At 46.4% G+C, this 72089-nt stretch overlaps 1 protein-coding gene across 4 annotated transcripts; it reads left to right on the forward strand.

The window, feature by feature from the left end:
• Window positions 1-4587: 4587 nt before the first annotated feature.
• Window positions 4588-36056, forward strand: LOC126520936 (solute carrier family 25 member 35-like). 4 transcript variants are annotated; one of them, XM_072287066.1, is made up of 4 exons: window positions 4588-5800; window positions 9678-9896; window positions 22442-22626; window positions 28983-29150. In XM_072287066.1, exons 1-4 carry the CDS (start codon window positions 5426-5428, stop codon window positions 29056-29058), a joined length of 855 nt encoding a protein of 284 aa, XP_072143167.1. In that variant the 5' UTR covers window positions 4588-5425; the 3' UTR covers window positions 29059-29150. The 4 variants fall into 4 exon arrangements, with proteins under 4 accessions (XP_072143167.1, XP_072143168.1, XP_072143169.1 ...); XM_072287067.1 differs by having other exon boundaries at window positions 22445-22626; XM_072287068.1 differs by having other exon boundaries at window positions 4589-5800; window positions 22442-22599.
• The last annotated feature ends 36033 nt before the right edge of the window (window positions 36057-72089 follow it).

The raw sequence follows: 72089 nt of genomic DNA on the forward strand, positions 1-72089 counted from the left end.
TTTTCAGCATTAAAACTAAAGACGATGCTAATATTCACAAGATTTGCAAGTTCCTGTCATATGCCGCACGTTATTATGCACATATTAGGAACAAATAAGCATGCAACTTTTTCGCATACTGACCCTTAGCCTATGTGTTAGCCTATGTGCTCATACATTGTTGTAATGAAATTTAGAAAGGCAGCCTTGTGGGCCAGCTAAAATATGTGTTTGCACTCGGAAAGAGAGTCGCCTAAGGCAACGGCAAGGTGACAAAAGCAGACTCTTTAGTTAAAATGGTAGCGGGTGATGGTACCTGGCGTAGCCAGAAATGGTCCCATTTGATCGGGAACGGGGATGAAGAGGGGAAAAGCTCTGGGCAGGCCCCCTGTAAACACAGTAAATTCGAGGGGGGGGTTACACGTGCCCGGTGTGCCACCCCTTGGGTGGGGCCACTATTCTATCAAGTGTTGCAACCAAGCGTATTGAGATTTAGTCACAAGAGGTGCAGCGTGCACCGTCCATAAATTACGCACTGCCGAATATCTCGTCACGGTCTATCCGGAAGTGCCTGGCTCCCTATAAGCGACGTCGCGCGCTCCGATAAGTAATTTCTTGTTGTTTAAGTTTGCTATTTGCTGGCATGAAATGTATCGCATTTTATTGCGATAAGTTAAGCTGAGCTGCGGCGGAGGCTAAGGGCGAGCAGAGATGACTGGTGGCTTCCCGCGCGTCTGGTGTTAAAATTTCCGAGACGCGGAGAAACGAAAGGCAGTACGAAGAGTTCGCTCCCCGCTGCTGCCGTTCTTCATCACGCCAGCCTTGTGACAACGAGTGTTCGCGGTCATCTAGTCACATCTGGGGTGCTATTGTGGACATTTCGCCGTATTTTCGACTTCGCCGTCTTCTCAGCGCTGATTGGTTTAGAACTGACCAGGAGGCTACTGGCGCTCCTATGATTGGCTCAATATGCCACCATTACCGAATTTGACAATATGGTGGAATTTGACAGTGTCCTGAGAAACGCCCCTGTTCATATTTGCCTGTGTGAGCGTGACACCATGCTTGTTAATTTATTTAGTAAGCGAATGTGTACTGCAATTTATACAGCCAGTCAAAATCCCTAACCATACTTTGCCATCACTATCAATGCTTCGTCTTGCGGGCGAAACTGAGACTTTCTTGCATCAGTTTTATGTTTAATATACAGATCTGACCATGTGAATTATTCGAAAACTATTCAAAAAAATATTTGCACTTGCGACTAGTGACTATTAGATTCGAAAACCAAATCAAATAGGCGAATATTCGACTCGTTATTCGAGAGTTTAGAAACATTCAGACACCCATAAAATGAGGTGAGGCACGTATAGTATACATGCAAATGCAGCAATACACGGATGAAAAGTGGCCTACCTAAATCGAAAGCCGTTATATTAAGGGGAAAGCTTTAAGTGCCTCATGGGTCGAAAGATCCATTGCCCGCTATTATAGAAAAATTGACCGTCCGGCGTTATGGCACCAAAATTTAATGGCACCGAAATTGATGGTGCCACCCACGACCTTTGGTGGGAGTCAAAAACATGACCATTGGTGGGATCAAAGTTCAATGGCTCCAAACTTAAATTATGGGGTTTTAAATGCCAAAATCCCTTTCTGGTTATTAGGCACACCGTAGTGGAGGACTCCGGAAATATCGACCACCTGGGGTTCTTTAACGTGCGCCTAAATCTAAGTACATGGGTGTTTTCGCATTTCGCCCCCATCGAAATACGGCTGCCGTGGCCGGGATTCGATCCCGCGACCTCGTGCTCAGCAGCCCAACACCATAGCCATAGAGCAACCACAGCGGCTGCAAAATTGATGGTGCCACAAATGATCGTCGAACCCACGACCTTTTGTGGGGGTCGAACCCTCGACGTCTGGCGAGATCAAAATTCTATGACACCAAAATAGATGGTGCCACCATTGACGGTCGAACCGACGACCATTGCTGTTAATTAAGGCAAGGTTAATTAAGACACTCGAACCCACGACCTTTGGCAGGACCAAAATTCAATGACACCAAAACTGATGGTGCGGTGCCATCATTCATGGTCGAACCAACAATCATTGGTGTTAATTAAGGCAAAGTTAAGACACTCGAACCCACGACCTTTGGAGGGAGTCGAACCCACGACCTTTGGCAGGACCGAAATCCAATAACACCATAAATGACGGTGCCACTATTGATGATCGAACCAACGACCATTGGTGGGAGTCAAACCCTCTACCTTTGGCGGGACCAAAATTCAATGACATCAAAACTGATGGTGCCATCATTTATGGTCGAACCAACGACCATTTGCGGGAGTAATACCGACGACCATTTGTGTTAATTAAGGCAAAGTTAATTAAGACACTCGAACCCACGACCTTTGGTGGGAGTCGAACCGCCGACCTTTGGCAGGGCTAAAATTCAGTGACACCAGAATTGATGGTGCCACCATTGATGGTCGAACTCACGACCTTTGGCGGGGTTGAACCCTCGGCGTTTGGGGGGATCAAAATTCAACGACACCAAAATAGACGGTGCCATCATTGATGGTTGAATCAACGAACATCGGTTGGAGTCAAACCCTCGACGTTTGGCGAGATCAAAATTTAATGACCTCAAAACTGATGGTGCCATCATTCATGGTCGAACCAATGACCATTGGGCGGAGTCAAACCGACGACCATCGGTGTTAATTAAGGCAAAGTTAATTAAGACACTCGAACCCACGAGCTTTCGTGGGAGTCGAACCCTCGACCTTTGGCAGGACCAAAATTCAATGTCACCAAAATTAATGGTGCCACCATTGATGGTCGAAACAACGACCACTGGGGGAGCAGAACCCACGACCTTTGGTATTACTTAGGGCAAAGTTAATTAAGGCACAGTTAATTATGGCAGTTAATTAAGGCACTCGAACCCACGACCTTTGGCGGGAGAAAACAAGTAGTAGGAAGTAACAGCACATTCCAATGAGAATGTCAAGTAATTTAATGAATGTCTCGTGAGCGCACAGGCTCTCGCCTTTTTCGTTTCGGTTTCGTTCAGGAGTGAAAAAAATTCGTAACATTCCGGTTTATGCCGGTTCGCGCAAAAATACAGCTTAATTGTTCCTCTGGTGTTCGGTTGACTTCTGGTTCACTACCCTACTCGTAAGTTCGGCTCCCATCGGCCGCAAGTTTTGTTCCATCTAAAGGAGTATTGACGTATATTTTCGAAGTTGTAGAAACTGCCACACGCTTCTCGCACGTAAAAGGTTGACAGTTAAGCAAGTATCACGGTTGGGGAAACACTTGTAAGAGGCTCTAATTTGATATCAGAGTTGTTCTACAAACACAGACCTGTTTGACGACTTGATGACACAGAACAAAGCTTGTTCTCCTAAGGGCGGAAAAAATCTTTAGGACAGGAAAGAGCGTCACTTGCAACTAGTTTATTGAAGGCAGACGGGATGATATTTATAGGCGAAGATGGCCATGCGCACACATACGCTTACGCACAGTACTCACACAATTATCCAACCATACAGTGCAGAAACTGTCGCTCAGTGCTTCGTAAAGCAACAGATGTATCGCTGACACAGACGTTATTTCCTGTCCTAAAGCTTCTTTCCGCCCTTGGTTGTGTCAACTTCGGAATAAGATGAACCAACTAGCCAAGCAACAAGTATTGATAAGAACAAAGTTTGATGATGTCATGTAGCTCATTAGCACGGCTTTAAGTGAAGTGATGTAGGACACAATAAGGCTATGTATCATGACGTTGCTAATAAAGAGAATTTTAGCCCATCTAACCACAACTGTCGACGTTAATGCGATTAGCATTCAATCGATGTAGCGACACGCCATATGAACCTGTAGTGGCCATAGTGAATTTTTCATTGCTTCGGGTTCTCTTATGTACGCGAATATTTCTTTAATGGTTGCGAAAATGTTGGGTCTAAATATTAATGCAAAACGAACTACTAATGATGGAAATGTTTGCACAAAATGACGCAAATGGAAGACGCTCTCTATGCACTTCTCTGCATCTCAACGCTCCTTTCAAGGTAGAGCGGATACTGCTTTAGCGGTCGTGGATCATTGAACAACGACACGTTGTCACTGCCATTTTCTTTATTCTAACATATCAATTTGGAGAAAGTTCAAGTCCATGGCTGGGCGGAGCATCGTGCACAGCGCACCCACCTCTTTGCTGCCGAAACCGAAACTAGTGTAAAAAGTAATTATTATAGTGTTTTGTATAGAGCAAAAGAGTCTCCAGTGTGGTTTTGTGTGATTTATATGCTTGCACTTTCATTTCATGGAACATGACGAGTGAAAAAAATTGGCGCGCCTCGCGGATGCCGAAATTCGTGAGGTTAGAGCAGTTAGAACGTTCTTATAACAATGTTTAAAAAAAGCATAACATTTAAAACTTGTGGTTTTTCTATTGTTTATTTCGTTCTTACTTTTTTATAGTATAAAAATGCGACACTCAATAATATAACAGTAAATGGCTCCGCCTAAAAAGTGAAACCCAAACCAAATAAAATTTTGTATTTGCGGGAGTTGGTTGCAGAGGGCGCAACAATCGTTTTGCGGAAGTGATAGGGAGCGCGATTAAATGCCAAAAATTTCGCGTTACTAGGTCAGTAGATCTCATTTGCAAGCACAATTTCAGTCTGTGTTTTCAGACGTAGCCGTTTACCATTATTCGGAAATGCCGAAATAACTTTTTGTTTTCCCGACTCGGACACCAGTCGACCGGGGAGCCAGCAACTGCACGTGTGCCGGTGATGTTTTGTGGTAATTATTACTTTCCTGTCCAAAATTGACGAGACTAAAGCGATTCCCACATGCACATTTATTGATAGGAGCAATTTATGACTGTGCCAGACCGCACTAAACTTTTGGTTTTCAGAAGAAAGTGAGTTCCTAACAAGCTCTTGAGGTGACGTTGCGCTCGGCTGGGTCAAGTTTTTCATTCATTCTCGCTTTCGCTCCAGCTATCTCTGATATCTGTCGCGACCGCGCCTCCGCAGACGTAACAAGGATGTTTCGATGCAAGCCTGCGCTTATCTTTCCAGCTATGCATGAAATCGGACCGCAACCTCGTTTATCGTAAAGAGATCCTGGGGGCTCGCCGCTGCTATATATACCGTCCCCGTGTCCATATAGCGGCTTATGCGTCGCGGAGTCTGACGAACTGAATAATTGGAGCACCTGTCTGTGCTCGACACAGCCGATCGCCTTGTCTTCCTTTCCGCAAACGCTCGCACTTCTTTGTGGCTGCGGGTGGTTGTTAGGCACAGCAGCAACACCCTCAGCAGGCGGTGAGCAAGGGACTCGGCAGCGAGATCACGCGTGGGAAATAGCTTTAGGTGCGGGCCGCTGAAGGTTACCACTGCCTTGAGCCTCAGCGGCACGCAGCATGGAATTTTTGCTTGGCGGACTGGCCGCGTGTGGTGCTGGCTTTTTCACCAATCCTTTGGAAGTGGTCAAGACACGTATTCAGTTGCAGGGCGAGCTGCAGGCTCGCGGACACTACACAGTTCACTACCGCAATGTGTTTCACGCGTTCTACGCCATCGGCAAGCACGACGGCCTCCGGGCGCTGCAGAGCGGCCTGTCGCCGGCACTGTGGTACCAGTTCTTTATGAATGGCACCCGCCTGGGCGCCTACCACATCATGGAAGACCTGCAACTCACCAAGAACAAGAACGGCAGCATCAACGTGCCCTGCAGCATCGCGGCTGGCGCCGTGGCCGGCTGCGTCGGCGCCTTCGTGGGGAGTCCCCTCTACCTGGTGAGCCTCCAAGCAGGAGCGGGCAGATTGCGTGCATTGCTCGAAGCATCGCGTAATCTGCATGTTTCGGGCATTATTGTTATGGAATGGCATATTACAGATTTAGCATTGCGTCGTGGGTAGCTGCTGGAAATGGACCCTACTGTTCCATGATATGGAACACGTTAGGTGCAGGTAGGGAAAGGTTCAATGCTGTGAGCATTATATATATATTAGAAGCTTGAGGATGCTTTAATGCACATTGTTGAAAGGTTGCTGAATTTTGTGTCACGAAAAAGCTCGTGCCTGGACGTGAGGCAACACGGCGGTCGCATTTCGATGGGAGCGAAATGCGAAAACAACCGTGTACTTAGATTTGGGTGCATGTTAAAGAACCCCAGGTGGTACACATTTTCGGAGACCCCCACTGCGGCATACCTCATAATCAGAAAGTGGTTTTGGCACGTAAAACCCCATAAAAAAAATTGAGGCAAGCAGTGCTTTATAGGGATGTGCAGTGGTAGCCATAGGAAGAAAGATGGGTTGTTAACGCATATCCTAGCAAACGCCACTATATGCAGATTTTTTAAATAACCATGTTCCAGACAGGAGGAACACCAATGTTTATTGTGCATCTCAGGTCTGCATTTGGGGAAGGGGCCTAGCCTTCGTGGTCTTTGTTGAAAGGCCAAAGCTTCCCCATGAGTAAGAGCGCCTGTAGCTTGAAGCTGTTCTACGGCTCCTGTAGCTTGCCTGGTGACGAAGCTCATGAAGGTGAGGGCTGCTGTTGCTCAACGAAAGTTCTGCTGGTGCCCCTGTGTGGACTGGTTGCATTTGCATTGGCTTTGAAACTTCTCACAACAAAGTGTGCAAATTCAACAGGCAAGATGGAGCATTGAAAGAATGAATACAGGTTTTACTTACAACATTGTCGTGCATTTGTGCTTTTTCCTATGAAATTCCAAACCAGCTAAGCCCTCAGTCTGTCCTGTAAAAGCTCTTGCAAAGACTCTTGCATGTCCCAAGACAATGTAAAGCGGTGGCCTAACGAGTGCATTGACTGCCAGTTTTGGTGCATTATAAAGTTGTCAGCTGGGTGAGTTGGTAAGAATTTATTGATACACTAATTTTCTTTCATTCTCTCTTTGTCTACTGTCTGTTGAACATTTCGTGTTAGTGAGTTTTGGTTAATCCTGAGTGAATAGGACCAATTGTTGACCCAGAAAATGCAAATATGCGCTGTGTGTGTCCCTTTGTGTCTTCTCTTGTCCCGTCTTTGAATCGCGCTACCATACTCCCCTTGAAGATGCATTACCAACAAGCCCACATTGCAACCCTCGTGCAAATATGAGTCGGCAAAACAGGACCCCTGATCATGTCACATGAGTATAATGTGCAAGTGAGGGTAGTCTGCCAGGATGTTTCTGAAATCGAATTTTCCTTCATTTGTTCGAGCTTTTTCATTGCACTGGCTCATTTTCTGGTTTCAGCCATGTCTTTTATTATTATTTTTTTTTGTAGAACACCTGCGCGACCATCATCTGAACTTATATTGTGGATTTCTTTTCTTCTGTTGTTTATCGGGGTAGTGCCCCTGCACCTGACTGAAGCTGCTGGCTTGGAAAAGCAGTATGTCTTTCTTTAAAGTATAAAAAGTCTGTGAATAGCTTAATTTTAAGCCCCTTTAATGTGTATGCATGTGCATCTCCTATGTCTTCCTTTCTATGTTTAGGCTGCAAATGCTGCTTGTACATATTTTTTTGTTTGGTGTTTCTTTTTTTTATGCGCTAGTGCAATGTCCCCTTATACGTATATATTGAAGCCTGCTTGCCAAAGCTCACTAATATATGAAGTTGCAATGGCATGTGTGTGGCAAAAAATGGGAGACTTTGAAACTGCCATGTCATGGTTAGATCAATAATAGCTGTGTTACAAGCTTATCTGTTTGGGTCTGTGGCACCTTATCCTACTCCTTTCAGTAGATAAGAGCTGGATGTGACACTTTAGTCCTGCCTTTAGCTTGTGGGCAGCTGATAATATCCTATCTCTGGACTAAAAGTGGCGTGATTCCTTGCATCACATAGCAACATGACTTGCTATTTTTCCTATGAGCTCTTGAGAGCAAGTGTCAGTATCTTTATTTACAGTGCTTTTGAAAAAAAAAAAAAAAAAAAGACAAGTGGACTTTCAGAAGAGGGCATGGGGAATTTTTTGACGTCTGTTCTAAAGAGAGCGAAGTGAAGTGTGAGGAAAACAAGTTATATAATAATTTTGCGCTTAGAGAAAAATGTCAATTTTTAAGTCTCAGAGCAGGAGAAAATGTTTATATTAGTTGTAAAATGATTGAAATATATTTATTCATTGCAGTGTGTGAAAGTGCACATTTCTGCAGGGCAGTTATGTGTGAAACAAGGGTTTCATTTGTGAATGCTTTTTTTTTTGGTACAGTTTCTTGCATGTTTAAAGAAAGGTGCAGGGAAAAGAATACTGCTGAATTTGGTGAGATTATTTTATATCTGTTGAGTATTTGGATACCGTTTAGTTAACCAGCATTCCCTTTACAGGTGCTTCTGAATAAGGTTGTCTAGTGCTTCAGAAGAAAGTGCAATGCAACAGTTTCTGGTGGAATTCTCATGCTGTGTAACGTTCAGTACAAGTGAAGTTGCATGCATTAAACAAATAATGCAAATGACATGCAACAGTACCGTCTTTGGACATAATGTGCTGTAGCAGGTGGCCAACAGCTTCTGTTCATTCCCCAGTTCAACAGATTCCCCAGATTTAGTCGGAATTTACTGGCATGGAAACAAACACGAGTAGACAAAGTTTAGGGTGGTCTGTAGATTTCTGTTGACTCTGCAGACATCTTTATTTGAATTATGTAAATAGAAATGATCTGTTTGCAATTATTGTACTGATCTAGTTAATATTGGAATTATTAGGCAAAGCATGTGCAGGGTACTCTAAACTGTGTGACCTGTAAAAACTGGAGTGCTCATTGTAGTTCATAGCACTTTATTGTTCAGCAATATGAAACACCAGTGGACATGGACTCGATAGTGAAATCTCTTATTCTTAAATGCAGTTCATCAACTCTTGGCATACTTTCCTGGTAACATTGCATGTACAGTACCTTTTTCATTCTGGAATACTCAGCATGACTATGTGTACATGCAGTAGCTCTTAAAGCAGGGTGCATGCTAAAGAACCCCAGGAGGTTGAAATTAACCCGGAATCTCCAATTATGGTGTGCCTCATAATCATATTGTGGTTTTGGCATGCAAAACCCCAGAATGTAATTTTTTTATGCCCTTAAAGCAACCACAAGGTTATTGCTGGAAGGTAAGCTTTATTCTTGGTGAAGACATAGCTAAGGAGTTTCACTTGAGACCAGCTCAGTCTTATAAAACATTGGAAAAAAATTTGATTTGGTAATGCAGGAGTAATGTCACAATAGGGAAGTCGCTGCGCTAACTGATCCAATGCAAAAGCAAGTTGATGTTAGTGCAGGGCTGGATTAATCGGTAGCTATGGCATTCTGCTCTTAAGCACCAGGTCATGGGTTTGATTCCTGGCCCCAGCAGCTGTATTTTGAAGGTGCTTATTTTGTGTACTTAGATTTAGGTGTGTGTTAAAGGACCCCTGGTACTCTACTACAGTGTCCCTCATAGCCCACGGTGCAGTTATGGGACGTTGAATCCTCTCTCCCCCCCTCCACAGGCCCGTACACAAAGCGGTGTATGTTATGAAGACACTGCATAAACGAAATTTGCGCAAAGGTCTCCATTGCTAAGATAGATTAGCATTTCACTGGGTTGCACATTGACAGACAAAAGATATTGTTGGCATCTTTTTTTTCTACTGCCTTTCTTTTACATTTTGCACATTCTTTGTTCAGGTCAAGGTGCAGCTGCAGGCACAGTCAGCAACGTCCATAGCTGTGGGCTACCAACACAACCATGAGGGTATGCTGGCGGCATTTCTGCGCATCTACCGCAGAGACCACCTACGTGGCCTGTGGCGAGGTGTGAATGCTGCCTTGCTTCGAGTCTCCTCTGGCTCAGCGGTACAGCTGACCACATTCTCCAAGATCAGGTCTCAGATCAACCACATCGCTGTGGGTATTCCATTGCTGCTTGTCCTACAAGTCTACTGCTTCTCAGCATAGCACAGCGTGTCACTTGTTTTGTCACACGTTTCCTCTGCAACCTAGTGAACATGAAAGGCAACAGGGACTTCTCTAATGCTCGGCATTGAATGCCATCTGAGCTTAATGTAATTTGCCTAGGTTCGTTTCCTTGAAAGCTAGAATGCTTATATGCATGGCAGAGTGTTCTTTCCCTTTATTTTACTTTAATATATGTTTTTGGTGAAAGAATTTGCTGTGAAAATATTGCACTACATACGGAGACACACACCACAAGCACACATTTTGTGTTATCTGTTTGTGTGTAGTGTTAATTTATGCGGCAAATTCTGTTGCCAAAGGTAGACCAACCAGTCAAACAAGACATTCTGGTCAGCAATATCTATTCGGTAACTTTGCTTAAAACATGTTTATTTCTTGCCTGCATGTCACATGTTAAACAGTGCAACCTGTTTGAATATGCATGAGATATGTGTATGTGTAAGTCAAGAACTGCAATATTACATGTATTCTCCATAGCTTTGATATTTTCGTTACATAAATTATTTGTGTTATATATTTTACCTGCCTCAGGGCAGCAGTGCTGGTCTTGTATGGAAGATTCAACCTGCATGGTTCAAGGGTTTTACAAGGTTCAGTTACATGGCTAGCTGAATAGAACAGCTGATCTGTTGTAGGCTTGCACAATGTGTAGAGTCCTAGTGATCCTTTAGGAACAGTAGTGTTTCCAACGGCTGCAGTCTTCTTTGTTAACTTTGTTGCTTTTGTGGTTTGCCATGTTGCTGGTTAGAGAAGAGTATAATAGTGTTAAACTTTGCCAAAAAGACTGTCATTACACTGATGATGATCTGTGATGGCTAATGTCTTTTGAAGTAAGTGAGCAGCCCCCTCTGCATCCCCCCCACCCTCTTGAAAGAGCACCTATATATATATATTTCTTGACATGCTCATTAAGGTTGTGAATATGTTTAATGATGCCCTTGCTACATTTACTGCATATGTGTGAGTAAAGTGTAACTACAGATATCTGGAAAAACAAAACCTAGAAACATGTATACTACAGTTGATCCCAGATATATGAAACTTGGACATATCAAATTATTGTCTATGTTAAACAGTCATAACATCCCCTTAAAGATTTCTTGCAAATTTAATACATTGAATGCTGCTCTGCACCCCTGCAAGTGCACTTCTAATGGGGGCCTTGAGCACTTCTCCCACTTTCTGAAATATTCAATAGCAATACTCAATAGCAACACATGCTTTGGAGGAAGAATGAGCAAGTTGTGTGTCTGTTTTGCTCCCTGCATGTATAGATAACTCATGCAGACAGCAGGCGTTTGTTATCAGCAAGAGCAGATCACAACTCTGCTTCAAGAACATCAAGGGCCTCCCAATCTGATGCTCATTCAACAAAAAGCATGAATGACACTCAGTCTCTTTAGTGAGTGGTTCTGAGCATGGGATGCCATACTGGAGATGTCTGCGCTACTGGGCTTGTTTTCTTGTAAAGCAGGTGTTTATAAGAATGTAAGGCGAGGCTTTTCTTTTGAGGAACCCATATGGGTTTCCTTTGTAGCAATTGCTACGATTGGGTAGATGTCTCATTTACCCTTTATTAATTACTTCTGTCCGCCTTGCTGTTTTCTGCAGAACTATTACGCCAAACCCTCGTCTTTGCTTCGAGTTGATGAATTCGACTTCGCCCTACCATCTGCTAGCTGCTTGGTTAGCTCAGATGGTAGAGTGGCTGCCCCGGAAAGGCGGTGGTCCCGGGTTTGAGTCCCGGACCAGGACGAATTTTTCTTCAACTGTGAGGCTTTCCTTTCGAGGAACCTATATGGGTTTCCTTTGTAGCAATTGCTATGATTGGGTGGATTTCTCATTTTCCCTTTATTAATTACTTCTCTCCACCTTGCGGGTTTATGCAGAACTGTTACACCTATATAAGAACAAAAAAATCCAACCCCTACCACCACTTCAATCCATTACAGCTTGAATTTAACATTCTGAGGGTCAAAAAGAAAGTGTCCCCATACCTCGTTTTTTTTATTGCAGTTTCCAGTAGAAGGAAATGATTAAAAACTCGTGAATACAGAAAAAAAAATCTTATCGCAAGCAATATTCTGTCTAAAAAATGCTTGACTCGCACCAACAGCATACAAAAATATGCATGTACTCCATGCCTACGATAAAATAAAACATAGAGAAAAATGTCTTGCAAAACTTATGGCTAACAATTTGTTGTCCGAAAAACTCATTTCATCAGAAGAAGAAACGTGTCAGAAATGAGTCGGAAGAATAAACTTTGAGCAGTCGCCGTGAGAAGAGGCACTGTGCATGGCCATACCAAAATTGCAACTGCGTGCAATCCAGTGTGTGTGGATAGCAAATTGCAACTGAAGACAAAGAAAAAGAAAACTTGTTAGTATCTGAACTTTGGCCACACACGGCTATATCTAAGCTACTGGAAACAAGATAACCTACCATGCTGGCTTAGCAGCTATGGTGTTGCACCGCTAAGCACGAGGTCGCAGGATCAAATCCTCGCCATGGTGGCCACAGTTTGATATGGGTAAAATGCAAAAGTGACCGTGTCTTGTGCATTGGGGGCACGTTATGGATCCCCTGGTGGTCGAAACTAATCTGGAGTCCCCCACTACGGCGTGCCTCGTAATCAAATCATGATTTTGGGATGTAAAATACCAGAATTAATTCATTTGAAACACGACAGCGGCGGTTGTAAATGAAGATAGCCCCTCCTCCACACACGCTTTGGAAGTAGCAGATCACGTGCATGACCACGTGAGCGAGCGCTTGGAAATAAACAAGTTGAGTAGTGTGCCTTGGTCAGTAGAAATGCAATTTCAAATGACTTTGGGCAGCTCCATAGACATGGGAGTACTTCTCCATAACCAGTAGTGTTGAATATGCACAGTATATTTTAACTTAAAATTGGCACCATACATTTAAGTAAAAAAACATGCAGGATGGATTAGCGGCGCCTTACCTCTACAGCGAAAACCTTCAGAGCGTTAAGAAAAGCACCACATGTCACATCCGCACTTCATGGAAAGACCAGGGGACATGTGAGGCATTGCTGTGCTATCTGTGGGCCCATGGTCCAAACTAAGCGATTTGTCCACGCAGGGTTACACCTGAATCGGAACAGACTTGGATGTTCTGCAAGCTGAAAGCCACTTTTGAATCTAACAGCATCTGGCAGGTCAACTCAATGCTTAAGTATGAGAATAGGCTATCTTGTCAAGGCATATCCATGTGCAATTTGCAGTACAAATACTTTAATGGTGGCACGTTGCATATCCACACATGCTTGTTTGATTCTGTCCTGCACATGTTTTTAACAAAAACATCAGCGTGTGTGAGGGGCATTGTGGTGTTGCAGACTGGCGATGTGGGCTTTCAGGGTTAGTGTTACGATAAGGGCTGCTATTTTCTAGTGATGCCATTTGCCAATGCTTAGCAATGTCTTTCGGCATCGAACATGGCCACTCATGAATGCGAAAAATGCCGAAAGGCATCTCAAAAGGGCATCCTTACAACATAGCAGCACAGTACGTCAAAACATGAGTGACTTCTGAGGTATGTGCAAAATATAAATAAACTTTTGTGCGTTTGACATGGCCTTGGAGAAACAAATCTGTAAATTCCTAGTTTTGGCAATCTCTAGGAACTATCAGAGACGCGTGTACAAGATTTTCAGAGAGGCATATATTATACTTTGAATAATATTATTGATATATCGAACTATTTCATGCACTCTTCGAGTTCTATATATTCAGGATCAACTGTAGTATGTTCTTGCAATGTAAGTTCGTAGTTACGAGTCAAGGCGGTGTCTGTATTCTTGGCGTCATTTTTCTTTAGACTGTTCACTTGACGTGTATGTGGGTGTGTGTGTGTGGACTTGCTGCACTTTGTGTTGTTCTGTGGTATTATTAGCTCCTTAACAGTAATTCTCCAAGTCAGCAGTTGGAAAGATTTGCCACTACTTTTCATTTCGTCAGTAGCCTCGGCATCACCTAAAATAATTCTAAGCTAGTGTCCATGCATACCATAAGTATCTGCTGGTAAATGGCCTGGCTGTCTCGGGTGCCTTTGCTACACACCAATGTCGTAAGCAATATTGTTTGCTTGGCCATTCATCAGCTATTGTAGGTATTGGTCCTGAACGGATCACTTGGAAAAGCACTGCGAGAGGACAAGGCGAGTACAAAGTGTCAACTGTTATTTTCTTTTACAAAATGTTATCAGACAGCACTTCTGTGTGTTCAGCACACAATCACCACATGCATGTGCCTTCATTTGCAGCAACATTTTTAGATAGTGCATGATTGCATGGGCATACTAACGCGTGACCACGACATTCTTCGTTGTATGCCTCCTGCTTTGGTAGTCTTCTGTTCCTTGAACAAGGTGTCTATAATGGACCAGTACGTCACTTTGGGTGTGCATCTAGGGTGGCTCAAAGGAACATTGGAACAAGTGTGCACCATACCAACATGGCATGTGAATTCCCCCTTTCCTACAACAGTTAAATGACAAGGTGTGGAAGCGATGTAGTTGGGCGTTCTGTTGCCAACTGCAAAAAAGAGGTGCCAAATACTGTTATATATATACTAGTTTCAGGTGCACGTTAAAGAACCCTAGGTGACCAAAGCTTTCCGGAACCTTCCAATACTCATGAGCCACTGTGCCGTTTTGAAACATTAAACCCCACAATTTTTTTAACTGCCAAATGGAATAGTTGGCGAACAACTCGTCTATCCTAATTATCCCTCTTCTCAAAGAATGCACCATCTGGACACCTGGCCGTGCAGTAAGCCAATGCAATCAAGATCGATGTATAGCACCGTGATCGTGGCAAAAGATCTGTACCAGTTAACAACAGATTACTGAAGCACTGGCAATTAATAAGAGTGCATTGGCTTCAGAATACAGTGGAACCTCGTTGATATGTTCCCATTGCGTATGTTTTTCCGGCGCCAACGTTCGCATTTGAGACCACTAAAAAGGACGCAATAGAGTTACTCATTCTTTGCCAGTTCATACATTCCTGGAAAACACTATTTTTTTTTTCAGCACCAGTGTTCAGTACGTCGACCAATTGCGATCGTATGATATGCGTTCCAGTCGCTAGATTCCATACAAACAAGGAACGGCGCGAGGTGTGCGCGATCGAGAACAGGAGCTGCCCATCTCGCGTGAAAATGACAGCGTGCAAACTTTCTAATTTCGTTATCAGCAGATCTCCGCCTGGGTCGTCGCACATAGCATTCACAGCTACCGCCTCCAAACCTATTGCGATAAGCATCTTCACCCATCTGTTTTACAGCACGTGGTGCGTACTGCCATTGGTAGCGTACTGCGTGCTTTTAGTGGGTGATAATCCATACGTGCTGCTGTTCCCTGCTGCAGGTGGCGTTTGGCGGCATCCGGCATTGCCCACCAACTAGGTTTCATTTCAGTTTCCTGTTGCTCCCTTAAAACACCACGCAATAGGAAAATAACAAAATGAGTCTCGGGCCACTGGAGCACATCGGCATCTCTTGCCGCAACGATTTGCGCGATGCTTCGCATTACGTAGAGGTCCACAATAGTTGAGTCTATCAAATTTTTTGGTACTTTGGATGTTACATTTTCCTGGTTAGTATGTTTTTTCTCATGGCCTTTTCCGAAATGTATGAACTAGGTTCTACTGTACCATCTGCTGCTTTGAGCAGCAGAAAAATATATCTTGCACTGCTGCTTCCATCCTGATTAGCAGACACAGTGACAGTCCAACCTTGTTATAATGAACTTTTGAAGTTCCCAAAATTGTTCTTGTAGCCTAAGTTAAGCTTGTACAAAAAACAAATTCTGAACAAGACTAATTCAGTCAATGTCAGGACAACTACTTGGTCTAAACAAATCATTTTTCTGACTTTGATTGACGATGTGCTGTGGAGAAGCCTGCTGCATGTGTCTAAAGTGTATATTCTCCAATTGTGGAGTATTGCATATGTCCTTTGTGTGCCGATGCAGATTCGGTGCAGCTACAGATGCAGATACAAATTTTAATGTTACAATACTTAGAAAATTTTGACAAGAATTTGGTATCCCTAATAATTTGAATCCAGTATAACAAGTTCTGACAGTTCGCATTTTTTCATGTATAACGTGCACCAAAAATGATAAAAATATAACGGTAAAGTTGGTGGGGGGCAGAATTCCACCATGAGGTGTGGTTCAGGTCAGCGTGGTGCACACTGCACTGCCCTGAATCTCAGCTAGCTCAGCTGCATGAATGCTAGCTCCAAAATGATCCGATTCACATCATGTGACTGATTTGTCTGTGATCAAATCTGACGTGTGCATCCAGGTTTATTTGCATCTCTGATGAGTGAGTTGGGGAACAGAGAGCAACAGGCAGAAGATGTACGACATGGATGAGCTAGTCGTGCATCCGCTGAACGGAGACTGTTTTCACAAAAGTTCGAAGCGTTGCAGTTATTTTCGTTGGCTATACACGTGGATTATTTAATACACTGAAAAATACTACTCTCTTACCCTCCCATCATGTCTAAATGCATGTAGTTTTCTGTGACCAAAACAAATTTGGTAATTTCAGACACTGCTCCCAAATTTGTTTTGTTGCTTATCCTTTGCTAGTACTTTCTTTTATGTTTCATGAAAGTTCTATATTCGTATGTAGACATGGACAGCTGATGGCTAGCACTTGTTTTGTCTTGTACTCTCCATGTGCTGTTTCAAGCAATACAGTTTCTACGTGTCACTTTGCAGAATAACCAAGAGCTAGCTGCTCTTTCCTTTGCCGAGTTTTATCAGTGAGGTTATTACTGCACCTGACATGTCCAGCATTGAGATCACACTTTTTAGTACCGTAGGAAGAGCATTCTTGGTTCACTATTGTTACGGTGTTCTTGCAGACATTTCAAAAGAACTTCGTATAAGCATTCCAGCTATGTTGGAACAAGCAGTCGGAAAAATAATTTCTGTGCTTCTCGTTTTAGAGGATTGTAGCGCAATGAAAACTATTGTTCTTGTTTTTTATGTTGTGCACACTGCACTTGGTCAGTGCAAATAAATGAATATGTGCACAGTCGACTTACGTTAATTGGCCCTGACGGGACCGACGAAACTGGTCAAATTATCCTGTAGGTCGAAATGAACAAAAAAGCAAAAAAAAAAAAAACGCCGGAACATGTGGTTAATTTACTTGACAGTATTTGCCTTTGATGTTAGCTTCGCCACAATACAGTTATGTGGCGAAGCATACCAAACAGGGAAAGGGGTCCCTGTCAGAGATGTAGAATGTGTTCTTTAATTTACACGTGTTCAGTATGAGCACCGAGATGCCTAATAAGTTTACTGGCAGGCCTTTAGAGCTTCAGAAAGACCCGTGCTCTTTTGTTGGCTGTAAACGTTCCCTGAACTTTTTGATTTTTTTTTCATCTTGCCACTTTCCCAAAACACGGATGATTTTTCTCTGCTTCTTGGTACACGGCGTCTGTTTGCATGTATTATGAAGGAACGCTTACTGGGCCCCGTTAACAGTCACGTATACGAGACACGCATGGTGGGGGAAACAAGGGCTCAAATCGCCACTGAAACTGCTCTGAATGGCTGCCAGTATGCTTATTTAGCATCTAGGTATTTGTACTGTGACTGGAGAGTGCAGTGCACGGTATAATTAAATGCTTATGGATGGAAAGAACATTATTGTTAATCTGGCAAAATTTTAACGACCTTGGCTCAGGGCTGCAATCGGGCGACTTTAAGGACTTGCCTAGTCGCCACCTCTCGGGTCCGCTGGACTGCCCACTTTATCTTGAAGTTGGAGCTGCGCAGAGTGGTGGCCCACTTCGACGCAAGAGCCAGAGCTAAGTCCAGAGCTACTGACATTTTAGCTGATATAACAGGACACTCCCACAACATGTGCGAGAGCGTTGCTCTAGTTGCCTGACATAACTTGCAAAGAGCACTCGGGTATTGCGGGGGGAAATGTGCCCCAATCACACCGGACTGTCCAGTGATAACAGCCCCTTTCCATTCTTGGTATGCTTCACCGCATGGCACAACTGTATAGCGGCGAAGCTGATCAGTCAAGTTCTAATTATTCGGCAAAGGCATATTTCGAGATCGAAGTAACGGACGTTTCATCCCATATAAATGTATTGGTGCCTGCTGGGACCTTTTGTTTGGATCGAATTTTCTGAAAAATTGAATGAACCAGAATCAAATAATGGAAGTCTAGGTATAGTTAAAAAAAGTTTTAGGCAACAAGATCAAACATGAACTGAATGTTGAAAGTAGAAAACATCTTTCTGGAGCATAAATTTAGTGGTTAACTCCAAATCTTTAGTGAGGTTACAGTGTCAGTTTGTACTGGTATTGCCAAGAATGAATCTTTATTGCCCATGATTGTAGATTGCATTTGCTTCACTGCCACACATTCAGACAATACATAATTATTTTATATACATATTAAAAAAAATCTCTTGGAACAGGGTCTTTTAGACCTTTCATTGAATACAGTAGACTTTCGTTATTTCGACTCCGGTTAATTCAATCCTGGCCGAAGGTCCTGTCGGCACCCATGCATTTCTGTGGGCCCAAACTTTTTCTTCTGTAACAGCGCTAAGGACAAGGACGATATGAGTGCACATACGCGACATTGAAATGCTGTTGAAGAAAGAATGTCACACCAACTTGCCCAAGCTTCAACAGTGCCCAAACTTTGGTTACTTCGATCCATAAATGGTCGTCACCAGATCATTCGAACTTGGACCAGTCAGCATGCACATGCCTGATACCTGTAATGACCCCATTAGTAACCCCTTCTACTTTGTTTAGAAGCTTTAATGTCATTTCCATGTCAGTCTTCTACTTTGGACAGGCATACATTTGTTTTGGTAGCTTGTTAGAATGGGAAAAATACTGTTGTCAAATGAATCTGTTGTGTTCTGGCATTTTTCCTGCATCTTGTTTAATTTGACCTACCAGATAACTCAATCAATTTTGTCGATGGTCGAATTAACGGGAGCTGATTGTACAAGGGATAAACAAGGTATATATTTTTCCAGGTAGCTCAGTCGCTGCGATATTCTGCTGCTGAGCACAAGTAGAAGGTTCATTTCTCGGCTGCTGCAACCACATTCTGATAAAGCAGAATGAAGAACTTGCTCTATGGGTCAGATTAATTCAGGCCCCCTCCATTCTGATGCCTAATATGTGCCCCAAAGTGTAGTTTTCCAACTTTTAACACCATATAATGATCTGCATTTGCCGTCGAATTGTCTATCCTAGTCTGATTGTCCACATGAATGTTTATCTCTAGCTGTAGAAAATGTAAAAGCCAATGTTGAAAGCTCTGACTAAACGTTGTTATTAATTCACTGTGTACAGACCTGTGTACACAAAATTTTTGTATTTATTTACAGAGCTAGTTTTGAATCAACATTTCTTACATTAACAGCAGTTGATCCTTGAGAATCCTCACTTGAAGTCTGAAGCAAAGAAATTAGTTTCTTCTAACTATGAATGGGAAGGGCTGAAAAACTCGTGAGTGGCTATATTTGAACAGTTTATTATTCAATTTGTTTTCATTACCTGCCAGGGGAAGCTTAAGCTTGAGTCCTCCCTTATTTAAATACATATGAAATGGAGCAGGGCTCTCTTTAGACATTCGCTTGATTAACTGATATTTATAAAGTTTGTTGCTAATGTTGCAAATTCTAGTGACACTTACTTGGTTCTTAATTCAAGGCTTGAAATGTTGTGCAGGTGTGGGGCCACATAATGAAATTTCAATCGGAATAAATAAATAGAAACATTATGCCTGAAGTTTAAAATTTGTTAAGTTACAGTATATGTAAGGAACTTCCTTCATGTATGATTTGCCGATGTTCACTTTCTGGAGTCATATGTAATGCATCAACTTTCTTATAATTTAAACACACTATTAAATACTGTTTACAGAACTGCACTATCTATTTTTGTTGTAGAGTGATGAAGTTGACTTGATGCACCCATTTCTTTTCTTAATCTTGCCCGTTTTTTTTTTTTTTTTTTAAAGAAAACTGAATAGGAAGTCTACTACCTACAGTTGCTAGAATATGACCTTTCCTTAAATGCTATGAATTTCAATCAAATAAATTCAGCAGTTGCATAATGAGTATTTGAACATTTTCCATGTATTCGCATAGTGCTGAAACATCCTCTTATGACGAGAAACTTTTTTTTTCAAAAGACGTACAGTATTGTGTAAAGTGCATTGATTATTGCATGAAACACATTCATGCAGAAAGTGAGAAGAATGGGGGGAACTGGAAATGCCCGATTTATAGCAACTAAATGAGATATGGTAGGAAAAATTTTATTTTTCTAGATTTGTTTTTAGTGCTTGATAATAATATTGCTGTAGTTATGTCACACATTAATAGACACTTATACTCATATCATGGCAGTGTAGCATGGTGAAATTTGCAGCCAAATTGTCTTTGCCTGGTGGATAAAAAAAATGTTATCACTTAAAATGTAGGCATCTTGGTAATCTCCAATGCAGCTGCAATACTGCACCGAGACTCCGTTTTGAAAGCTCGATTGAAAGTGGATTGGGGCTGACAAGAATGATGATTGCCACTTGTGATTAACTATTTGACTCTTTTTGCATAGCAAGGGGGGGTGTTTGAATATTGAAATTGCTGAATTAAGCATGAATATTCGAGAAAGTTGACTTCCGAGTGTTGAATAGAATATAAAATGTTTTCTCATTTCTAAACAAAAAAAAAAAGGTCGCATAGGGTTGGTTGGGTAAAAAAAAGAGAGGGTTATATAGATTATTTGATAAATGCATGTAATACAATTTGCAGCTGGATGTCCACTTAAGTGGCTTAGAAATTGGGAACAGTTGCTTTAAGTTATTCAGTGCACCACGAGAATAATGGAGCAAGGGAACAACAAGTGCACGAGATGTTGTCTATGTTGAAGGAGAGAAGCGGTGATACTACAGCCCTGCACATTGTTTTAGAGGGGTGCAGACATGCAGATGTTTGCCAAATAATAAGTTACTTAGCCTAAATCGAGAAAATAAATTCGTATATAGGCTGCCTAAAAGCGAGGCATTCTTATACCCCTGTCAAGCGGGAAAGTTAGGTGCACTTACGGCGAGTGCACTCGGTTTTTAAGTGCACTTTCCCAAATCTTAACGTTGCAGCGGAGTGTACTCTCAGATGAGTGCACTCAAGTCGGAGTATGTTCACGGAACGCACTTTGCTGGCCGAGTGCGTAGCCTCGCCGCCAACGGTTTGAAGGAGTGCCTAGCCTTGCCACCAACGCTTTCAACGACGCAAAATGTAATGCATAGAAAAAGGACACAAAAGTTCATTTCAGTTATTGAGCAGCTTTTAACAATATAATTTGTGTTTAGCGAGAAGCGAAACAGCACAGTAAAGAAACGAATTTATCATGTACGCAACTAACGGCGCCAGAATGATGCGGCACTGCGGTGCCGCCATGTTCATTCAGTTCGTGTTTATTTTGGTGGGAAAGCGTGCTGACCACGCCAGTCGTGCTTTGAGCCGTGTGCATGGCATTTTGCAGTGTAGCTAAATATCGAACTCGCCGTCTTTGCTCATATACACTCGCTCATATTCTGTTCTAGCAGGATCATGAGCAGGATCAACTGCCGCATGCCGCCATGTTGTTTTGGATTGGCTAGGCATTCGTCTTGGCCAGCATTGACTTACAACACACTTATAATAAAAACATCTTCGCTTTTTGTTGAGACAAATAGATGAAGTTTGTCTTTATATATAATTCTACTTAAAACAATCGCTTTTTAGCAGCTTTCTCTTGTTAATTTACATCTTTAAAAACGCGCTCTTAGTCTGTCGCCATATTTTTTTTTTTTACTGCGAGTGCACTCTGTTTTTCCGTTAAGAAGCGCGTTGCCTAAAGTGTGACTCAAGGTCCCGAAGTGCACTTCCCGTAAGTGCACTTAACTTGCCCGCTTGACAGGGGTATTATTGAAAGACAGAAAAGTGTTGAGCAGTAGCTATCTATGCCATGTGTTTGCCTCGAAACTGCTTTCTTGGCTACAACTGCCGCTTTCCTGCAACAGAATCATTCATAACAATCCTGACTTGTATAAGCCTCTCTCCCTGTAGCCAGTAATAAATGTTATATTTGAATGGCAAGGAATGTTCGACAATTTCTAATAGCAATTTCTCGAATGCAATGGTATATCAAAGACTATTCATATTCAAAATTTCGAATATTTGCACACCCCTACATAACGCGAAAAATTTTTTTCTTGCTCTTTCTTCTTGAAATGTTGAACATCTTCAAAATATGGTCTTGTGTTTTATTTTCGCATTCCTATCAATCTTGGCACGATGGAAGGCAGTTTCATTGCCCTGTGAGCGACAAATGGCCGTGAAAGTAGCGGAGTGTCTCTCTCTGCCTTAGCGTTCGCCCCTTGTTTCATAAAGCAGGCGTGCAGACATGAAGGTGTTTGCTCGAACCCTGGCTCAGCCACCCAATGGAAGGGGACACATCATTCCTCAAGGTGTGATTCCCATGCCTGCAGCTCCTGTCTGCGGCCGGTGCAGCGTGCGGTGCCAGAGGGCCCCCTTCGGCACTGTGGAAGGTTTGCTGTGCAGCCCTGTTGCCAACAGTGTGTTCTTGCTTTGTAGCCGTACTTGCCATCCAAAACCGTGTGGCTTGGCAAGCCCTTCCCCGCTTTTATTCCACAACAGTGAAAGAAAATATGCACAAAGGCGTACTGAAGTGCCATTGTTGCCATTGCCTTGTCTTCTATTTCTTAATATTAAATGTTTGCAATGAGATGCTGGTACCTCTAACAGGGTACTCCTCTGCTGTGATATGTGATCTAAAAAAGAAAAAGAGTGAACCCTTAGAAAAGTATCACTTCATCGGTTCATGTGATATTGTCATAAACCTTTGCTACTATAAAATGAGACCCAACGCTAGAACACAAGTTCAGCCAGCATATTAGAAGAAAAGACAAAGCAAAAACAAAAACGGTGTAGAAGCACTCTGGCTTGATAAGCAGCAGTGCTAACATGCTGTGCATCACACTGTCACTGTAAACAGTGGATCATGCTGTGGACTCATCTCTCACTGTGGGGTCTGTGTACAGTTATTCAAAGTGGAGCAAGCACACAGTCACACATTTGGCAAAGTTTAAAAAAAAAAAAAAAGACCAGCGTGATTTGACTTGCTTATAAATACTAATTATATGAGATCCCGGCTTCTCCGAGAAATGGCATTTTACAGTAGCCAAGACCCAGAATAGCCAAGCTGCCTGTTGTCATCTTCATCACAATGACCAAAGTCGTAATACTCGCAATACTGTGGCTATATTAATGAAAGAAAGTGTTAGGAGAACAAAGCGCTTGAGTACAGCTGCATCGATAAATGCAACTGTTTTGCCATGTTATGGGCCTCTAGTACTAGTAGGAATTGTGAGATGATAGCCAGAAGAGCACAGAAGAGAACTTCATGTCACATGTCCAGTGTGCAATGAATAGGAAATGAGAAAACACTGCAGTTTTGCTGATTGGGTAAGCAGTGTAGTTGCCAGCAGAGAAAGTGAGAATACAAAGAGCATCAAAAGTCTGTAACAGCGACACTGTGTGTGTTCTCTGGCTCCTGTATCATGATGTGACGCCTGATGTGGCAGCACCTTGTGCGCATCCTTAACAAAAGTTTTTCATTTGTTTATAGGTACGTGATATTCCGAAAATAAGCATGGCACAGTCAGTGACCAGTAGTGTGCACCGTATATTCAGTGGTGGTGCATGCTCTGTTTGCTACTTTGGTGTCGCATTAGGCTAGTATTTGCAGTAGAATCCTATCAAAGTACATAATTTTTGGACAGTAGTTAATGTTATCTATTTGGAGAGCTTTTCTGTGAGCAGAATCAAATAGAAGCATTACTCTAGCCAGTAAAGTTGCTTCATTAGTGAACGGGACATATACTACGTCATGGATGAAAGGCATGAACAGAGAGACATCAATAAAATAAATGATGTGGATGGAGTTTGTTGATTTACACTGTGACAACTGTGCACAGGAAGCATGCAAATGTAAACACACCTGAATGGAGCTTAGCTGTAGATTTCCCTGAAAAAACTTGGAAAACGCATAAGCTTCATATTTGACTGTAGAATGCAATAGCATTAAAGGGCCTTTGACTACTTCTCACACTCTCGTTTCTCGCCACTGCCTGCTTCTCATGCTCTCTACGCATACAATGACCGACTTCCTATTGTATATCAATTTCACACAATCACTTGCTTCTCATTGCTATGTCATTGTTTACTTTGTATCACCATTTGCTTTCCATCACGTCACTGTTTACATTATATGCTTTCATCAAACTTTTTCTCTCTTACAATTTTTTGCTTCGATACATCATTCTCTTCACTTAATTCACTTCAATTCAAATTAAGTGAAGCATGCAAACACTCGCATAAAACCTGTAATTAACTTACTCATTAACGATACCAGATATTCGAACCACAACCTTCTCATCGATACATCGTACTTACACATGCATTCATTCGTTAAAGTTCAGTGAACCACCACACTCCTTTACTTCATTCAATTACCTCATTCATAATTTATATACTCGCAATTGCCATGTGTGTGTCAGTACGTTTCTCTAAGACACTTTGCTGAGCATGAGGTCGCGGGATCGAATCCCGGCCACGGCGGCCGCATTTCGATGGGGGCGAAATGCGAAAACACCCGTGTACTTAGATTTAGGTACACGTTAAAGAACCCCAGGTGGTCGAAATTTCCGGAGTCCTCCACTACGGCGTGCCTCATAATCGGAAAGTGGTTTTGGCACGTAAAACCCCATAATTTAATTTTTTCTTCTAAGACACTTTACCAAGTCAGAACAGCCTGCTTATCGATACGTCACACATACACACAAATTCATTTGTTTAACTGCAATGAACCATCCCAACACTTCTATTTATTATTCATTTCAGTCTAATTAACCCATTCTTAATTACTGTGCTCATAAGTACCATGTATGTAACAGTACATTTCTCTAAGACACTTTACTAAGTCAGACCACAAACATTCACTGCGACCCGCTCTAACACGCTTGAACCAATGAGCCTTTGTGGCCGTTTCGCTTCCTGAAGTTCCTGGGTTGTATTTTCACCTAAACCCCAATTTTCCTTTCTGCTCAATTACTTTCCTTTGGTTACAGGAAACTCCCCGAGAAATTTGGCATCACTGTGAACATTCTTTGACCTCTTAATGAATTTTATTAATTCGTTACCTACATTGGGAGTTTTCGCTCATGTAGAACGTACGGTCAGTGCACAGACAATGCCGCCGGATTTTCTGCATAACGGGTCTCTTAAAGCTGTCTCTTTAAAATGGCACCGCACATTGTGCTGCATTTGTAGCTGACGCAAGAGCTAGGATGTAAACCTTGCAGTCACTCTGACAGGCTGTGTTTTCTGGCGAGCAGGAGCATAGCTACCACCGCTGGCACAGCGGGTTTGCTGGGCCTGGTTGATTGCTGCATCATTCTTTGCTATAGAAAGTTTAAGGTTTGTTTGTGACTGACACTTAAGCTTACTTAGTAGTTTACTGTGTGCAATGTTATATTGGAGCTCACTGGGCACTAAAGGCAAATATCAGTGCAGACTGTTAAAATACCATACCAGAAACCTTGCAGCATTTATTTTGTACAGAGAAACGACTTCGTTGCAGAGAAAATTGCAACTGAAGGTACCGCATCCCTTTAATGCATTTCTAATTACCCCTGCTAAGCAAGGGAGTGGGACAAAACATACGTCATCACCACTGTTTGCCACCGGCAGTGAGTAACCGGTGAGTGGTGCTATGTTTTTTTTTTTTTGCATGAAACCTGACAGGGTGGTTGGAAACAGAGCCAAATTGTGTTGACAAGGCCAAAACGTGAGCCTATCATGAGCACAACCTGCCAATCATCTTTAAAGGCTTGTCACTTGTGGAACTTGTTGACGCTCCCGATAACAATATGTTGACTTGTGGTGCTGTCCTGCATTCCATTGATTTGTGCTCACAACATGACATGAGTGGGTCATTTTCTGCTTCATGCAGTCAGCATGAGCTTTGCGAGTCAGCAGAACCAGCGCAGCCTTGCATAGTGTTGAAACTACCAAAACGGGAGAGCATGAGCGAAAACAGAAGCTCTTCAACCAGGCACAGCATCGTCAAGGGTAGCGTGAATTAGCTCTTTCTGAGAATTGAAGTTGACAAGCAGCATTATCTTCGATATTGAAATGTGGTGCAATAATCTTTTTTATTAGTGTTTGACCACTAGTGACACAATTATAGTGAAACAGTGTTATGTGATTGGTCTAGTAGTGGAAAATCCCTGTCAAGTCTCAAATCGTGTCCTATGCTTACTTCATTCTGTCACATACTAAAGCTCTGTTTTTGGTAATATTCACATCTTGGATTTGCTTAGTATTCATCTCTTACTTTAGCCTGACCTAATATTTGCCTCTAGTGTCCCTTTCAAATGTAGCAGGCTTGCACATGCAAATGCACATGCACATGCAAATGCTTGCACTCTACAGTGTGCTTGCACAAGTACTGGCAATAGCAGTGTTGATGAGCTGTACAAATTCTATCTGCTTAGACAACATGCAATGTCAAATGCATAATGAGACAAACATACAAAGTGTATTAAACGGGAAATGTTCAAACAAAAGTTGTATATCGTAAATAAGAAATCGGTCGAAATCCAGGCACAAAATAATGGCGAGAAAATTGCAGCTGTTGCAGTCTACTGAAAAGTGATGGCACATTAAAAGGAGAAAAATTCCAATTACTGGCTTTTACAACTGTGAATTCTAACCATCGCAGCATAACTATAGTGGTGCTTCTATTTTTATTAAGCCATTGCGTATCCAAACAAAGCATATGATTACAGGAAGACAAAGGCTTGAAGTGATGAACAGTGGTAGAACAAGAAATACCGCTGGAAGCTAATGTTTCGAAAGGGGGCTTGTCTTTGCCTTGCTGAATAGAAGTTCCCCTTATAAGGATGTTGACTCCAGCAACACTCCTGTTCAACCACTGTGCTGGTCACTCGAAGCTATTATGGAGATGCCTTTAAGAGAAGGCTGCAATAGTGCTCATAATATTTTTTAACGGCATTGGAAATAATGAAGTAAAAAAATAATTTTATGACCCACCTTGACTTATGCAGAACTTGCAAATCTCCACAGGTCATGTGCAAATTCATACTATCATAATTGATGTTTCTCTCAGTTTTATATAAGCAATGCCAAGGCTCACTTGCAGGAACACATTTAAATTGGAATGATGAGAAAGGGACCCATGTCAACAAGCATGCAACTCTGCTGGTTCTCGGGTTGCCTGGGGCATTGTGCCATAATCCTGTGGTATTGTCCAGTGTTTATTGGAGCACCACTTTGTTAGTTGCAGTTAAAGGGGCCCTAAAGCACTTTTTGAACATAGCAAAAAAATACTGCTGATCTGTGGAAGAGGCTCCCGTGAACGTATGAGCCAAATGTTATTGCACTGCATGCAGCAGGGAATTTGCAATCTCATGTCAGAAACAGTAAAAAATCGCTTTCTCATGCCTTCACGATGTTCTCATAGCGAGCAGCGAAGCCCACCAACTTGGCTGATTGGCTGATTTTGCAATCATGAGAACATTCTCTATAATTCTTTTATTGCTCATTTTAAGGTAAATAAATATATACTTCAGAACCCAAAAAGATGGAAAAAGCATTTCATCTTTGCATTGTCGATCTACACACGACAATTGTGTGTAACTATGTGGCCTCTGAGATAGCCGCTGCGTGCTGCATGCCGTAGATACTGCTGTCGTCACAGGGTCCCGCGGCAAGCCCTCTCGCCAGTGAGCCACTCAACTTTCGTACAGACCTTTGCCCCCTTGCCACGTCCCCAGTGTAGCTTCGGCAGGCTAGTGGGGACAAAAGGAGAGAGAAAGCCACTCATTGGTGCAATAACCACATCTAACTTTACTTATACTATAAGGATACAAAAAATGTTTGTGGCAGGAAATTCGTACGATAACATTCTTTAATAGTGATGCCATACTATGATTAGCTAGAAAAGTGCTTCAGGGCCTCTTTAATGTAGCTAATGCAGTTTACCTGTTAGCTAGCAAGAAAAATTGTGCAGCCATATTGCCACTATGAAAAGTGCCTAGAACAGTGCGATTGTATTTGCCGTACTTTTTAGACATTCTTGAAAGGGATATTTTGTGCCAGTTACCACATGCTTGTGTATGCCGCAAAACTGATCAGCATGCTGTGGTACGGACCATTTGGCTTGCGATTTTTGCTCGTATTGCAAGTACCCAATTTTATTTGCTTGCATAATAGGGGGCCCGCATAATTATGCAGTTGTGATAGAATTCTTCAGCACTGAGGTTTGAGAGCCACTGCTTCATGCTTCTTGATATCACAAGCTTTAGTGACATTCCTAGGGAAGCCCAGGAACATGTGGGGTGCACTTGTTGGCAATGGTCGGGTCAATATTTACTCCATGATAAATGTGCTCCAGCAAAGAAGCCCTGATTAGCTATTGTGCACTCATTATTTGTTTATTTTTGGTGCCATGCTTTGTTCATTTGAACTCGGCAGCCATACTGACATCCTATTTTTTTTTGTGCTTCAATGTTACTAAGAACACATGGTCTCCTTCTTTCTGTAGTTCCTCATAAGCATTTTTCTCATCCCAGCTGATCTGGTCACCTCTCATTTTGTACCATTTTGCCTCTGTGCTTGATGCCAGTTGCAGCTCATGATCATGATTCATGATCATGAATGACCATGACCATGTGATAATGAATCATGATCACATGGCACGTTCAGGCACCTTGAAACAACACCTGGCTCAAGCCCATTGCTGCTGTGCATTGGTTTCTTTTGGCTGCTCTTCATGAGCAGCATTGAGAAACTTGTGCATTTTATGCAGTGTTCCTTCTGCTTGCAGATATTTCGAGAGCGGTCCTGGCTTGAAGCACTCGTGGCCAGTTCAGCAAGTGGGTTGGTGGTTGTTGCCACCATGACTCCGTTTGACGTCTGCTGCACGCGTCTGTACAACCAGCCTACAGATGCTACTGGCAAAGGCCTCATGTATAAAAACGTGTTTGACTGCTTTGCAAAGGTAATTTCTTTTTCCCTAGCATACCTAGTCAGCTGCAGTCACTAGCATTGTGCTGTTATATAGTATTATTGCACCCTTATGAACAGATCTTAGTAGTAGCTCAGGAATTTTTGTCGTGTGCAAAGATTAGTACAGTCGAACACCTCTTCAATGAACGTCTCTACAGTGAAATGGCCTGTATAATGAAGGATTGAATATGTCCCTGCTAAATTTCTATCTTTCATACATACTATTGTTAATGCCTCTACAACAAAGACCACTACAACGAATTGGTCTTTACAATGAAGAAATGTAGGTGTCTCCAATGGATTCTTTGTTGCTTTACAACGAACTTCACGTAGCGGTACCGTTGCTGCCCTCCACATATGTCGCCAAGGTGCGCTCTGTGCTATGTATAATGCTAGCGATGCACTTGATGAGCATGCCTATATCAGTAATAGCCCTGCTGCAGTGCTCCAGGAATCAGTGAACTCGTATGCTGCTTGTTGTAATGCATCAATGGTTGTGACAACTGACGAATGCGCCGTAGTTGGTGACGACATGATGTTTTAATCGTAACTGACGACCGGTGACATATTTAAAGCCTTCTAGGGCAGAAAGGATGCGAATGTCAACGAAGGCAACAGTGATGAAGATCCTTTAAGTGAACCCAGAATTTTGATGATAAGGGGAGCAATAGCAGCATTCGATGATGTGCAGCTTTTTTTCTACGGTGTTGGGCTGCTGAGCACGAGGTCGCGGGATCGAATCCCGGCCACGGCGGCCGCATTTCGATGGGGGCAAAATGCGAAAACACCCGTGTACTTAGATTTAGGCGCACGTTAAAGAACCCCAGGTGGTCGAAATTTCCGGAGTCCTCTACTATGGCATGCCTCATAATCAGAAAGTGGTTTTGGCACGTAAAACCCCATAATTTGTTTTGATGTGCAGCTTTGCTTTGCGTAGCTCCCGCCTTTCCCCTCGGACCATCCTGTGAACCTCGGTACATTCTGTCAGATGATGTGCACACAGACAGTTTAGTGACCTACCGTACTTCTCTAAGTATCTATTGAATTCGTGTTAGATAAGGTTGTTTTTTGTCTAACTGTGGTATGGTGCTGTGTCCTTACAACTAAGTGACCTGTATAACGAAGAATTTTGGAGCACTTGAGCACTTTCGTTATAAGAAAGGTATTTGACTGTGGTTAGGGGTGGGCAAACAGTCAAAGTTGCGAATACGAATTGATTGTTGCACACTCGCTATTCGTGTTCATGTTCAAGAAAGAGCTATTCAGTATTTTTGAATGAAAAAACAAACCAAATATTAAATCCCAACTGTTAAAAGACTGGTTTCTGTTCTCCATCTGCCAAACAACGTACAGTGGAACCCCGGTTATGCGTCCCCCGGTTTTGTGACGACCCTGGTTTTACGACAGATTAGCGCACTCCCGGCGAAGTCCCCATAGAAGCAATGCATTAAAAACCCCGGTTATCCGACGCAATTCTACGCCTGACCCGCGTTATACGACGACCCTCGCGAACCGTGGGACAGAACGGCGGACGAAAGAAGAGTACCGCGGGTCTCTTTCCTCGCTCCGTCTCTCCGCATGCGTTTCTCTCCCCCCCACCAGCAGCCGCCCGCGACGCCCGCTGTGCTGAAATAGCGCCTTTTCTTCTCCACAATCACTTTCTCCCTCTCTTCTCGGTGGCATTGCCTCTTGTCACGTTGGGGAAGCATTTCTCTCCTTCCAGTTTCCCTGCAGCAGATCGCCGACAAGGTAGCGCGGAGAGGCCTAGTTTTATCACAGGAGTTCTTCGGCGTAATCCTAGCGACCAGCGTTCAGTGGAGGTGTTGAGTTGTATGGAGCAACGCGACGCACAATGTCCCTAAAGTGGACAGTTCTGTCGCTCGGCGACAAGCTGAATATTATCGAGGAAGTGGAAAAGCGGCATAGAGGCACGAAAGCCAGCATTGCCCGGGACCTTAAGATACCCGAATCTTCACTTTGACCGTCCTGGCAAACAAGGCGGTGTTATTGCAGAATGCCAACAAGTTCGGGCTCAAGCGGAAAGCGGCGGCAAGAAAAGGACAGCATGAGAAGTTAGAAAAAGTTCTCATCAAGCAGCTGCATCAAGCACGGAGCTCTGCGATCAATGTTGACGGCGCCATTCTAAAGGAAAAAGCAGACCTTGTGGCATTGCGTCTGGGCATCAATGGCTTTCAGGCATCGAACGGGTGGCTGGAGTGCTTTAAAAAATGAAACAGGATTGTGTACAGCTGCTCCTGCGGAGAAAGCACTTCCGTGGACGTTTCGACAGTGAACGAGTGGATGGAGTCTCTGCTGGAGATGATTGCTGCATACAAGCCCTGTGACGTTTTCAACGCCGATGAGAGCGGTATTGTTTACCGTGTGCAGCCCGAGCAAACCCTTGCGTTTAAGGGCGACAGCTGTCATGGTGGCAAGCGTAGTAAAGAGCATGTGACAGCACCATTCTGTGCTAATGAGAACGGTTCCGAGAGGCTGCCCGTGCTCGTTCTAAAGTTTGTCGACACCGCTGCGACATCGGACGAGGACAACGACGATACCGCAGATGCCGTGCCTGTGCCTACTACGTTCACCGAGGTGCAACGGCACATAGACAGCATCCGTAACTTCATCTGTTTCCTGCGACGCCGCAGAGGACCTCCTTTTGGACGTTGCCCAACTCAAGCGAAAGCTCTTGGTTCACGGATGAGACAAGGTCCAAAAGAAACTTACCAACTTTTTTTAAAGTTCGCGCCGGCTGGCGGGAATCATGGCAGTGGGCAGTGGAGTGCCGTAAAGGTTTGTTTTGTACCTGTACTGCAGCATTAATTCTTATCGCATTTACTTTTTTTGGTAATTTGGGTTTCCAAGCCCTGCAGAGTATGTTAGTAGTTTACATTCAAGTTTCTCGTAAATCCGTCGCGCAATATAAGTAGTATGTTTATAGGCATAATTTATGTTCGGATTTTACAACGCTTTTTCGCGATCCCGAGAAAATCGTATAATCAGGGTTCCACTGTATTGCAGATTATCAGAAGTGATATGAGAAATGTTTTTGAAGCAGTGCATAAACAAAACAAATGATGCAAGCCTTCTTAGTGTCGTCGAGGAAGCCAACGTGATAGCCTGTGATTTTTGCATGTAGTCTGTCATTCAGTGTTGTTGGCAGTCTAGTCAAGCAGTAGTTTCATCTTTTACGCTACAATTATTGCAGTCTTTCGTGCAACTTGCCCTTTTACTTATATTTATGGCACACAAATCCTTCAGCAGCGTTTGCTCCCCACCCCCCACCTCCCCCACGTCACTAAAGGGTAGCACAAATGGACCACTGGCAAAATACATAAAGTAGGCTGCACTGCAATTTTTTTCTCCTATCAAAACATTAGCTCCCAGAATACCTTTTCGCTACTGAAGCGGTGCGACTGGTAGGAAGTGCCAAGTGCTTGTAGCTTCAATCAGCTGCAATGCACCTTTTTGACTTCTTTCTTTTTAAATTTTTCTTAAAATGTTTTCTGCATTCGTCACTGTTGCAGAGTCTCGTTTTTCAATGCACGCCAACTTGGTGCAACCTGGGCGGGGGCTGCAATATAGCTTGGCCCCCTCCCTTTTGGGTATCCCTGTGCATGCCTATGGATTTCATGACATGTTGGTTCTGAGCTCCTGAAGCAGAAAGGAATGCTTAAGTAACCGAAATATGCCAGAAGAGTAGTACCAAAGTCAGTGATGTGAAAGAAATCTTTCAGTGCTCCTTTAAGGGTTTTGAAGTCCTTTAGGATGTCATTTTTGTGTTCAAGGGTTTCAAAAACTGCTAGAAACCCTGCATGGCTAATGAGAGCATACGAGGGCGAAATAGTAAGCATGTGAATGAAAATGGGGAAGTGGCAGTTGTAATGATACAGGGGTGCCCATGGTGCTACGCCTTGGCACACTGTGCTGCTGTTCCTCCCTGACAATGACGGTTCACTTCAAACTTGCAGCAGCAATGGGTGACAACCACATGTACATTTGGAAAGCATCTATTGTGTTTGGAGCTACTATATGACCCTTTGAGCAGGCCAGCTAGCTGTAGTCAACATTCCAGAAGGATCCTCTGACATGCTAGGTAATGAGGTGTTTCCAACTGCCAGCTGGGTTGCAGGTTGCCATGGCATCTGCCACAGCAGAAGTGTGACTAATCATGTGTGAGAAAGTGAACGAGCAGCAGTGGAGACTTTGATGTTCACCACTAGGTGGTGTCCAAAGAGACTTGGGCAGATTTTTCTTGCCTTGCCCTGTGGTGCTAGTACTGTAGTACTTGTGCTTCCGGTGTGGAGCCTGTGTGTGCAGCCTGTTGCCATAAGTGCACCACAACATAAGGAAAAAAGATGTAGGCAGGGCATTGGTTTCTGTGCTGCACAATAAGAGAGGAACCAATTATTCGAGGGAGAATGGGGAAGGTAAATGTAGAACTCCTTATCTCTCCAACTGTATTATTTACTTTTCAAGAAACTTCTTTCAGAATGCATTTATAGAACAGCATTGCATTCATTCTGGCATGTTTCTCGGGTATCAAGGGTGTTAGCGCACCTTTGAGATTTATGAAGGGCTAGAAAATCTTAAATGTTATTTTTCATTGTGCTTAGCAGATATTCCTTAAAAATATGGATTCAAGGCTGGTGCGATCTGCAAGTTAAGTGAACCCAATCAGGTTTAGATTTATGCTGGCTGGTGGTGGTCGAGCAGCTGGTTTGATCGATAAGCTCATTCTTGTGTACCATTTTTGTTTGTGCACAATAAGAAAAGTTTGCCTGTTATGCATTTTGTTTTCAACACCTCGAACATATTTCTTTAATCCTTTGAAGTGCTTTTTCAGGACCTCGGGAAGTCCTTGGACATGCATGAATCTTTTACCTAAGAACTGCTGCCAACTCTGCCATGCAAACGGCGTTTTCTGCTTAACATGCCTGACGGCATCTTGTTGAAATTGATGCAGGTGTTCAAGACAGAAGGACCTTTGGGTTTCTACAAGGGCGTGACAGCCAGCTTCCTCAGGCTTGGCCCCCACACTGTGCTGAGTCTCGTCTTCTGGTCGGAACTGCGGCGAGAGTATGCACTCTTCTCACAGCCCAGTGTCGAGGCTGCCTGACGACTTGGTGCATTCTGGTCCCACGTTTAGTTTCTTGCTCCCCTTCCTTGTTCCTTAGACTTGGCATCATTGTCAGACATCCAAGACTTCGCTTGGCTTTACCAAATGACTGAAGGTGTGCAGAATTGTGATGCAGCATGATCTTTAATGTTTGTGTGTGCATTGCCTCTTTGCAGCTACACTGTCAAGAAAGCGTGTTTTAACACTTTGGGCCAAATGTTCACTTTGCTTATCTGCTGCAGAGATAAGTATGTGACTTGCTGTTTTGTAAGGCTTTGTTGAAGAAAGTACAAATGCTGTCTTGTTCAGCATCCGAAGCGTGGTGCTGCCTTGAAGGTGGACTGGTGGTGTTTTGTAATGACAGGAAACTTTCTGGTTCATTGTTCCTCGCCCTGCTGAAGCCCTACAGTTATAAGGAACGGAGCTTCCCTTCCTGTACAGTATTTAAGCTCCCCTCCACTCTTATAAAGAATGGCTAATCTTGTGTGCTTATTGAAGACTGTTGGCAGCATTACTGAGATCTCTGTGCCATACTTTTCACTCGGCACATATTGCAAAGTTTTTTAGGATTGGTGGCAGGGCATCAGCATTGACTATGCTGATGGTGCCCTGTGTTCTGTGTGTACAATTTTTACATGGATGTATTCACTCGAGTGCGCAGGAGCATGTTGAGCTATGGAACAAAAAATGCTGAAGGGGTTTTGAGAGTTTACTAGTGTACATTCTTAATGACTGGGAGAAAAAAGCCTCAACTGTTTATTCCAACAACCTTTGTTATGACACCTGTGAAAGAATATATTTCCACTGATGCTTCTTTTGCCTTGTCTTTTACTGTAGTGGTTTACCTGCAAGCTAGTGTGTGATCTTGGCTAGAAGGAAATATATAGGAGTATTTTAACTTTAGTTCATTTTCTCACCCATAGAACTGGAACTTATTTTAGGGCATTGATGACTGTTTGATAGCCAATTTATGATAAAACATGTGCTTTTTTGGCAAGCTCCTTGTCTCTCCAAATGGTTGTTATGGTTTTGTACAGGTATAACTGTAGAACAAGTTGGGTAATACAGCTACTTTCTATGCTGTTAATATATTTTATTCATCTGTATTTAATGCTAACATCAATGTTATATTGAGGAATCTAGTGCCTGATCCTGTGAAATTATGCCAGCTTCATTTAATGAAAAATAGCTGTATAGCTTTAACTCTCAGAATGCTATTTCGAGGTGGAAATCTTTGTTTAATTTCCCCTTTGTTGACCTGTGATCTCCTATAAAACCACGTAAAGAAAGCGGAGCTTTCTGAATATTGCAGAATCTCATCTGTGCTCGTAACTACATTTGTTGAACCATCTTGCATGTCACTATTTGTACTTGAAGTACATATCTTACCAGTGACTATTTTTCTTTGCCGCTTTTAACGAGTGCTTCAGACGGTTTATTTTTCCTTGTATGACTAAAGCAACATTTATTGTTCATTGCAGATGCTGCTGTGCTGTTGCATTTCATGTGTCCTTATGTTAAAAACAATAACTGTAGGTTTGTTTCCTTATATTGGCACCAGTATGTGCATGCAGTGGAAAGGTGAGGCCCTCTACTTGTGTTTCATTAGCTTGTGTACCTGTGTGTTCAGATGTAGAGCACAGGTATACACATATTATTTTTTTATTCCCAAGATGTTTAATTTAGTGTGACACTTGTTTCCCACTACGTCAAAGATGCATACTACTGGACAATTGGACCATAAACTGGAAAATAAAAAGCAACACTATAGCTGTGTCTCCTCTGTTTTACTTTGCGTGCATACAGCTCCATTCACATACATGCTGTGATAGGTCAGTGTGGCATTCTGCTGGTGACCATAAGGTTGTGCATTCAATTCCTAGTTTGTTGCGGCTATGTTCCAATGGAGGCAGCAGGTAAAAATGCTCATGTACCGAGCTTTGAGTGCTCGTTAAAGAACCCTATGTGGTCATTATTATCTACTACAGTCTCGTAGTGTCTCTCTCATAGCCTCGTTTACTCCGAGATGTTAAACTCCAATTAACCAATCTTTTTCATGCACATTGGCCTTGGCTGATATGTGTTGTAGCTCCATGGTGCTGCCATGATCATTAGGGATGTTGGATCACATAGCTAGGCTTAGCACATGCGCACAAATGCCAAACAGTGTGGATTGAGGGACAGTCACTGCCGTACTGTTATGTCCATGGCTCTCACTGGCAGCAAGTAGTCCTCAGTTTCAATTTTCTTTTTTTAAAGGAAGACGCAGTAATGAGAGAAGACACAATGCGAAATCGCATACAAAAATCCTTCCATTTCATGTGGCACTCGTGTAGTGTGTCAGTTGCCTTTGTCGTGTGAAACTACCTTCATTGATTAGACTGGGCATTGTGTTAATGTTAGTGAGAGAACACCCGAGAAAGAATGATAGGAAAGGATCAATAATAGCACTTGTTAGCACACTGTGCATTATCTGCACACGTGCGACTGTACAGTACGAAACAACTATGCTAGCCAGACAGTCTATGGGAATCATACCCCAATAATAAATGTGCACAGCTATTTGTCAATCAACTGTCGGTGGCCCTACATGATTGAGACTGAATTATTGCCAAGTATGTGACAGGTCATATGCATTAGTTGCAAGCACACCAGTCATCCTCGTCTGAGAAAAGAAGAAAAAAGTAAAAAAAGAAAAAGGAAAAACAAGTTGACAAACTGCCGTATGGCGTCATTGCAAGCCCACCTATCGCATCACAAAGTGCGCATGCACCTACTGATTCATACAGAATAAAAGCAGCCACGCTATCTTCAATAAACCATTCCATTGCTTGCACCTACTGCGTCTGTTGTTGTTATTCGCGCTACAGTAGTGGCGACGAGGGTGGGACTCCATGTGAGCATGGTCAGCGACCGACAGGATCGAATGATGGCATCTCGCCCACCAGTTTTCGATGAGACTGTGAGCAGCTGGAGCACGTACAGGATACGGCTGGAAGCTTATTTTGAGGGCAATGGATTTACCGACACGGCCAAACCCCGAGCTCTGCTGGTGTCTTCATTGAGCGATAACATTGTGTGCATGTTGCAAGGACGCCTTCCAACCGTGTCTGTTAACAGCCAGACTTACGATGAAGTCGTTGAATACCTCGAGGAACATTACAATCCTCAAGTTAATGAAATAGTGGCGAGTTTCTTGTTCTTCATGCGCAAGCAAAGGGATGGAGAGAGTGTTCGGGAATACATTGCCGACCTTCGGAGACTGGCGGAAAGTTGCAACATTGGCAACTCGCTGCACCCTATGCTGCAAGACCGCGTAGTATGCGGAATCAGGGACGACGATGCACGACGCTGCCTATTAACGCGGAAGAAGCTAACTTTCGAGGAAGCAGAAGAATTTGCCATAGCTTCAGAGAAGGCGCTAGGTGACGTTCATGACATGCGAGAAGCAGACCCAGTGACTGCGGGAACCGGCATCAATATTGTACAGTCGCAGCGAGGTCGACGACCCTGGACGAAGTGGAACACTGCAAAGAACAACCATTCATGTGAGTGTTGCGGCGGTCCCCACGCAACACACATATGTCATCGAAACACCAAGTGCCACCATTGCGGCAGGAAAGGTCATCTGGCGAAGGTTTGCAGCAGTGGCCGCCCTTGAGAACGTGGTGCCTTTGCCGTCGAGGAAATGGAAGATGAGAACGAAGAAGAAATGTTGCTTGCACTTGTCGCTCACGGCTTCGCTGACAGAACTACGTTGAAGCCTCTCGAGGAATAGTTGACATGGCAGAGCCGGAAATTGCGAATGATTCTAGATACGGGTTCTCCGATCAGCGTCATACCGAAGAACATAGTTAAGAAACATCGCAAATGGTGGCTGGCACTGGAAAAAACGTCGCTCCGCTTAACATGCTTCCTCGGGCCATTGCCAGTTGTCGGCGAGATAACCATGAGGGTTCAGTCTGGATCGACTGTTGTGACCAGCACGCTAATCGTGGTGGCATGTAACGGACCACTGCTCTGCGGCCGGAACACGATAGAGGCCTTCCGTAAGGCGGGTGTGTCCTTCTGGGGCACTAGAACCACTTAAAGTGTAAATGTTCTTCTTGATAACAAGAAAACGCGTCTGCTCGATGAGTTTTCGGATCTTTTCGACAACAAGCTTGGCTGTTGCAAGGGCCCCCCTGTGCAATTACACCTCAAAGAAGGAGCCCGCCCACGTTTCTGCAAGGCACGTACAGTGCCTTATGCTATGCGCTCCAAAGTTTCGGCCGAGATCGACCGTCTTGTGCAAGACGGAGTGCTTTCGTCGATAAGCATTTCAGATTGGGCAACACCGGTGGTTCCGGTAGCAAAAAAGAACGGCGACATACGATTGTACGGCGACTTCAAGTTAACAGTCAATACGGCATCTCACTTGGAACAGTATCCCCTGCCCAAAGTTGGACATATTTGCGGCGCTTTCGGGAGGCGAAATCTTCAGCACGCTGGACCTACGCAACGCGTACAATCACCTGCCGCTGGACGACGAAGCTAGAAAGACGGCGGTACTCAACACACACCGGGGCCTTTACTGCTACAATCGCCTAGCATTTGGAATTGCTTCAGCCCCGGCCTTGTTCCTGCGACGAATGGAATCGACTTTGCAAGGTTTGCCGAATGTTCAAGTGTACCTCGACGACACCATTGTGGCGGAAAAGGAAAACGACACATCGGTACTGCGGCAGGTGTGTCAGCGGCTTCGTGAACGCAACCTGAAGTTGAACAAAGCCAAGTCCCGGTTTCGGGAAGCACAAGCGTCGTTTCTGGGGCACCGCATCGATGCCAAAGGTCTTCATCTTCTGCAAGATAACCTCGAGGCGGTACTGGCCGCGCCGAAGCCAACATCGGTAAGCCAGCTGAAATTATTCTTGGGCTTGGTTACTTATTACGCTAAATTCTTGCCCAACTTGCCAACGACGCTGGCTCCCTTATATCGCTTGCTGGCAAAGGGGGTGTTGTGGCAATGGGGGCCGTCCCAGAACAGCGCATTTAGAGAAGCAAAGAGTACCTTGGGCAAGGGTAAATTTCTGGTCCACTATGACCCGCGAAAACCCCTTCGACTGGAATGCGATGCCTCATTGGTCGGCTTGGGCGCAGTGCTGTCCCACCGCATCAACGGCGAAGACTATCCGATAGCTTTTAGCTCTAGAACATGCTAGAACCTTGACGCCGGCGGAGCGAAATTACTCGCAACTGGAAAAGGAAGCGCTCGCCCTAGTTTTCGGTGTGACAAGGTTCACAGACTATCTTTTCGGTACCCGCCGTGGTTGCTCAGGGGCTATGGTGTTGGGCTGCTGAGTACGAGGTCGCGGGATCGAATCCCGGAAACGGTGGCCGCATTTCGATGGGGGCGAAATGCGAAAACACCCGTGTACTTAGATTTAGGTGCACGTTAAAGATCCCCAGGTGGTCGAAATTTCCGGAGTCCTCCACTACGGCGTGCCTCATAATCAGAAAGTGGTCTTGGCACGTTAAACCCCATAATTTAATTTTTTAAAATCTTTTCGGTAATAAATTTTGTTTGATAACAGATCACAAGCCGTTGACAGGGCTGTTCCATCCCGAGAAACCAATTCCGCAGATGGCGGCGGCCAGGATACAGCGTTGGGCGCTCCTTTTATCAGCGTATCAGTATGACATAGAATTCCGGAAAGGACCATTACACGTGAATGCCGATGCTTTGAGCCGTTTGCCGCTGCCGGAGCAAGGGCACTCTGGTGAAGATGATCCCGTCGAATATGTGCTACATGCGCAAGCTTTGACAGATTTTTCTCTTAGCGCAGAGCAGTTGGCAGACAGCACGAGCGAGGACATGCTCCTCCGACAGGTGAAGACGTGGATCCTTCGTGGTTGGCCAAACCAGCTGGGGCCGGAGCAACAGTGCCTTGAGCCGTACTTCACCCGCAGATACGAACTCACTGTAAGTAAACGACTAATACTGGGGTCATCGCGTAGTTTTGCCCGAGACCGTGCGGGCACTTATTCTGAGAGAACTTCACGACACCCACCCAGGCATGACTGAAATGAAGCGCCTGGCTCGTGCGATGTTTTGGTACCCCGGATTGGACCACGACATAGACAAGCTGGTACAAAGCTGCCAGCAATGCGTGCAATGTTGGCCCATGCCAGCGGTACAGGTCCCTTCAAGCTGGCCGAAAACCAACAAACGTTGGTCTCGCCTGCATATCGACTATGCAGGGCCAGTGGAAGGTCACATGCTCTTGGTGGTGGTAGATGCGGAAACGAAATGGATAAACCAGTACCTCTTAAAACAGCAAGTGCAGAAACTACAGTCGAAGTACTGTGAGGGATCTTCGCGCGTTTTGGTCTGCCCCATACAGTCGTTTCCGACAATGGGCCACAATTTAGCAGTTCAGTGACTGGAAGATTTTTCAAAGATGACCATGTGTGTCATGTTACCTCCGCTCCATACTATCCGCAGTCAAATGAATTGGCGGAGCGTGCAGTGCGCACCATTAAGGAAGGTATCAAGAAAAATAAGGATGCAAGTCTGCTCAGTCGTATTTTCAAGTTCTTAATTGCTACGCTACAGGGCAAAACCGACTCGAGATGGCAAGTCGCCCGCGGAGATGTTGCTGGGTTTTCAACCCAGGACCCGCCTAAGCGCACATTTTGCAGAGGAAGAAGTGGCACGGGATCCCACGGTGAGCAGACCCCCGGCACCGTTGCCTCAAGTCTTTTCACCGGGAGCGCCTGTTTGGTCGCGTCAGTACAATCAGGCTTGCCAGAGATGGTTACCCGACACGGTGACGTCAACAAGAGGTAGGCGTATGGTCACGGTGGACACCACAAGAGGGGTGCAGCGCCGTCACGTAGACCAAGTGCGGTCACGACTCGCAGCGGATGAAGTAAAGCAAGAATTCTACGCAACTCAACCTGGAGACAATCAAGTCACGGAGAGTAATCAAGCCTCTGCAGTGGAAGACGCTGAACGATCGTCAGACGGATCACTTGGTACATCCCAGGCTTCCAGTGAAGCAACCTCAAGTGTACCGGCGGGCTTAGTAGGACTTCCTACGCGTTCTACGCGCACAAGGAGACCACCCGACAGGCTAGGCTTCTAAGGGGGAGGAAGTGCCGTATCGCGTCATTGCAAGCCCACCTATCGCTTCACGAAGTGCGCATGCACCTACTGATTCGTACAGAATAAAAGCAGCTACGCTATCTTCAATAAACCATTCCATTGCTTGCACCTACTGCGTCTGTTGTTACTTGCGCTACAGCACAAACCATGGAAAATTATTGTCAAGGTAGGCGAAGCTTGTACTGTTTTGTACTGTACTGCGCTCGTCTCTGTGTTCTTGTCTAATTGAAGGCTTGTCGTTTTGTTCCGCTGTTGCATGTTTGCAGCTCGCAGTCCAGTGCAGGCATGACCGAGACATGTGGCTGTCCTACTGAGTTGGTACGTTAACATAGAAATCAAACGGCATAAAACAGATGAGGGACCAAGACTTGGGCAACTTGGCGCCCCTGTTGTCAGAGACTTTGTCCTTCATGCATATTGCACTGTTCTATTTCGAAGATGAGCTTCGTCGCAAATGTGCCTCATTATTGTCGTGTATAGTGTTGCACAACAGTCGATGCAGGGCACATCCTATATGCCGCCGACCTGGGCCAATCGCAAAGGTAGTGCACTGGATAAACTGGGCCAATGATGAAGGCAGTGTCGTAGTGTCTCGGAGTGCTAGCTGCCACAGGTGAAGGATGGGGGACACTCGCGTTCACTTTTGTAAGTAAATTGCTGTGCGACTTGTGCACGCGCCAACTGTCTCAAAGCGTTGACTTGCACTGCAAAAGCAGTGGTAAGGATGGTATTCTCGTGCAATGCGCCCGCCTGTGCCCTGATGAGTATAACACCAATCTTCGGTGCTGTAGGAGCATGTCCTGCCATCAGTGTAATGTGATATCACAACTATCACGGCCCATAGGTGACATGGCTGTACATCCAACATGGCGGACATTGAGATGACTGTGACGCTGGTAGAACGTGTGTTTGGAGAAGAGTGGAGCTTGCGTTGAGATTTTTTCATGTTATGCGTAGGCAGGGAATCGGTAAGGTTTTGTATTAATTAAAGAAATATTGGGTGCATGGATGCACCCGCATTAAGCACTTGTAAATGCACAAAATACTGCAAACGCAGCAGCCTATCATGTCCCTAGCATGAAATCTCGGAATTGCACTTGACGTTATATTGTTGTTCGCGACAAGACTATAAGGCAGTTTACTCTCTTTATATTTCCGGCATTTGAAATTGCCGTCAGCAAGACCACTGGGCAGCAATACCGGAATCCGGGGAGTTTGTCATAGCTCATGGAATGATCACACATAAAATTCTTGCAAATGCGCTGTATTATTTTTCTTCCTGCACTTCTCTCGGCAGCCTAGTGCATAATGCACTTCAGTGACTGCTGGTAGCTGTCAAATTCGATATGCTTTGTATTACGAGTTACGAAGTGTAGATGAAAAAAACGAAGTGTAGTTTGCGCTTACGTAAGCAGAAAAAGTACCCAGTCCAAGGACTTTGTCTGTAGGAAATCCAAATCATATCCCAATGTCCATGCACGATTTTGGAGACACGTCCCGGGACATCTACCGGATATACAGTTTCAGATATCCTACCACGGATGTCCCAAGGATATCGCACATGGACGTGTTGAAGAAGTATTGATTTCCGTATCAGAAAACACAGGTAAACAAACGCTTTTCGGGCCTGTAGCCAAAGGCTAGCTGAAGGTCTGATAAACAAAATACTGACAAAACCTAGCACAGCAGCAAGATAATAGGTAAAACAATGACTAGAGTGAATTTACAAAAAGAGCAAAATAAACTAAGCTTGAAATGTACGACATATAGCAATGGATGAGATAAAATTGCTATGCAGAATATAGCTATTGCGATTAAATAAACAATAACATCTGATATATGAATTATATACCACGTGAGAGGAGAGATTCAAGTTTTTATGCTGTGCACAGTAGATTAAATAGTTCATAGCTTGAACGACTAATGTTCTTAAACAGCATATCATAATGCAGAAGTCATTATTACTACATCAGCACAATATACCAGTATATCTCCATTTGACCACAATATTAACTAAAAATTTGCCGGTGGCCTAACAAATGTTATCGCACAGCGCAGGACGGATGTATCGGAAGTTTTTGGAATGTTATCAATGGCTCCATCCGCTGTCTGTGACCGAACCTTGTGTAATCTGATTGTATCTGTGCGCAACGCGAATAATGTAGAGCTTTGTGGAAGGCACGCGGGTCCCAGCGATTACTCTGGAACATTTGACGACTGATGTATAAAAGCCGACGCGCTTGACCCTCTCATCAGATTTTCTACGATCGCCGACCGTGTTCGCCGCTATCGTTGTGCTATAAGTGTAGCCTGTTTTGTGGGCACAGGTTCGCCCAATAAAAGTTAGTTTTGTCGTTCACAGTATTGCTACTGTGTTTTTCAACGTCACCACCACGTGACATTAACACGGTTATGTAGTATTGTTTGAGAGCACTTTGGAAGTTTGAGGAATTAATGGCTCCCTCTGGCAGATCATTCCAAATTTTGATGCCTGTAAATTCTAGCAGGTGTTCTCCATGTACATTACTATATGGTGCAAAACTAAAATTCCCTGCAGTAACACTTATGGTTTCGCGTGAAGAATAAAATATATGGAAGTGTTAAATTGTTGGTTGCATCTAACAGCTCTATAAATGCACATTCATATGCTCTGTTCACGTAGTAGATCGAATGGTAATAAGTGATACTGGTTGAATAACGGAGCTGTGTGATTAGAATGTTTAGAGTGAGACATAATTCTAATCACTCGTTTTTGAAGTTTCCTAACCGGATTTAATACGGTTTTATATGACCAATTACTGAAGTACTAACCAAACAGACGACACAAGAAGAGACACGGACAAGCGCTTACTAATAACTGATGCTTTATTGACAGGAACACACAATATATACGCAAATCTGGCAGTGCAACTGACACATTGTCGAAAATCACATGGTAACCAGGCAAAAGGCGATAAAACGATTGTAAAAGATGACGAAACTTGAATAAAATATGACGTTCGCGACAATGACACGTGGTGTATAGGGCCAAAGGACCATAAATGATAATGGTTGCGCGGTACACAAAACACCGCTGTAAGGGAGTACCCCATTAGAAACTAAAAGATTATGATTTTTCACCAAGCGCAGGCGGCGCACCAACGTGCTAAATTCTGACTAAGGGCTTCTAGAAAGCACATATGCCCTTTTGCAGAATTTGCATCGTCGTCCATCGACAGACAGGTTCGTTATAAGAACCGCAAACAAATGTTCCGCTACATTCAGTTAAAAGCTTCGTTGGTTGGAGAACTCTGTGGCCGTACGCGACGCTCACGGCGCGCACGCTATGATGGCGCGCGCCGGGTGACCACCGCGGGTTCGAGCACTCCGAGCGCACGGCCCACATGCCGACGCGCGCGCCCCCGCCGGTCGCCCGGCGAGACGCGACTCCGGAAAAAGAACAAATGCAGAGTAGCCTACGGGACTTCCTTGTCCTCTTGTGTTCCTTCCTTCCTCGGTTGTTCACGTAGCGACAGTATATGTTCGCTTTTGGCGCTCACGATTTGCCTTGAGGTAGCATGTGCGAGTTTCTTAACGAGTTGTCTTCACCCAAAAAGATCACGTACACGTGACGCCTGCGACAAACAAAGGATGTTCCGTCGTAAAAGCCGTGAGGTGTGGCGCTGGCTAACGCTCCCACCTTTAATTGTGGTAGATGAACATAAATACCCAAGAAAGTGAATGGAAAAACGGCGCCGCGTTACCTCATTTGCTAAGAGCATCGCACGCGTAATGCGAAGACGTGGGTTCGTGCCCCACCTGCGGCCAGTTGTTTTTTTCATCCACTTTACATTAATTTATCATTTCTTTAACTCAATCAATAAGTACATGTAATTTCCCCTATGCTGTCCTTTATTTTTTTTTTTGGCTTCTTACAATATGTAAATATATGTTACATCTATACCGTCGTGGTTGGTTGTCGACGATTTAAGTCAAGGAAACAGTTCAGGGCGTCGGAGCCAGCACTGGCGAGGCGTTCGTTCCATGAGGCGCGCTCGTGCCAAAACCACCAGTGCACGCGCACTTAACATTAGCGCACTTTTTCTCTAAACGAAAAAAAAGGCTCAGCACAGCATAGGCGCCGTTTAGAACGGCCCAGCTGAGGTGCAAGTGTTGCCAGCCAGTTGCGACGACGGCGGCGTCAACTTTCAAGGAACGCCACCGTTACGCTATAGCCTCGTCGCCGTTGTGACTGAATAAGTTCGACGAAGCAGGCTTTGTGCCGCAACACGACACCGCCAACCGGGTCGGCCGCGAGCGGGGGAGTTGCCGCGGGAACGTCGTCGGGGACCCCTTCCCACGGGCCGACCAAGACGCAGGACAATGGCTGCCCAGTCGCGCTGCGAGGGTCAGCTCCGAGTTCTACGAAATCCGTGTGACGTCGGTTTTGGACCGGACCGTGAACCTGTGTTTGTGTGTGTGCGTGTGTGTGTGTGTAGGCCGTCCCGGAGAAAGGCGGCGTGTTTGCAATGACTGGACGAACGTTTCCGTCCCCTTGGAATCAAAGGGAGGACCGAATGTTTATAAACCGCTGTTGTGCGGATGCTCGACACACTTTCTTAAGCAGTCGTTAGACTGAGGCACTCTCTCAAGCAGTCGTGTTAGACTGACGTACTTTCTCTCGAAGTCATGCTAGACTGATGAGCTGCATGTAAATACTGTAAATAAACCATTATTCCTCGTTCTCGATGAGAAGCAGTCCTTCCCTTCATCAACGTCCTCAGCGTGGATAAGTTGGACGACGGCATGGGCCAGCTATTTTCTAATTCATGCCGGACTCCAATCTTGATAACGGATCACGAGCGATAGGATTGAGCCCCCAATCCTGACAACTGGCTGACAGCGGTGAGATGGACTTTGCGACGTGGTGCTGTGTCTGCGGTGAGTGCTTGGTTCTTGCTTTGACTCTCTAGGCTTCATTTTGTGGTTGTTCTGTTTAGAACAGTAGGGAAGCTACATTGTTGAGTGTTAGCTAGGTTGTGTTTTCCTAGCTAGATTTAGCGAGCAGGATTAAGGCAGTAAAGCAGCAATCATGGAGTTAAGGAGACTGCTGAGAGACGAATTGTTGGTGAGGAACTGGGCCTAGATGTACGCAAGGAAATGCTAAAATCGGAATTACTGAAACTAATTTTCGAACAAGCCAGTGAGGAAGAAATTGAAATGGGGTTGGAACTTCTTAAAAAAGGAGAAGAACGGGACAGAGAGAGAGAGGGACGTGAGTTAAGAAAAATGCAACTTGAAGTTGAAAGTAAACGTTTGGAGTTTTCTCAAGGAAGTGAAGGAGCTCTGGGACGATCAAGTGAGGCAGAATCATATCCATGGACAGGCTATTAAAGCCATTTGAGGTCGGGACTGACATAGGCTTGTTCCTAAGCAATATTGAAAGGACTTGCGAGAAGATGAACTTCGGTCCGAGTACATGGCCACAGCGGTTGCTGTCTATGTTGCCGTGTGAGGCGGCGGAAGTAATCGCCCGACTCAGTGCAGAGGACGCATATGATTATGCGAAAGCTAAGGCTAGTCTCCTGAAGAAATACCGCCTTTCAGCCGAAGCTTTTCGGCAAAGGTTTAGGAGCACAGGCAAGAAAGATAGCGAGTGATATCCGGAGTTTGCATACGGCTTAAAGGCCAACCTAGTCGAGTGGCTGAAAAGCGCGAAAGCGTACGACAGCAGAGACATGATCATTGAATGCATGTGTCTAGAGCAGTTTTACAAAAGCATCCCCCAAGCTGTGAAACTGTGGGTGCAAGACAGAGGGAATGTAAACACTGTGGAAAGGGCGGCTGAATTAGCCGAAGAGTACGCAACGCGTAGAAAGTTGAACACTGACGACGGAAACTGGTACGGTCGAAATGGACCGCGGAAACCATTTCCGTTCAAAAGGGGTTCGCAGACTAGACGATCGGGGCCCGTAGACGTGAAGGAAAAGCCCTCAGAAAAGAGCGAGGAGAAATCAAATGGAGAAGCACTACAAAAGGAACAGAAAAGAAAATTCGAATCTTTTAGGCCGATCCGCTGTTATAAATGCCACAAACTGGGACATATAGCTGTAAACTGCGGGAAGCCTAACGTAGTTTTCTCCTACGTGGAGGAAAAAGATGAGAATATGGAACTTTTAAGCCCCTATCTTCACGACCTGCAAGTTAATGGCAAACCATGCCGAGTGCTAAGAGACAGTGCCGCCACGATGGACATTGTCCATCCGTCTTACGTGACGGTAGATGACTTCACCGGAGAAGTAGCATGGATCAAACAGGTTGTAGAAGAACACAGCCTGTGTCTGCCCATGGCCAAAGTCAAAATCAGGGGACAATTCGGGGAGTTAGTGACCGAGGCTGCAGTTTCCAAATTTTTGTCAATGCAGTACCCTTACATCTTTTCGAATCGTTCGAATCAGTTACTGCGTGACAAAGGGCTTAAACTGGGAGAGGGTATAGTACAGGCATTGACGCGAGGCCAAGCTCGTAAAATCGCGTCGCTTTCGGTCGAAAATGCACAAGCTGCTCCAGCGGAAGCAGAAAAGGGGATAACTTCAATACCCGAATCCGAGCTAGGCTCGAGGGATGAAAAATCAGTCGAGCAGAGCCTGCCAGCTGACCAGCTCAATGAGAGCGTATCACTAGAGTGTCAAAGTTCAAGCCTGCAGGAAGAGCAAGCTCAAACGCAAGCGAGACAGGGTCGTTATTATCACCAGCCTCAACGAACTTTGATCAGCTCTTACGTGTGGACAGAGAGTCACTGGCAGCCGAGCAAAAGAATGATGAGAGCTTAGCTAAATTACATCACACAACTAAAGAAGGCATTGCTAGGCGCCACGTGACGATACATGAGAGAGGAGGATTGTTGTATCGGCACTACAGAGATCGAAAGGGTAGAATTTTAGACCAGCTAGTCGTACCTACTAAGTATAGGGAAGACCATTTGAGTCTCTCTCATGGAAATGGGTGGTCCGGCCACCTAGGCATAAACAAATCAAAGGAAAGATTGCTTATGGAATACTACTGGCCTGGCTGTTTCAAAGACGTAGAAAACTTTGTAAGATCATGCGACGCCCGCCAGCGCTATGGTAAACCAGGAGAGACATGGAAAGCTCCACTAAAGGTAGTGCCCTTAATAACAGAGCCTTTCAGACAACTTTTAATAGACACGGTAGGGTCTCTACCAAAAACAAAATCAGGTTACAGGTACTTGTTTACCATGCTGTGTCCAGCTACAATGTTTCCAGAAGCAATCGCTCTGAAAGAGCTCAGCTCCACCGAAGTAGTAGACGCGCTTTTGACAGTGTTTGCACGAGTTGGGTTTCCAGCCGAAAATTCAGGCGGATCAAGGGGAAGTATTCACGACTGCACTGACTTCCACATTCTTGCAAAAGTGCGAGGTAAAGTTGATACACAGTTCCGTCTATCACCCTCAGTCAAACAGTGTAGAGAGGTGGCATTCAGTGCTTCAGCGAGTTTTGCGTGCGCTCTGTTACGAGCACAAGGAGGACTGGGAGAACTGTCTGCCGGCAACATTGTTTGCTTTGCGAACGGTTCCACATGAGGCTACAGGGTTCTCGCCAGCAGAACGAGTGTATGGGAGGACACTCCGTTCTCCACTAAGAATGTTAAGAGAGATGTGGGAGGAAAGAGGAGAGAGTCCAACAGTGGTTGAATACGTGCTAAATCTGCTGCAACGGCTAAGCGCCACCCAAGAACTAGTCGAAAAGAACATGGGAGTAGCTCAAAAGAACGCCAAATTCTATTACGACAAGAATGCGAGGCTTCGTACGTTTAACGCTGGAGACCAGGTAATGATCCTCAAACCTTCAAGAAAGAACAAGCTTGAAGTTCACTGGGACGGGCCCGTTCAAGTGTTGCACAAACTTTCAGATACTAACTATGCTCTGAAAATGCGCGGTTGTAGGAAGGAGGTGAGGATATATCTCTGCAATTTGATGAAGCCGTATGTAGAGGGGAGCGGGGTCGTTAACTATACTATCAAAGAGCAAGATGACACGAGTACCAAGTTTAAGGAGTAACAGGCGACCTCCAACTCTGAAATCGGCCTAGAAGAAGTAGTAGAACATTTGGTAAGCTCGCACGCTCTAAGACCCGAGCAGCTAGATGAGCTAAAAGGGGTGTTAGGGGAATATATCGACAGGTTCAGCGATCGGCCAGGTAGAACCGAACTAATAACGCATGAAATAGAGCTGACATCGACCGAACCCGTAAGATCAAAGCCTTACAGGGTGTCGCCAAGACAGAGAGAGATTATGGAGGCAGAGATACAGCGCTTGCTAGAGTTGGGAGTTATTCAGCCCGCTGAGAGTGACTACACGTCACCGCTAATACTGGTAGAAATCTCTAACAAGGACCCTCGTCCGTGTGTTGACTACAGGAAGTTAAATGCCATCATGCCATCACTAGGGATCAGCTGTACCCGATACCCAACATTGAGGAACGAATTGAAAGAGTTAGCGCTGCTAAATACATTTCAACTATACATCGATCTCGTGCGGGGGTACTGGCAAGTTCCACTTTAAGAAAGTGCCAGCCGCTATGCCGCATTCATCTCACCTGCAGGCACTTTTCGCCCTCTCGCACCCAGCTTCGGGCTGAAGAACGCGCCGTTTAGCTTCTCTATAGGTTAATGGATATTGTCCTAAAGGACTTGCAGGAGTTCGCCTTGCCATATCTGGATGATGTAGCAATTTTTTCGGACAGCTGGGAACAACACGTATCGCACCTCAAACAGGTGTTTTCACGGTTGAGGGAAGCCGGCTTAACGATGAAAGCGGAAAAGTGTAGATTTGAGTGTTCGCAGGTTACTTATCTGGGCCATGTTGTCGGCCAGGGCATGAGACGGCCGGCAGAGCTGAAAATAGCTACGATTGGAGAATTTTCTCAGCCGCGCACGAAAACAGACCTTCATTCATTTTTGGGACCTGTGGGGTACTATCAACGGTACAGTCCGAATTACTCGCAAATGGCAAGTCCATTAACGGACGCCCTCCGAAAGGGAGCACCGAGTAGCGTACACTGGGATAAGGACAAAGAGAACGCTTTCCAAAGTTTGAAAACGCTATTGGTTTCTCGTCCTGTGCTTCGCGCGCCAGACTGCACAAAGGAATTCATAGTTCAATGCGACGCAAGCGACAGAGGTATGGGCGTGGTACTTAGTCAGGTCGTCGACGATAACGAGGAGCATCCTATCCTCTATGCCAGTCGTAAAATAAATGTAAGAGAGGAAGCCTGCAGCGTTTCAGAGAAGGAATGCGCTTGTTTAGTTTGGGCCACCCAGAAGTAGTCGTGTTACTTGTACGGAGCGAAGTTCATCTTCGAGACCGACCACTGTCCTCTGACGTGGCTCAATCAAATGTCACACAAAAATGGCCGCTTGCTCCGATGGAGTCTCACTCTCCAAGAGTACAACTTCTCCGTTAGATATAAGAAGGGAAAGTTACATAGCAATGCGGATTGTTTGAGCAGGCTAATTTGAATTCTGCGTTGGAGGGTCCCGCCTAAATTTTAGGGTTATTATTGTTAATTTTGTTAAAGAAGATCCCCTCTCATTTAGCAGGATTCCCTCCATGATTGCTGAATTTGTCAGCACGAAATTGCTTCAAAAACTGGCATAGAGAAATGCAGCATTTTTTGTTTCTGCACTTATGTTTTCTTTGAAGCCTAGCGGGTCTAAAGTGAGAGCCAATGTACGTCATCTCGGCGCAACGCCGTGCTGTGGGGTTCATTTTGCAGTTGCCTGTCGTTGTTGGATGTTTTGCGGCGGTGACATCATTACACAAGTGGTTACTGCGAGCCAAGACATCACCCCCTGGCCACCAGCCGTTCTCTTCCTGCCCAGCGGTTATCAGCGCTGGACAGTCGATACTTTCCGGGCCATGGAGGCGCTGTTAAGAACGGCCCAGCTGAGGTGCAAGTGTTGCCAGCCAGTTGCGACGACGGCGGCGTCAACTTTCAAGGAACGCCACCGTTACGTTCTAGCCTCGTCGCCGTTGTGCCTGAATGAGTTCGACGAAGCAGGCTTTGTGCCGCAACACGACACCTCCAACTGGGTCGGCCGCGAGCGGGGGAGTTGCCGCGGGAACGTCGTCGGGGACCTCTTCCCACAGGCCGACCAATACGCAGGACAATGGCTGCCCAGTCGCGCTGTGAGGGTCAGCTCCGAGTTCTACGAAATCCGTGTGACGTCGGTTTTGGACCGGACCGTGAACCTGTGTTTGTGTGTGTGCGTGTGTGTGTGTAGGCCGTCCCGGAGAGTGGCGGCGTGTTTGCAATGACTGGACGAACGTTTCCGTCCCCTTGGAATCAAAGGGAGGACCGAATGTTTATAAACCGCTGTTGTGCGGATGCTCGACACACTTTCTTAAGCAGTCATGTTAGACTGAGACACTCACTCAAGCAGTCGTGTTAGACTGACGTACTTTCTCTCGAAGTCATGCTAGACTGATGAACTGCATGTAAATACTGTAAATAAACCATTATTCCTCGTTCTCGATGAGAAGCAGTCCTTCCCTTCATCAACGTCCTCAGCGTGGATAAGTTGGACGACGGCATGTGCCAGCTACCTTCTAATTCATGCCGGACTCCAATCTTGACAACGGATCACGAGCGATGGGATTGAGCCCCCAATCCTGACAGCGCATAACTGACATGAATGATTGGATAAATATCACCTTTTTGATGTTAAGCTTCAATGTTTGCCTGTCCCATTCAGCGAAGCGCAGTTGACCTGGCCAATATAAAAAAGTGTGCGCGTGTCAGAATATTTTTCTTGCACTCGCTCTTCGTCAAATTTCGTTTTCGGTGACAGTTCCGTATTACCGTTTGAAGCTTCGCCGCACCCACAGGGCGACTTGCAATGCGCTTCACAAGTCAACAGCAGCATCATCCTCAACGTTGCTGCTGGAGGTGCGTTCCCTGCTGTGGTACTTTTTGTCACACGTTCATTCGATTTTAATTTTTATACTTCCGTACCAATTGCTCGTGAAATATTTTTCATTTCTAGCTTTCTTCCTTTAAAATTTATGTTTATAAAGCTAGTGAACTGATGTGTCGTTTTGTGCCCGATCTCCCTCGTGGGTACACACATATGTGCCATGATTCAAGGGATCAACGAGGTCAATAAAATCAATGAATCTCCATTTTCACCTTATGCAATCAACACACAGCGAAAAAGGTGGCAGGAGAAAAATCCGCTCTGTCGCAGCTTGGTCGAGTTCCTGCAGCACCTGTACAGTACCTGGCCATGGAGCAAAGTGCAGCACATGGCCGCTGACTGAAAGAAAGGAGTGAGCTTTCCCCAAGCAGCGTGGGTCTATCTTCGACTATGGGCGGAGAGATCGGCCTCCTGCACAACGTGTAGGAGTGCTTAGAGTGTGCAGTGAGCCCACAGGGAACATCAGCGCCTTGAGGCTCGGAGTCCAGAGGTGCCAGAAGGCTGACGCCGTATCGGTGCTACGAGCTGGGCAGTGCAGGAGAATGTAGGCCAGGCGAATGGTTCGCGCGCAGAATAGTCCTGGTGTCTACAGGGCTGACGAAGGCGTGAAGGCGAGAGTGAAGGCGGACGGGCGAGTGCAGGTGGAGGCGCATGCGGGCAAGGGCATGGCAGAAGCGATGACCAAGGCGCGGGAAGTGGTAGGGGACAGCACTGAGAGCGACAGCTTGGTCATTATGCATGCTGGGCTCAATGACGTGCTTAAGGGGAGAAGCCAGGACCTTGAGAGGCACATTGAGACTGGGCTGCGTAAGCTTAGAGAGGCCTCCGTGAGGGTGCATGTGACCATATGCACTATCCCAGAGGTCCAGGGCCAGACTGACCATATAGAAAGGAGGGTCGTTGATGCCAATCGGGTCATTAGGAGTCTGAGCCGACGACTCGGGTACAGCGTAATGGAGGTCAACAGGGACGTGTACGGAGCCGGCTCCCGGCCTTTTGTGCAGGATGGCATTCACTACAGTGGTGCCACTGGCAAAAGGATAGGGGGCAGGATGGGTCGCCATGCAGGCAACAGCTTTTTACGGGGACCCAGAGCCCTGAAGGAACCAGTGTAGGCGTGGACGATTCGAGGCAGGAGCTACAAACAAGCAGCATCGGTACTATAGGAGAAGCAACAGAAGTAAGCACCAGAGCCAAGTTAAGTCAGACATAGGGTTCATTAACATGCAAGGTAGCAGAAATAGGCTAAAATTGGAGGAAATCGAAGAGCAACTAAGGCAGGAGAACTTAATGGTTTATGGGTTTGTAGAGACACATCTTAGGGACTTGGAACAACTGCCCTGTAACCCTGATTATGCATGGGGATACTGCAACAGAGTGCAGAGTAGCAGAAAGGGCGGGGAAATTGGAGCACCCATTCATAAAAATATAAATTGGCAAAGGGTCAAACAGGAATGCAAGGAGCATTTATGGCTAAAACGAAAAGTAGCGGGGGCGAAAACACTTCTAGGCTTTGTATACCTTTGGACAAGATCAAATTCTAAAGAGGAAAACAAAGAAATGTTGGACTGTATAGCAGCGGACATCAATGAGCTGGGAAAAGGATGTGAGATAATTGTTTTAGGAAGCATGAATGCGCATGTTGAAGATATGGATGGGTACACAGACTCCACAGGTAACATGCTGCTGGATATGTGTGAGAGGCATAACTTAGTTGTCTGTAACTCTACTGAGAAGTGTGACGGGATCATAACTTGGGAGGTAGGGGGTCGACACTCGACAATAGATTATGCTTTAATGTCGCATAGGATGTATGATACATTAGGAGCCATGATTATAAATGAACAGGGGTCCAGAAGTATAGGTAGCGACCACAGACGTATCAAGTTGAGTTTTAAGAGGGAAACTAAAGCACGAAAGAGGCCTGAGGAACAGCCAGATGGGATTTTTTACTCAGAAGAGCAAGTGGAAATAGCGGCCAAACAAATTGAAGAGGAAATATCAGAGAGTACTGAAAGTGGTTGGACTTACCCAAAGTTAATGAGACTATTTGAGCGTTAGCTAGGTAAGGTGCGAGTCAGGAAAGCAAGGCAAGGGATACGAAAACTCAAGAGTTGGTGGGATGAAGAGGTTAAGAAGGCCATTAAGAAACGTCAGGAAGCCCCCAGGGAACACAGGTATTCCAAAAGTAAGGGAGAACCTGAAGCAGAAGTAGAGAGAAAATGGGTAAACTACATAAAATGCAGAAGGGAAGTATCCTATTTGATGAACGAGAAAATCAAGACAATAGGGTCCCAATGGCTGTCAGAAGTAAACAGTAAAAAAGATAAAGAGGCAGCTAGAAAATTCTGGCACCATCTGAACTCCTTGGGTAATAGGACAAGCCTAGAGCAGAGGTATATAGTAACAGCTCAAGGTACTCGGTTAGAAGGAGAGGAGGCAATGGAGCATATAGGAGCCATGATGAGGAAAAAAATTTACAGAACAGAGAAATGGTACATGCAGTATGTCGGAGAGGGACAGCCCGGTCAATCCACTGCTTTCGCTTGGCAAAGAGAGTGGGAAAGGACCGGGAAGAGGGTACCAAGTAGCATATCGGCAGGCCCGGCTGGTATCCAATTATATTAATAGAGAAATTGGGCCCGAAATCTTAGAAAGCATTAAGGGAGGTGGTGAGCAAGATAGATAGATAGATAGATAGATAGAGAGATAGATAGATAGATAGATAGATAGAGAGAGAGAGAATGAATAGGAAAGGCAGGAAGGTTAACCAGATATGAGTCTCCGGTTTGCTACCCTACACTGGGGATGGGGGATAGGGGTTAGAAAAATGCTAATGGATGGTAAAGTACCTGACGAATGGAGGCTAAGTAGGATGAAAAAAAATTAAATTATGGGGTTTAACGTGCCAAAACCACTTTCTGATTATGAGGCACGCCGTAGTGGAGGACTCCGGAAATTTCGACCACCTGGGGATCTTTAACGTGCACCTAAATCTAAGTACACGGGTGTTTTCACAATTCGCCCCCATCGAAATGTGGCCGCCATGGCCGGGATTCGATCCCGCGACCTCGTGCTCAGCAGCCCAACACCATAGCCACTGAGCAACCACGGCGGGTTGCTAAGTAGGATGAGAATGATATATAAGGGAAAGGAGGACAAAGCTGACATAAATAACTACCGGCCTATAACAGTGACTTATGTGGTTTACAGGGTGGTTATGAAGAATATAAAGGACAGACTGCAGGCAGGGGTAGAGAACGAGGGGGTGCTTAGAGATCTACAAAATGGGTTCCGGAAGCATAGGAGGCTAGAAGACAATCTGTTTTCACTGACAGTGCATTGAAATAGCTGAAAAGGAACACAGACCCCTATGGTTGGCTTTTTTGGATATCAAGGTAGCCTATGACAGTGTACTTCAAGAGGACTTGTGGGGCATTCTGTAAGCTTTAGGAGTGCAAGATGGAGTAACCAATTTCTTAAAAGATATCTATAAATGTAACCGGGTGATTATACAATGGGAAAAGCAGGTTTTGGAGCCTGTAATGATTCAGCGGGGGCTTAGGCAGGGGTGTCCATTGCCACCTCTGTTGTTTATACTGTACCTACAAGGATTAGAGGCCAAAATACAGCAAAGTGGACACGGATTCAACCTATCGTTTTTCAAACAAAGAAAATTGATTGAACAGTCATTACCAGGACTGATGTATGCGGATGATATTCTATTAATGGCTGACAATACAGAAGATCTGCAGGGATTGAAGGTGTTTCAATCGCACCGCTGGCACGAGTTGTTGGAACCTCAGTGCTGACGCCCGTTGTTGCATATGGGTCGCAAGCCCCAAGGGTAGCGTTGGCCTGGCGGCCTGGGGCACAACTGGAAGCATCCGAAGGTCCCGGCAAAGCATGAGTAGACTGGTAACAGAACAACTTGTTTATTCTAGCATCGCAAAAGAGCGGGCGGTCAGGTCGACCGAAGTGGAGAGACGGGAGAGCACGTAACTCAACGGAAGAAATCGGAGCCCCTCTCTTGGCGTCCGGGGGCAGCTGCTCTTATACTCTCGGAGTCGAGGGCAAGAGGAAGGCCTCGTGACGAGGCCACGTGACGGCGATGCACGGACAGGCTGAGAGACACGTTGAGACGAGTGTAGTGACGCATCCGCCAAGCCGGCGCCGGACAGACCTCCTCGCTTCACACTTGGGGAGCTCCTCTCCCCGGCTGCCGCGCTTTGAAAAGCGTGGGCACACACACACACACGCACACACGAAGACACGTGGCACTGAAACACGCCTGGACGCGCTTGGCGGGGAGGCTTTGCGGCGGCGCTGAACGGGCCAAAATGTCCGCCGCTTTGAACGAAGCCCCGGCGTCCGTTGCATCCGCGCCGGCTATACCGCGCGTTGTAGGCGAAACGTAACAGACCGCCCCGCCGGGGGAAGGAGATCCCGATGGTCAGGGGACTGCATCCGCTGTCCGGAGGGATGTCGCTCGATGATGCTCATAACCGAAGTCGGGCGTCCTTCGGCGTTTCTTGAGCGCAGCGCACAGAGAAGGCCTCGTTCTCTCGTTCAGGTTCACCCAGGACACTGCAAAGTGACTTCGGGAGAGTTGACATTTTTGTTCTCGTTCCCGGCAAGCGTTAGAACTACGCCGAAACTCAACCGCTCAGTCAGCAAGCACGAAACAACCCTCACTAAGTCCTGCCAGGCTCTTTCCCCTTTTATACCACTGCCTAGTTCCTTACAGTAGTCTAGCAGCACTCAGAACGCGTCCACAAATTGGAAAATTGCACTAGAAAGCACGTCGTCACTTTGAAACACTACACAAAAGCAATATGTTAGAAATCCTGCCTCAGGAAGAAAAACATCAGTAACAATCAACTTTGAGGCTGATTCCTACGTTAGGGGCTTCGACTTAAGCCATCGGCGTTACCGTTGAGACTCCCCTTTTTGTAACGCACCTCAAAGGAATATTGTTGCAAAGCGAGGCTCCAGCGCAGGAGGCGGCCATTTTTGGGAGAGATGGTCTGCAGCCATTGGAGAGGGCAGTGATCCGTCTCAATGATAAACCTCGAGCCAGCTAGGTAGCATGACAATTTCTGAACGGCCGACACGAGACACGCACACTCTTTCTCGGTGGCGCTGTACGCCTGCTCACGACTGGTCAGCTTACGACTAGCATACAGGACGGGGTGTTCCACTTCTCCATTTTCCCGTTGGCACAGTACAACGCCCATGCCTCGCTCACTAGCATCGCACTGAACAACGAACCCTTTTGTGTAGTCTGGCGATCGTAGCACAGGCTGGCTTGTTAGGGCGCTCTTTAGGGCGCTAAAAGCTCTTTCCTTTGTCTCGTCCCAGACGACTGTTTGGGGCTCTGTTTTTCTTAGAGCATCCGTCAGGGGAGCCGCGATATCAGAGTACCTGGGGATGTACCTCTGATAGTAGCCGGCGACACCTAAGAACGACCAAATATCGGTTTTCGTGCGCGGTTGCGGGAAGTCTCGCACAGCGGCCACCTTTATTTCAGAGGGGCGGCGACGACCCCGTCCAATCACGTGACCGAGGTAGACAACCTCGGCCTGTGCTAACTGGCACTTGGGAGCCTTGACTGTCAAGCCCGCATCGCGCAGGCGGGTTAGCACTGCCCGCAAGTGTGCCATATGCTCAGACCAGGATGCGGAGGATATCGCTACGTCGTCTAAATACGGTAAAGCGAATTCTTGCTGTCCCCGCAACACTTTATCCATGAGGCTTGAAAAGCAGTATGGCGCGTTCTTCAAACCAAAACTCAAAACTTTAGGACGAAATGTCCCCATTGGTGAAATGAACGCCGCATACCTACTAGCCTCTTCTGTAAGTGGAACCTGCCAATAACCCCTGACAAGATCTAGGGTGGAAATAAACTGAGCGCTACTAACTTTCTCAAGGCGCTCCTCGATGTTAGCGATCGGATAAATTTGATCCTTAGTGATGGAATTAAGCCTGCGGTAGTCGACGCAAGGACGAGGTTCCTTGCCCGGTACCTCAACTAAAATCAAAGGGGAGGTATAATCACTCTCACCCGCCTCAATAACACCGAGCTGTAGCATTTTCTTTACCTCAGCCTCCATAATATCGTGCTGGCGGGGTGACACCCGGTACGCCTTGGATCGTACTGGCTCTGGGGAGGTAAGTTCTATGTCATGAGTAAGGACAGAAGTCCTACCAGGCCTCTCAGAGAACAGACCTTGAAACTCTTGTAAGAGCTGGTGTAGTTCGGTTTTCTGCTCAGGCGACAGCGATGCTTTACTGATTAAGTCACTAATGACTTGATCGGTGTCTTTCCTGTTCGTCACTGAGCCTAGTCCCGGAAGCTCGACCGGAAGCTCTTCGGGAACGTTTACCATCATGCACACCACTGCTTCCCGTTGTTTATAGGGTTTGAGCAGGTTACAGTGGTAAACTTGCTGTGCTTTCCGCTTTCCTGGCAGACTCACCACGTAGTTAACGTCCGACAGTTTCTGAGCAATCCGTGCTGGGTCCTCCCACTGCACGTCGAGTTTGTTCTTTAGCGATGTGCGCAATATCATGACCTCATCGCCCACCTCAAAACGACGGGCCCTGGCTGTCCGATCATAATAAACCTTGGCCCTCTGCTGGGCCTTTGCCATTGCTTCACCTGACAACTCCTGTGCCCTTCTTAAGCGTTCGAGGAGCCTAAGCACGTACTCCACCACGACTGGGTCGTCGCCCCTGCCTTCCCACGATTCTCGAAGCATGCGAAGCGGAGATCGCAGCGAGCGACCGTACACCAGCTCAGCTGGCGAAAACCCCGTAGCCGCATGCGGCGCGGTCCGTAATGCAAACATCACCCCAGGCAGACACAGCTCCCAGTCAGTTTGATGTTCAAAACACAATGCTCTCAACACGCGCTTCATGACGGAGTGGAGCTTCTCAACGGAATTCGACTGGGGGTGGTGCACTGAGCTGTGTAACAGCTTTACCCCGCACCTTTCGAGAAAGGCTGTCGTCAAAGCGCTAGTAAACACTGTGCCCTGATCTGATTGGATTTCCGCAGGAAAACCAACTCGCGCAAATATGGACAGTAGTGCATTGACTATCTCAACTGAGCTGAGTTCTTTAAGCGGCACTGCTTCAGGGAACTTTGTCGCTGGGCAGATCACAGTCAAAATGTGTCTGTACCCCGTGGCTGTTACCGGCAGAGGTCCCACTGTATCAATAACGAGCCGTCTAAAAGGCTCCGTAATGATAGGTACCAACTTCAACGGCGCCCTCGATTTGTCCCCTGGTTTGCCCACCCGCTGACAGGTGTCACACGTCTTCACAAAGTGGTCTGCGTCCCGAAAACACCCTGGCCAATAGTACTCTTGCAAGAGACGGTCCTTAGTTTTCTTAACTCCTAGGTGTCCGGACCACGAACCCCCATGCGACAAGCGCAACAGATCCTGACGATAGCATTGAGGCACGATCAGCTGATCGAACTCCACTCCCCTGCGGTCTAGATACTTCCGGTACAGGACCCCACCTCTTTCCACAAAGCGAGCATTTTTCTTGGCGATACCTTCCTTGACATTGCAGCGTATGTTTTCTAGGCTGCCATCCTTTTTTTGGTCGGCTATCAAAGCCGACCGGCTGACTTTTAGCAACCTATTAAGTCCGTCTGACGTAGGCGCGATGAGCAAATCTGCAGATAGCTCTTCTAACTTTCCCGTGTCGGGCATTTCCTCTCCAGTATCTGGTGCCTTTAACGCTACAGGCTCAATTTTATTCAGTTCGGGCGTGCTCTGAATATCAGCTTGCTGCGCCTCTGACCCTTTTTCATTGTTCGACAACGTCGGCCCCGCAACTACCGCCTTTGCAGCGAGCTTCCGAACCTTCGATCTGGTTAAGGCCTGAACGCTAGCCTCACCAAACAAAAGCCCCTTCTCGCGCAGGAGGTGATCGGACCTGTTCGAAAATAGGTACGGGTACTGGGGGGGCAGCATAGATGACACTGCGGCCTCCGTCTCAAGCGCTCCGAAAGGTCCTTCAATAAGCACTTTTGCTACGGGCAGACACACGCTATGAGCTTCCACGGCTTGCTTGATCCATGCGCACTCGCCCGTGAACATATCGGGTTCTACGTAAGAGGGGTGAACTACATCCATCGTAGCTGCGGAATCGCGAAGCACTCGGCACTCTTTCCCGTTCACGAGGAGGTCTCGCATGTAAGGCTCGAGAAGCTTCATGTTCTCGTCAGTGCTGCATAATGACAAAAACACGACTTTTGTTTTTGTTTCTGGACACTGCGCCGAAAAGTGACCCGTCTTCTGGCACGTATAACACACGCGCGTTTGCCTCGTCTCGAACCGCTTTCTGCGTTCGGCTTCGGCTGCCGCCGTCTCCTTACGTTCGGTCGGACTGCTTTCACTCGCATCCGCACTACGTGTGTCCCCCTTTGCTCTCATGGGCGTGAACTTCGGCCTCTCAAACTTGGAGCCAAATTCACCCTTTTGACCGTCCTTAGCTCCGCGAGCCCGACGCGTCACAAACTCTTCGGCTAGCTCAGCGGCTCTAGCCACCGTACTAACGTCTGGCCTATCCAAGACCCAGAACCGCACGTTCTCAGGTAACCGACTATAAAACTGTTCCAGCCCGAAACACTGCAGAACTTTCTCGTGATCACCCAACGCTTTCTCTTCTTTGAGCCACTCCTGCATGTTTGACATAAGCCTGTAGGCAAACTCTGTATATGACTCACTTTTACCTTTCTCATTTTCCCGAAACTTCCGACGGAACGCCTCCGCTGACAGCCTGTACTTTTTTAGCAGACTCGATTTCACTTTGTCGAAATCCTCTGCCTCCTCTCTATTCAAGCGAGCGACTACGTCGGCCGCCTCGCCGGGTAACAAAGTGAGCAAGCGCTGTGGCCACGTTTCCCGAGAGAACCCCTGCTTCTCGCACGTTCGCTCAAAGTTAACCAGGAACAAACCAATGTCCTCTCCAAGCTTAAACGGCCGCATCAGGTCAGTCATTTTGAACAATACTCGTTCTCCTGCACCGTGTGCCTGACTTCCATTACGAGCGCGTTCCATCTCTAACTCGAGACGCTTCATTTCCAATGCGTGTTGACGGTCGCGCTCCTCTTTTTCTTTCTCTTTTTGTTCTTTACGTTCGCGCTCGTCTTTCTCCTTTTGCTCTTTAAGTTCCTGTCTTTTTGCCGTCTCCCTCTCCTCAATGGTCTCAAGGCATTCCGACAGCTCGTCATCCTCAGCTTCTAACTCAAGAATAGCCCTTAGCAGTTCTGGTTTTGTGAGTTTGTCTGAGACATCCAGACCCAACTCTCTTGCAAGCTCCAGCAATTTCGGTTTGCGCAACGACTTCAAATCCATGGCTGCTCTGAATGCTGCTTTCTCTACTGCCTTCTATTGTCTTGCCGCAAACTAACCCGGCAGCAACGACAACCACAATTACCAGCTCTGTTTCTGACACTAACAAAAGCCTGGCAAAACTCAGAAGAAGAAAGTCCCGCACTCACCATACCTCGCAGCCAAGAATTCAGCGCAGTCGTTCCGCTGCAGGCAACCAGTCATCACACAGGGCTTGTTGCTCTGCTCCCGAATGGTCGTTGTGCTGCTCAGCATACAGTCAACTGCATATCTTCGCTGCTGGCCTCCGTTGTCGCGATCTCACCGCTGGCAGACAGTTGTTTCAATCGCACCGCTGGCACGAGTTGTTGGAACCTCAGTGCTGACGCCCGTTGTTGCATATGGGTCGCAAGCCCCAAGGGTAGCGTTGGCCTGGCGGCCTGGGGCACAACTGGAAGCATCCGAAGGTCCCGGCAAAGCATGAGTAGACTGGTAACAGAACAACTTGTTTATTCTAGCATCGCAAAAGAGCGGGCGGTCAGGTCGACCGAAGTGGAGAGACGGGAGAGCACGTAACTCAACGGAAGAAATCGGAGCCCCTCTCTTGGCGTCCGGGGGCAGCTGCTCTTATACTCTCGGAGTCGAGGGCAAGAGGAAGGCCTCGTGACGAGGCCACGTGACGGCGATGCACGGACAGGCTGAGAGACACGTTGAGACGAGTGTAGTGACGCATCCGCCAAGCCGGCACCGGACAGACCTCCTCGCTTCACACTTGGGGAGCTCCTCTCCCCGGCTGCCGCGCTTTGACAAGCGTGGGCACACACACACACACGCACACACGAAGACACGTGGCACTGAAACACGCCTGGACGCGCTTGGCGGGGAGGCTTTGCGGCGGCGCTGAACGGGCCAAAATGTCCGCCGCTTTGAACGAAGCCCCGGCGTCCGTTGCATCCGCGCCGGCTATACCGCGCGTTGTAGGCGAAACGTAACAGACCGCCCCGCCGGGGGAAGGAGATCCCGATGGTCAGGGGACTGCATCCGCTGTCCGGAGGGATGTCGCTCGATGATGCTCATAACCGAAGTCGGGCGTCCTTCGGCGTTTCTTGAGCGCAGCGCACAGAGAAGGCCTCGTTCTCTCGTTCAGGTTCACCCAGGACACTGCAAAGTGACTTCGGGAGAGTTGACATTTTTGTTCTCGTTCCCGGCAAGCGTTAGAACTACGCCGAAACTCAACCGCTCAGTCAGCAAGCACGAAACAACCCTCACTAAGTCCTGCCAGGCTCTTTCCCCTTTTATACCACTGCCTAGTTCCTTACAGTAGTCTAGCAGCACTCAGAACGCGTCCACAAATTGGAAAATTGCACTAGAAAGCACGTCGTCACTTTGAAACACTACACAAAAGCAATATGTTAGAAATCCTGCCTCAGGAAGAAAAACATCAGTAACAATCAACTTTGAGGCTGATTCCTACGTTAGGGGCTTCGACTTAAGCCATCGGCGTTACCGTTGAGACTCCCCTTTTTGTAACGCACCTCAAAGGAATATTGTTGCAAAGCGAGGCTCCAGCGCAGGAGGCGGCCATTTTTGGGAGAGATGGTCTGCAGCCATTGGAGAGGGCAGTGATCCGTCTCAATGATAAACCTCGAGCCAGCTAGGTAGCATGACAATTTCTGAACGGCCGACACGAGACACGCACACTCTTTCTCGGTGGCGCTGTACGCCTGCTCACGACTGGTCAGCTTACGACTAGCATACAGGACGGGGTGTTCCACTTCTCCATTTTCCCGTTGGCACAGTACAACGCCCATGCCTCGCTCACTAGCATCGCACTGAACAACGAACCCTTTTGTGTAGTCTGGCGATCGTAGCACAGGCTGGCTTGTTAGGGCGCTCTTTAGGGCGCTAAAAGCTCTTTCCTTTGTCTCGTCCCAGACGACTGTTTGGGGCTCTGTTTTTCTTAGAGCATCCGTCAGGGGAGCCGCGATATCAGAGTACCTGGGGATGTACCTCTGATAGTAGCCGGCGACACCTAAGAACGACCAAATATCGGTCTTCGTGCGCGGTTGCGGGAAGTCTCGCACAGCGGCCACCTTTATTTCAGAGGGGCGGCGACGACCCCGTCCAATCACGTGACCGAGGTAGACAACCTCGGCCTGTGCTAACTGGCACTTGGGCGCCTTGACTGTCAAGCCCGCATCGCGCAGGCGGGTTAGCACTGCCCGCAAGTGTGCCATATGCTCAGACCAGGATGCGGAGAATATCGCTACGTCGTCTAAATACGGTAAAGCGAATTCTTGCTGTCCCCGCAACACTTTATCCATGAGGCTTGAAAAGCAGTATGGCGCGTTCTTCAAACCAAAACTCAAAACTTTAGGACGAAATGTCCCCATTGGTGAAATGAACGCCGCATACCTACTAGCCTCTTCTGTAAGTGGAACCTGCCAATAACCCCTGACAAGATCTAGGGTGGAAATAAACTGAGCGCTACTAACTTTCTCAAGGCGCTCCTCGATGTTAGCGATCGGATAAATTTGATCCTTAGTGATGGAATTAAGCCTGCGGTAGTCGACGCAAGGACGAGGTTCCTTGCCCGGTACCTCAACTAAAATCAAAGGGGAGGTATAATCACTCTCACCCGCCTCAATAACACCGAGCTGTAGCATTTTCTTTACCTCAGCCTCCATAATATCGTGCTGGCGGGGTGACACCCGGTACGCCTTGGATCGTACTGGCTCTGGGGAGGTAAGTTCTATGTCATGAGTAAGGACAGAAGTCCTACCAGGCCTCTCAGAGAACAGACCTTGAAACTCTTGTAAGAGCTGGTGTAGTTCGGTTTTCTGCTCAGGCGACAGCGATGCTTTACTGATTAAGTCACTAATGACTTGATCGGTGTCTTTCCTGTTCGTCACTGAGCCTAGTCCCGGAAGCTCGACCGGAAGCTCTTCGGGAACGTTTACCATCATGCACACCACTGCTTCCCGTTGTTTATAGGGTTTGAGCAGGTTACAGTGGTAAACTTGCTGTGCTTTCCGCTTTCCTGGCAGACTCACCACGTAGTTAACGTCCGACAGTTTCTGAGCAATCCGTGCTGGGTCCTCCCACTGCACGTCGAGTTTGTTCTTTAGCGATGTGCGCAATATCATGACCTCATCGCCCACCTCAAAACGACGGGCCCTGGCTGTCCGATCATAATAAACCTTGGCCCTCTGCTGGGCCTTTGCCATTGCTTCACCTGACAACTCCTGTGCCCTTCTTAAGCGTTCGAGGAGCCTAAGCACGTACTCCACCACGACTGGGTCGTCGCCCCTGCCTTCCCACGATTCTCGAAGCATGCGAAGCGGAGATCGCAGCGAGCGACCGTACACCAGCTCAGCTGGCGAAAACCCCGTAGCCGCATGCGGCGCGGTCCGTAATGCAAACATCACCCCAGGCAGACACAGCTCCCAGTCAGTTTGATGTTCAAAACACAATGCTCTCAACACGCGCTTCATGACGGAGTGGAGCTTCTCAACGGAATTCGACTGGGGGTGGTGCACTGAGCTGTGTAACAGCTTTACCCCGCACCTTTCGAGAAAGGCTGTCGTCAAAGCGCTAGTAAACACTGTGCCCTGATCTGATTGGATTTCCGCAGGAAAACCAACTCGCGCAAATATGGACAGTAGTGCATTGACTATCTCAACTGAGCTGAGTTCTTTAAGCGGCACTGCTTCAGGGAACTTTGTCGCTGGGCAGATCACAGTCAAAATGTGTCTGTACCCCGTGGCTGTTACCGGCAGAGGTCCCACTGTATCAATAACGAGCCGTCTAAAAGGCTCCGTAATGATAGGTACCAACTTCAACGGCGCCCTCGATTTGTCCCCTGGTTTGCCCACCCGCTGACAGGTGTCACACGTCTTCACAAAGTGGTCTGCGTCCCGAAAACACCCTGGCCAATAGTACTCTTGCAAGAGACGGTCCTTAGTTTTCTTAACTCCTAGGTGTCCGGACCACGAACCCCCATGCGACAAGCGCAACAGATCCTGACGATAGCATTGAGGCACGATCAGCTGATCGAACTCCACTCCCCTGCGGTCTAGATACTTCCGGTACAGGACCCCACCTCTTTCCACAAAGCGAGCATTTTTCTTGGCGATACCTTCCTTGACATTGCAGCGTATGTTTTCTAGGCTGCCATCCTTTTTTTGGTCGGCTATCAAAGCCGACCGGCTGACTTTTAGCAACCTATTAAGTCCGTCTGACGTAGGCGCGATGAGCAAATCTGCAGATAGCTCTTCTAACTTTCCCGTGTCGGGCATTTCCTCTCCAGTATCTGGTGCCTTTAACGCTACAGGCTCAATTTTATTCAGTTCGGGCGTGCTCTGAATATCAGCTTGCTGCGCCTCTGACCCTTTTTCATTGTTCGACAACGTCGGCCCCGCAACTACCGCCTTTGCAGCGAGCTTCCGAACCTTCGATCTGGTTAAGGCCTGAACGCTAGCCTCACCAAACAAAAGCCCCTTCTCGCGCAGGAGGTGATCGGACCTGTTCGAAAATAGGTACGGGTACTGGGGGGGCAGCATAGATGACACTGCGGCCTCCGTCTCAAGCGCTCCGAAAGGTCCTTCAATAAGCACTTTTGCTACGGGCAGACACACGCTATGAGCTTCCACGGCTTGCTTGATCCATGCGCACTCGCCCGTGAACATATCGGGTTCTACGTAAGAGGGGTGAACTACATCCATCGTAGCTGCGGAATCGCGAAGCACTCGGCACTCTTTCCCGTTCACGAGGAGGTCTCGCATGTAAGGCTCGAGAAGCTTCATGTTCTCGTCAGTGCTGCATAATGACAAAAACACGACTTTTGTTTTTGTTTCTGGACACTGCGCCGAAAAGTGACCCGTCTTCTGGCACGTATAACACACGCGCGTTTGCCTCGTCTCGAACCGCTTTCTGCGTTCGGCTTCGGCTGCCGCCGTCTCCTTACGTTCGGTCGGACTGCTTTCACTCGCATCCGCACTACGTGTGTCCCCCTTTGCTCTCATGGGCGTGAACTTCGGCCTCTCAAACTTGGAGCCAAATTCACCCTTTTGACCGTCCTTAGCTCCGCGAGCCCGACGCGTCACAAACTCTTCGGCTAGCTCAGCGGCTCTAGCCACCGTACTAACGTCTGGCCTATCCAAGACCCAGAACCGCACGTTCTCAGGTAACCGACTATAAAACTGTTCCAGCCCGAAACACTGCAGAACTTTCTCGTGATCACCCAACGCTTTCTCTTCTTTGAGCCACTCCTGCATGTTTGACATAAGCCTGTAGGCAAACTCTGTATATGACTCACTTTTACCTTTCTCATTTTCCCGAAACTTCCGACGGAACGCCTCCGCTGACAGCCTGTACTTTTTTAGCAGACTCGATTTCACTTTGTCGAAATCCTCTGCCTCCTCTCTATTCAAGCGAGCGACTACGTCGGCCGCCTCGCCGGGTAACAAAGTGAGCAAGCGCTGTGGCCACGTTTCCCGAGAGAACCCCTGCTTCTCGCACGTTCGCTCAAAGTTAACCAGGAACAAACCAATGTCCTCTCCAAGCTTAAACGGCCGCATCAGGTCAGTCATTTTGAACAATACTCGTTCTCCTGCACCGTGTGCCTGACTTCCATTACGAGCGCGTTCCATCTCTAACTCGAGACGCTTCATTTCCAATGCGTGTTGACGGTCGCGCTCCTCTTTTTCTTTCTCTTTTTGTTCTTTACGTTCGCGCTCGTCTTTCTCCTTTTGCTCTTTAAGTTCCTGTCTTTTTGCCGTCTCCCTCTCCTCAATGGTCTCAAGGCATTCCGACAGCTCGTCATCCTCAGCTTCTAACTCAAGAATAGCCCTTAGCAGTTCTGGTTTTGTGAGTTTGTCTGAGACATCCAGACCCAACTCTCTTGCAAGCTCCAGCAATTTCGGTTTGCGCAACGACTTCAAATCCATGGCTGCTCTGAATGCTGCTTTCTCTACTGCCTTCTATTGTCTTGCCGCAAACTAACCCGGCAGCAACGACAACCACAATTACCAGCTCTGTTTCTGACACTAACAAAAGCCTGGCAAAACTCAGAAGAAGAAAGTCCCGCACTCACCAAACCTCGCAGCCAAGAATTCAGCGCAGTCGTTCCGCTGCAGGCAACCAGTCATCACACAGGGCTCGTTGCACTGCTCCCGAATGGTCGTTGTGCTGCTCAGCATACAGTCAACTGCATATCTTCGCTGCTGGCCTCCGTTGTCGCGATCTCACCGCTGGCAGACAGTTGTTTCAATCGCACCGCTGGCACGAGTTATTGGAACCTCAGTGCTGACGCCCGTTGTTGCATATGGGTCGCAAGCCCCAAGGGTAGCGTTGGCCTGGCGGCCTGGGGCACAACTGGAAGCATCCGAAGGTCCCGGCAAAGCATGAGTAGACTGGTAACAGAACAACTTGTTTATTCTAGCATCGCAAAAGAGCGGGCGGTCAGGTCGACCGAAGTGGAGAGACGGGAGAGCACGTAACTCAACGGAAGAAATCGGAGCCCCTCTCTTGGCGTCCGGGGGCAGCTGCTCTTATACTCTCGGAGTCGAGGGCAAGAGGAAGGCCTCGTGACGAGGCCACGTGACGGCGATGCACGGACAGGCTGAGAGACACGTTGAGACGAGTGTAGTGACGCATCCGCCAAGCCGGCACCGGACAGACCTCCTCGCTTCACACTTGGGGAGCTCCTCTCCCCGGCTGCCGCGCTTTGACAAGCGTGGGCACACACACACACACACGCACACACGAAGACACGTGGCACTGAAACACGCCTGGACGCGCTTGGCGGGGAGGCTTTGCGGCGGCGCTGAACGGGCCAAAATGTCCGCCGCTTTGAACGAAGCCCCGGCGTCCGTTGCATCCGCGCCGGCTATACCGCGCGTTGTAGGCGAAACGTAACAAAGGACATGTGTGGTACAGAGGAGACAGATTAGGCTTGAAGTCTAGCAAAGAAAAATCAGCAGTCATGATTTTTAATGATAACATTTGCGGCGAGCATAAGATATAGGAGGCAACGCTTGAGATAGTCGATAAGTACAAGTATCTTGGGGTGTGGATAAATAATGGAATTGAGTATCTGACAGAGTACGAAAAATATGTAACGACTAAAGGTAACAGAAGTGCAGCGATTATGAAGAGTAGGACACTGTGGAACTACAGTAGGTACGAGGTAGTACGAGGGATATGGAAGGGGGTAATGGTTCCGGGCCTGACTTTTGCCAACGCAGTTCTATGTACGAGAGCAGAGACCCGGGCACAGTTGCAAACTAGGCAACGTGGTGTGGGTAGGCTCGCTCTGGGAGCACATGGCAAGACACCAAAGCTTGGGGTGCAGGGGGATCTGGGATGGTCTTCTTTCGAGGGCAGAGAGGCTAGTAGCAAGATAGCATTTGAGGAGCGATTGAGAAAACTGGGGGAAATGCGGTGGGCTAGGAAGGTTTTCAGTTACTTATACACGAGGAATGTTGACACAAGGTGGAGCAAGCGAAGTAGAAAATTGTCAAGCAAATACTTGGGCAGCAGTGGGGTGACAGGTAAGGAATCATCCGTCAAGAAAAAGGTTAACGAGACAGAGAGGGGTATGCGGAAAACAGAGATTCAAACCAAATCGGCATTAGAGACATACAGGATGTTTAAGCAAGAAATATCCAAAGAAAATATTTACGATAACTCTAAGGAAAGCTCATTGTTGTTTGAGGCCAGGGCTAAAACGTATCGAGCCAGATACCAGGAGATAGACTTGTTGTGCGGGGCGTGTGGAGAGGAGGAGGAAACGGCTGAGCACCTGATACTTGCTTGTAAACAACTTCACCCTGCAGTTGAATGTAACGGGGAACTATTCAAAGCTTTGGGTTTTAAAGACATTTGAACCGGTAGAAATAACTAAACGGAGGCTATCCGATTGGTGGATAATATCAACGCAAAAGTAAAGGAGTAAATACCCAGGTATGCATGCATATACTACCATTAAAGGCTAGGTGGCGCGCGCCGCCGCCGCCCGATTCAAAGGGTTGAGCTCCGTCTGTCCGTCCGTCCGTCCGTCCGTCCATCCATCCATTTCTTAAAAAGGAATGTTTCTTACTATTTAAGAGGAAAAAAAAAACGAAATCAGGAAAGAAACAATTTATGATAGCTCAAAGGGCAGCTCATTACTTTCGAAGCGAGATCGGGATGCCTTAGAAGACGCACCTATAAAGCGAGATATAAGAAGGAAGAAGCATGTGCTTACTCATAATGGCAAAGCCTTAAGCGCTGTGTCTCTGTCACGTCCACGTCTTTTTGAATTGCGCTAAAGGCTTTGCCATTATGAGTAAACCGTACCAACTAGCCCAAGAATCAGCCTTGAAGAAGCATGTGCTTGCTTCGGTAAAGCTAGGGAAACGATGGAGCATGTTTTATTAGAATGTGAAGATATCTGCACAGCGGTCGATTTAGGCACCGCTGGCTTCCTTGAAGCCTTTGGGTTCAGCGCGAGCAAAGGGAAAGTAAACATGTCAGCAATAGAGTTTGATAAGATGCAATTGGAAGACTGGTGGAAGAAAAGTAGGGAAACGACAAAAAAAGGAGACGTACAAAAACAAAATTCGCAATAGGGGGTCAGAAAATTTGGTAATGGGAATTCACAGTGTTCTTTTCTTCCTTTTCTTTTTTCTTCTTCTTTAACCTAGGTAGGACATTAGGCAATAAAATAAAACGAGCTTGGTGGCGCAACCCACCACAGGTGACGCTCAGAAAATCCATCCATCCATCCATTCTTTTGTTAGGCTTCGACTCGTTCGAAACGAGAAGTCATCTCGAAAACTCCACAAGGTTATCCATAATACTCTGTCGTCGAAGCGGTCTGAGACTAAGCGTAAGCCGCTCATTCATTCTACCGTTCAATCATTTGCTACGAACCAAGTTAATTTTACAAAAGCAACGCCACATTAAATTCGAAGTCGGCAGCTGAGGCCGCCGCCACGTTTTACGTAAACTACGCAAACCACGCAAAGATGCTAATGCTAAATCTGAGAAATAGCGTGCGTACGCTATACGCTGAGTCGTTTAGCGTTCTGCGCATGCGCAATAACGACCCGCTATATTATAGCTTACGCAATGATATAGCGTACGCTAAAGTAAAACTGTCTTATATCGTTAAATTACCCTTCTACCATATGTTAAAAACACCACCCTTACAATCATAAGACGCATGCCAGAAAAAGCGCAATAACAAAAGACGGGTGTCCTTGAAGTTCCAGCAGCTCGCTGTGACGACATGGATTTTGACATCTTTGTCCATAGGCTGGCCTTAGCGGTAGACTTATAAAGGGAGTCAAATATTCAATATGGCGAGTTTCGGGAACTCTTGCAGAGCCAACGAGGCATAAGTACGAAAAAACAGTTACAGAGGCACTTAAGTCTGCTTACGTGCTGCTTGCGGCAACGCCGTCGGCGACACACTTTCTCGCGCCGGCATCCATGCAACGGATCACGGCCGACCGGTCATCGACTTCACGGTCATGGCTACTGCCAGAGTGTCAACGCCGAGCTCCAGCTGCTTCGCACGAGCGCTACCTCTCTCGTGTTTGAAGATATCTTGCTTGCTCACTGCGACGTGGCCCTCTTTTGTGATACGTCAACTGGACGTCCTCGTCCTTAAATGCCTCGGCCATACGCCGGGTCGTCTTTGATGCCCTCCATTCTTTGGTCGTACTGGCATTCGCGCAACACAGCGACTCGTCACTTTTCGTTATGTGTGGTCCAGTATTAACGTAGACTTTCTTCGCTGGTCACGCGCGTTCCTCAACTGCCAACAGTCTACAATACATCGCCACAATGCGACTCCTCTTGGCACATTCCCGTACCCTGACGCCCGCTTCAGCCATCTGCACGTCGATATTGTTGGCCCCCTTCCTCCTTGCGGGAACCATCGCTACCTGTTAATCTGCATTGACAGGTCCACCAGATGGCCTGAAGCGATGTCCTTTCTGGACATAACGGCGGAGTCGATAGCTCGAGCACTCATCACACTCTGGAATAGCCGCTACGGTGTTCCTTCCGCCATTACGACTCACCGCGGTCGCCAATTCGACTCAACATAGTTCGCTCATTTATCTCGGCTACTCGGCGTCAATCACACGAAGACTACCTCTTAGTTTCGTACCACCCGATATCCAATTGGATTATTGAACGTTTTCATCGCCAACTGAAGGCTTCACTCATGGCTTCGACTTTTCCTTCGTCATGGATCGAGCGCCCTCCTTTCGTTATGCTTGGCATCCGCACCGCTCTTTGCAGTGACTCTTCCACCAGCGTCACCGAGCTTACGT

The sequence above is a fragment of the Dermacentor andersoni genome, chromosome 3 (assembly GCF_023375885.2).
Source record: "Dermacentor andersoni chromosome 3, qqDerAnde1_hic_scaffold, whole genome shotgun sequence".
In the NCBI taxonomy this organism is placed as follows: domain Eukaryota; kingdom Metazoa; phylum Arthropoda; class Arachnida; order Ixodida; family Ixodidae; genus Dermacentor; species Dermacentor andersoni.

Bases quoted from the DNA above. Each gene is read 5' to 3' on its own strand.
- LOC126520936 (XM_050169768.3), top strand. From the start codon at position 5,426: ATGGAATTTTTGCTTGGCGGACTGGCCGCGTGTGGTGCTGGCTTTTTC. The intron at 9,897-28,982 runs GTGGGTATTCCA...TTCTGCTTGCAG, and splicing joins CTCAGATCAACCACATCGCT to ATATTTCGAGAGCGGTCCTG. The intron at 29,157-34,133 runs GTAATTTCTTTT...AAATTGATGCAG, and splicing joins TGTTTGACTGCTTTGCAAAG to GTGTTCAAGACAGAAGGACC.